Below are 71,660 nucleotides of genomic sequence, written 5' to 3'. Positions count from 1 at the left end.
GATGGTCCTTAACTAGCCCCATAAGGATATTGAATGTCAAACCAAATTGACCATGGGCATTATCATGGGGTCATGTGCAGCTGCACACTTAATTGATGATTACTTGGGTGCTGCCAGCTGTGGGCATGTGGGCAGGATTTAAATAAACCCAACCCAAGGAAAACTGTTACGGTACCCTTCATTACGTGACATACCATTTTTTTCCTATCATCCCGCAAATCTCAGTTTTGTACGAGACTGACTTTATTACCAAAATTATTCTATTTACACTTTGTAGTTAATTTTGACACTATAACAAATGTTTCTGTCTCATATCGATGCAACATGCAGGCTGTTTTCAAAACAAGAAGTTGCTTTTTAGGGGCAGTCGCTCTTTAATCTAAATCTTAATCGAGAAACATTACTGGCCCATAATGATTACTAATAGTTTTACTGCAAACTAGTCATGGAGGTCTTAAAATGTCCATCTCATGATCATGATTATGATAATCGTCATCATGGTAACAGTGATTGGGTGAATAATGGCGCCGGAGAGGATGGCTGCCGTTTTAAAGCCCTATAACAATTGTACTATTATGTGTGTTTTTTCGCGTTATTTGTAAGTTATTCTGTACATAATGTTTCTGCCATCGTCTCTTATAACCAAAAAGAGCTTCTGGATATCAGGACAGCGATTACTCACCTCGTATTGGACAAAGATTTTTTCTTCAACGAGTCGGACGCGAAGGATATCCTACAGACACCCGACAAGGCCCAAATCCCCGTCATTCGCAGGAGAAAGAGACAGAGATATCGTGGACGTAGGTCGGGGTGCCTTGTAAGGATCCGACGGCGAGCGAGTAAACTGCCTCTTCCATCAATCCTATTAGCCAATGTTCAATCATTTGAAAATAAATTAGATGACCTAAGATTACAGTTATCCTACCAACGGGACATTAAAAACTGTAATATCTTATGTTTCACCGAGTCGTGGCTGTACGATGACATGGACAACATACAGCTGACGGGATATACAGTGGGGAGAACAAGTATTTGATACACTGCCGATTTTGCAGGTTCTCCTACTTACAAAGCATGTAGAGGTCTGTAATTTTTATCATAGGTACACTTCAACTGTCAGAGAGAGAATCTAAAACAAAAATCCAGAAAATCACATTGTATGATTTTTAAGTAATTAATTTGCATTTTATTGCATGACATAAGTATTTGATACATCAGAAAAGCAGAACTTAATATTTGGTACAGAAACCTTTGTTTGCAATTACAGAGATCATACGTTTCCTGTAGGTCTTGACCAGGTTTGCACACACTGCAGCAGGGATTTTGGCCCACTCCTCCATACAGACCTTCTCCAGATCCTTCAGGTTTCGGGGCTGTCGCTGGACAATACGGACTTTCAGCTCCCTCCAAAGATTGTCTATTGGGTTCAGGTCTGGAGACTGGCTAGGCCACTCCAGGACCTTGAGATGCTTCTTACGGAGCCACTCCTTAGTTGCCCTGGCTGTGTGTTTCGGGTCGTTGTCATGCTGGAAGACCCAGCCACGACCCATCTTCAATGCTCTTACAGAGGGAAGGAGGTTGTTGGCCAAGATCTTGCGATACATGGCCCCATCCATCCTCCCCTCAATACGGTGCAGTCGTCCTGTCCCCTTTGCAGAAAAGCATCCCCAAAGAATGATGTTTCCACCTCCATGCTTCATGGTTGGGATGGTGTTCTTGGGGTTGTACTCATCCTTCTTCTTCCTCCAAACACGGCGAGTGGTTTAGACCAAAAAGCTCTATTTTTGTCTCATCAGACCACATGACCTTCTCCCATTCCTCCTCTGGATCATCCAGATGGTCATTGGCAAACTTCAGATGGGCCTGGACATGCGCTGGCTTGAGCAGGGGGACCTTGCGTGCGCTGCAGGATTTTAATCCATGACGGCGTAGTGTGTTACTAATGGTTTTCTTTGAGACTGTGGTCCCAGCTCTCTTCAGGTCATTGCCCAGGTCCTGCCGTGTAGTTCTGGGCTGATCCCTCACCTTCCTCATGATCATTGATGCCCCACGAGGTGAGATCTTGCATGGAGCCCCAGACCGAGGGTGATTGACCGTCATCTTGAACTTCTTCCATTTTCTAATAATTGTGCCAACAGTTGTTGCCTTCTCACCAAGCTGCTTGCCTATTGTCCTGTAGCCCATCCCAGCCTTGTGCAGGTCTACAATTTTATCCCTGATGTCCTTACACAGCTCTCTGGTCTTGGCCATTGTGGAGAGGTTGGAGTCTGTTTGATTGAGTGTGTGGACAGGTGTCTTTTATACAGGTAACGAGTTCAAACAGGTGCAGTTAATACAGGTAATGAGTGGAGAGCAGGGGGGCTTCTTAAAGAAAAACTAACAGGTCTGTGAGAGCCGGAAATCTTACTGGTTGGTAGGTGATCAAATACTTATGTCATGCAATAAAATGGAAATTAATTACTTAAAAATCATACAATGTGATTTTCTGGATTTTTGTTTTAGATTCTCTCACAGTTGAAGTGTACCTATGATAAAAATTACAGACCTCTACATGCTTTGTAAGTAGGAAAACCTGCAAAATCGGCAGTGTATCAAATACTTGTTCTCCCCACTGTATGCTACATCGGCAGGATAGAACGGCTGACTCCGGTAAGACAAGGGGTGGCGGTCTGTGTATATTTGTAAACAACAGCTGGTACACAAAATCAAATACTAAGGAAGTCTTGAGGTTTTGCTCGCCTGAGGTAGAGTATCTTATGATAAGCTGTTGACCACACTATTTACCAAGAGAGTTTTCATCTTTATTTTTCATAGCGGTCTATTTACCACCACAAACCAAGGCTGGCATTAAGATTGCACTCAATGAGCTGTATAAGGCCATAAGTAAACAGGAAAACGCTCATCCAGAGGCAGCGCACCTAGTGGCCGGGGACGTTAATGCAGGGAAACATAAATCCGTTCTACCTAATTTCTACCAGCATGTTAAATGTGCAACCTGAGGGAAAAAAAACTCTAGACCACCTTTACTCCACACACAGAGACGCATACAAAGCTCTCCCTCGCCCTCCATTTGGCAAATCTGACCAAAACTCTATCCTCCTGATTCATGCTTATAAGCAAAAACTAAAGCAGGAAGCACCAGTGACTCGGTTAATAAAAAAGTGGTCAGATGACGCAGATGCTAAGCTACAGGACTGTTTTGCTAGCACAGACTGGAACATGTTCCGGGTTTCTTCAGATAGCATTGAGGAGTACACCACATCAGTCACTGGCTTCATCAATAAGTGCATCGATGACGTCGTCCCCACAGTGACCGTACGTACATACCCCAACCAGAAGCCATGGATTACAGGCAACATCCGCACTGAGCTAAAGGGTAGAGCTGCCGCTTTCAAGGAGCGGGACTCTAACCCGGACGCTTATAAGAAATCCCGCTATGCCCTCTGACGAACCATCAAACAGGCAAAGAGTCAATACAGGACTAAGATTGAATCGTACTACACCGGCTCTGACGCTTGACGGATGTGGCGGGGCTTGAAAACTATTACAGACTACAAAGGGAGCTGCCCAGTGACACAAGCCTACCAGACGAGCTAAACCACTTCTATGCTCGCTTCGAGGCAAGCAACACTGAAGCAAGCAAGAGAGCACCAGCTGTTCCGGATGACTATGTGATCACGCTCTCCGTAGCTGATGTGAGAATACTTTTAAGCAGGTCAACATTCAAAAGGCCGCAGGGCCAGACGGATTACCAGGACGTGTACTCTGAGCATGTGCTGACCTACTGGCAAGCGTCTTCACTGACATTTTCAACATGTCCCTGACTGAGTCTGTAATACCAACATGTTTCAAGCAGACCACCACTAAGATAACCTGCCTAAATGACTACCGACCCATAGCACTGACGTCTGTAGCCATGAAGTGCTTTGAAAGGCTGGTCATGGCTCACATCAACACCATTATCCCAGAAACCCTAGACCCACTCCAATTTGCATACCGCCCCAACAGATCCGCAGATGATGCAATCTCTATTGCACTCCACACTGCCCTTTCCCACCTGGACAAGAGGAACACCTACGTGAAAATGCTATTCATCGACTACAGCTCAGCGTTCAACACCATAGTGCCCTCAAAGCTCATCACTAAGCTAAGGACCCTGGGACTAAACACCTCCCTCTGCAACTGGATCCTGGACTTCCTGACGGGCCGCCCCCAGGTGGTAAGGGTAGGTAACAACACATCTGCCACGCTGATCCTCAACACGGGGGCCCCTCAGGGGTGTGTGCTCAGTCCCCTCCTGTACTCCCTGTTCACCCATGACTGCATGGCCAGGCACGACTCCAACACCATCATTAAGTTTGCCGACGACACAACAGTGGTAGGCCTGATCACCGACAATGATGAGACAGCCTATAGGGAGGAGGTCAGAGGTCTGGCCGTGTGGTGCCAGGATAACAACCTCTCCCTCAACGTGACCAAGACAAAGGAGATAATTGTGGACTACAGGAATAAAAAGAGGACTGAGCACGCCCCCATTCTCATCGACGGGGCTGTAGTGGAACAGGTTGAGAGCCTCAAGTTCCTTGGTGTCCACATCACCAACGAACTATCATGGTCCAAACACACCAAGACAGTCGTGAAGAGGGCACGACAAAGCCTACAGTGAGGGAAAAAAGTATTTGATCCCCTGCTGATTTTGTACGTTTGCCCACTGACAAAGAAATGATCAGTCTATAATTTTAATGGTAGGTTTATTTGAACAGTGAGAGACAGAATAACAACAACAAAATCCAGAAAAACGCATGTCAAAAATGTTATAAATTGATTTGCATTTCAATGAGGGAAATAAGTATTTGACCCCTCTGCAAAACATGACTTAGTACTTGGTGGCAAAACCCTTGTTGGCAATCACAGAGGTCAGACGTTTCTTGTAGTTGGCCACCAGGTTTGCACACATCTCAGGAGGGATTTTGTCCCACACCTCTTTGTAGATCTTCTCCAAGTCATTAAGGTTTCGAGGCTGACGTTTGGCAACTCGAACCTTCAGCTCCCTCCACAGATTTGGTATGTGATTAAGGTCTGGAGACTGGCTAGGCCACTCCAGGACCTTAATGTGCTTCTTCTTGAGCCACTCCTTTGTTGCCTTGGCCATGTGTTTTGGGTCATTAACATGCTGGAATACCCATCCACAACCCATTTTCAATGCCCTGGCTGAGGGAAGGAGGTTCTCACCCAAAATTTGACGGTTCATGGCCCCGTCCATCGTCCCTTTGAGGCGGTGAAGTTGTCCTGTCCCCTCAGCAGAAAAACACCCCCAAAGCATAATGTTTCCACCTCCATGTTTGACGGTGGGGATGGTGTTCTTGGGGTCATAGACAGCATTCCTCCTCCTCCAAACACGGCGAGTTGAGTTGATGCCAAAGAGCTCCATTTTGGTCTCATCTGACCACAACACTTTCACCCAGTTCTCCTCTGAATCATTCAGATGTTCATTGGCAAACTTCAGACGGTCATGTATATGTGCTTTCTTGAGCAGGGGGACCTTGCAGGCGCTGCAGGATTTCAGTCCTTCACGGCGTAGTGTGTTACCAATTGTTTTCTTGGTGACTATGGTCCCAGCTGCCTTGAGATCATTGACAAGATCCTCCCGTGTAGTTCTGGGCTGATTCCTCACCGTTCTCATGATCATTGCAACTCCACGAGGTGAGATCTTGCATGGAGCCCCAGGCCGAGGGAGATTGACAGTTCTTTTGTGTTTCTTCCATTTGCGAATAATCGCACCAACTGTTGTCACCTTCTCACCAAGCTGCTTGGCGATGGTCTTGTAGCCCATTGTTTTATGTTACTTTTTTAAATAAAAAAATAAATGCATTGTTGGTTAAGGGCTGTAAGTAAGCATTTCACGGTAATGTCTAAACCTGTTGTATTCGGCGCATGTGGCAAATACAATTTGATTTGATTTGATTTAAGTAGTGACAATGTCAGACAGTCTGACCTCAGTGTAGAGGTTCTTCTGGAACTCCAGCTCTTCTTTTACTGTCTGGATGCGGTTCTCTCCATCCACTCTCCTCAGCATCTCATCCTGGAGCTGCTTCTTAGCATCGCTCAGACTGGTCTCCAGCTGATCGAGTCAGAAAGAGAAATAAGATGTTAGGCTATGGCATTCACACACGTAGGCAAGCACACACAAGTGTGCACACAACGAGAAGAGATGGTTTATAACAGTGTCAACTAGATGGAGAGTTTAAATCAGAATGAACTGGAATGACAAAAGTCAGTGACTCACAAAACCAATAGTGGGACAATAGTGTTGGACAATAGCTGTGTGAATGGCATTGATAGTGTCTTGGAAAACCAGACAAATTGGGATTGAGTTCACCTTGGCTAGCTGGGCCTTTAGGTTCCTGACCTCTGCCTCCAGGTTGCGTTTCTCTCCCAGGGCAGTGGTCAGAGATGCATCCTTAGAGTTCAACAAAGCCTCCAGGTCCTTCAGCCGGAGTAGCGCCCCCGCCAGGTCGGACTCCTTCTTTGTGTTCCTGAGGAGACATGCATTCACTGGAATCACTGGTTTGTATGAACATAATTATGATGAGCATTGCTGCAGTCTCTTGGAGTGTTGAGTAGATTTTTATATAAATATAATTGTATTAAATATAATTTTATCCGTACACTAACCTCGTCCCCAATCTCAATTGCTACAGAAAGAGAGACGGTCGGTGAACAAGAGTATACCTACACTGAATTGATTACCTACACTGATTATCCCTTCAACAAATAAATCAAGGAGACATGCATTCCAACAGTTCCCTTTTTTCATTCATACAGATGTATCCATGGGCTATTTTAGGGAGATGACAGCCTGGAGGAGAAAGGGGGGAAAGCCTGGGAATGGGAGGGGGGGGGGGGGTGTTTCCAGCCCTGTGCTATGACTCATAGTTATATCTATATCCATACACTCTGACGCATCTGGTAGCCACAAGCCACAACCGTCTTTGTTTGGCTGAGAGGCTGCCATGGCAACCCGGCCTGGCTTTGCCAAACACAAGGCTGCCACCATCTCAATATTTATGGAAAAATAATGGAAGCAAGGAGTGGAACACTCCAAACTGCCACGTATTGTACATTTAGGTTGTGTCCCAAATGGCACTCTATTCCCTACACAGCGCACCACTGTTGATCAGAGCCCTATGGCCCATGGTCAACAGTTGTGTACTATGTAAGAAATAGGGTGCCATTTGGGACACAGACATAATGACAGGAAAGCACAAATGGGAAAGTGTTAGTCACTGGGCTTAGATGCTGTATAGTAGGATGGGATGGGAGCTGTTTGACTGGATGATGGTTGAAGTAAAACTGCATTGAGCAATGAGGAAAATATGTGAACGAGGGATCTGACCAGGATGCCCCTCATCATGAAAATGAAGGCATTTGCACACAAAAAACTGCATCAATCGACACATGCAGAAGGCGTAGGAAGTGGGTGTGTGTAGGCAAACTATAGTCACCGGCCAGTTTATTAGATGCACCACCCCGTTCACGAAAATGGATCGCTCCTACAGACAGTGAGTCACGTTGCCGTAGCTTGTTATATATAGCAGGCAGACAGGCATCGAGGGCATTCAGTTACTTTTCAATTGAACATTCGAATGGAAAAACTAGTGACCTAAGCGACTTTGAGTGTGGTACAATCATCGGTGCCAGGCACGCTGGATCCAGTATCTCAGAAATGGTTGACATTCTGTCTCTAGTCATGGTTTTAAAAGTTTAGAAATCTCACAGTATCAACTTTGCTGTACCTTTCTTTTACGCCTGCTACATTACTTCAGACACGATAATCTGAGTCATCTGGTAGGCCTATCGTGCACTTGATTTGCTCCCCCCGGGCCTGTTCTGGAAGCAAAGGGGGCTCCAACCCGGTACTAGGGAAGGTAGTTTGTATCTTCAGACATATGAAATGGTTAAAAATGGGAACACGTCGCCTACCCGGCATGCAGGGAAGCTGAATCGGGTGCACCTACCACCAACAGCGTGAGACGAATCAACGTTTTTGGGGATCGCAAGGCTTATCGTTGGGTTTTTTACAGAAATGTTTGGTGATTGACTAGGAATGCCGGTTGGTGACCACTGCAATAGAGCATCTTTGGTATGAGATGGAACGGGCTGTTCGCAGCATAATGTACCGCCGTCCAATCTGAAGCAACTGCGTGATGCCATCGCGTCAGCGTGGACCAACATCCCTGTTTCCGACACCGTGTTGAATGCCCTGAAGAATTCAGGCTGTTCTGGAGGCAAAGGGGGCTCCGACCCGGTACTAGACGTACCTAATAAACTGTCCGGTGAGTGTATATGTTATTGCCAAGCACAGAAAGAGCATAATTTTTCATTTCAAATCCTTTCATGCATGATAAGTGATACATTTTCAGGCTAATCCAAATGACCTTAGGGCCTGATGAAATTGTATTTGAGGTCAAAGACAAACAAGCTTTCAATCAGAATCAGAACAACGTCTTCAAAAGGCATCCGAGTGTACCAGTGCCCACAAGAATGGGGATGCAATACAAAACATCTGGATCTGTTCAGATCTTAGGAAACTGTATATTTGCATACAGTTTTAATCAGAGAGACAACATTTCCGTCAACATCAGACATAGTCGTTCACGTGTTCAATGCATGCCCTTGAGTTGGTTCCCCAGTGGGCAAAGGGTTGTTATATAACCACTGGAGACATGGTGGCAGTTGAACTTTTACATCTTAAACCTATTTGGGTGAGTCAGAGAACCCAAACTACTTCAGAATGGAAACAGTAGGCATGGAAAGTCTGAATCCAACGCTCAACCATCACACAATGCTCAACCACCACACACACTTTCATAGGTTCAACTGACACTGTAAACCTGTGCAAAATGTGCCTAGCTTTTCTGGCTGTCACAGAATGGTGTAATCAAATCAAACATTCTTACTCTAATTAATATTAATAGTCTAATAATACTAAACTCAGTTCAACTGAATGGCACGTCAATGCGCCACCACTCTCCGTGCACTCTAATCACACACACACACACACACACACACACACACACACACACACACACACACACACACACACACACACACACACACACACACACACACACACACACACACACACACACACACACACACACACACACACACAACAGTATGAATGTGTTGTGGTCTTTACAGGGAAGTGCGCATTAGCTACATGGCAGACGATCTATCTTAATTGAGGGCTTTATCAATTGCATGGTGGGGCTTATACGATAAAAACATGGTTTTTATATTGGAATATACGCCAATGCTGTAGGTACCTGGCCTTGAGCTCCTTGTAGTCCTCCCGCACCTTGCCTAGTTCCAGCTGCAGGCGGGCACGCTCTTTGGCTACCGAGTCCAGAGTCTGCCTGGCGTCAGCAAGCTCGGCCTCATAAGCAGCCTTCATGCCCGTCATCTCCCGGCTGATCTCGGTCTCCGATTCAGTAATGCGCAGCCGCAGCCCCGCATTCTCAGATTCCAGCGAGCGCACCTTGTCGATGTAGACGGCCAGGCGGTCATTGAGGTTGCACAGGTCATCCTTCTCCTGCAGCCGCGTGATGCGGTTGGGGGAGAGCGGCATGCTCACGCCGCGGGGGGTTCGATTCTGGTTAGGTGTCGTCATGGCAGGTGAAGGTAGCCTAGTCTGTACAGGGACATAAAGAAGATATTTCTGTCAGAATTTCAGAACAAGGCCTAGGCCTATATCAAAGTCAAATAACTTGGAATATGCACATGAATACCACAAACACTCAAATAATCATAAACTGTAAACTGTCATAAATCTCAGCACTGTTGCCATAGGCCTTTCTAGCCAGTAGATTCCGACCCTATCTTTACACTGAGCTACGGTAGTGGCTACTGCTAGCTAGTGTGAGTTGAGTCATTCAAAACTTTGGTCACAGAAAGGCTAATCATAATTGAATTTGTTACGTTTTAATTTTTTTTTATCTGTAAGATAATCTCTGATATGAAATTAGATAATCAACTCAACCAAAAACAAAAGTTGTGTATCTATTTCATAGGACCATTTTCCATGAGACTTACCTTGAAAGGTGTTGTAGGAGGGGGAAAATGTAAATCAGCGTTTGTCCGATGGTCAACTTGTCTTGTCTTTCTGACTGTGAAAATAGCTCCAGTTCAGTGTATGTTCTGTGAATTACCAGCCTAGGAACACCGTCTGAGAATCAGTCTGTCAGTGCCCATATATTTGACCACAGAGAGAGCGAGAGAGAGAGAGAGAGGTTTCCTCTATGCTCCGCCTATCTTCCCCTCCCTTCATTCACTGGGAGTGTGTGACCTTTGAGGATGAATGTTGAATTGCCCAAGTAAAGTCATTATGCTACATTTAAATTTCAAAACAATTGCTCAACACTTAAAGTGCTAATGTAAACATGGTTTGTCAGCATTACATTCCATTCTTCTTTTATTTCCTTTGTGTACAGCTTTTGCCTCTGCATGAGTATATCAACTACGAGGTTATAGAAAACATTTCATATGCAGTCAGAAGTCATCCCTATGCGTGGCAGCTGAACACTTCAATATAAACCCAAACAACCAAAACTATGCTCCCTCACCAACAATGTGATTAAAAATACAAATGGGTAGTTACATTGATGATTATTTCAAGACAATATTTAGGTCCAGGAAAGCCATAATAACTAGGCAATGGAATTCTGGAGACTGTGGTGGAGAGGAACTGTAGCTATGACTCATAGACAAGAGGAAAGAAGTAGCCTAGTCCTCCCTAGTGCTACAAGCAAACAAAGCAAAGCAATCACTTGGAAACCAATAAAGACGTGTTTTAATAAGCTAGTGTATGTAATCAAATTCTGAGAAAGATTGCACACTGAATGTTTCAGAATTCTAGGCCTATATTGTAGACTAATTTGTGTTCTTATAAATGGAGGAGGTAGGCTTGGTGTACTATGATCTTACAGAATCATAGACCTACACTGAGTGTACAAAACATTAGGAACACCTTTCCTAATATTGAGTTGCACCCCCGTTTGCCCTCAGAACAGCCTCAATTCGTCTGGGCAAGGCGTCGAAAGCATTCCACAGGGATGCTGGCCCATGTTGACTCCAATACTTCCCATAGTTGTGTGAAGTTGGCTGGTAGTGGATCTCTACTTCGAATAGCTCGTTCCATCTCATACCACAGATGCTCAATTGGATTGAGATCTGGTGACTGTGCAGGATACTAGGGATTAACATGGATAACTAGGATCCTGGGACTGTCCCGGGAAAACGTCACATTTTCCCCAAAAAAACTAATGACAAGAACCAGGAAATAACAAAAATGTCCCTAATGTCGCACTAATGTAATTCCACAAAATACACATGCGCAGCAGCAGATAAGGAAAAAATTTAATAGCACATTATCCAAACAGGTTGTTGCAAGGAAGCTTTTAGCCTAGCGTATTTACCTCACACATTCGCCATAAATTCAAAGCACGCGCATAATTGATACTGATGGACTGCACATGCGACCTGAATGCAGTTAATAAACCCTAAAGGAAACCCCTACAGTATAGTATATAAAATAACCTGTGCCTCTTTGAGCTGTCATTGTGACTCTTTAGACAGTCACAAATTTGATGGGCCAATGCACAATTCACTACATAGGCATCTCTGTCACAGACATGAAGTCTGTTAACAATTCAGAGAGGCAGGGAAAATTATATCTTATCTTGTCCTAGAGCCTAGGCAATTTTCCTATCCAGTCCCAATCCCACTGAAACCCATCCTGAAAAAAAAAATGCCTGCACTACAGATAGCTATATCGGTCCGCTAATACAGGACTAGTAACGGTCTAGTGTACTACATTTGTGGAAGAAAAAATGATTCAACAACAACAAAAAATACATTTAAATCTTGATTTTTCAGTGGGTGGCTATGTTTTTATGTCACAAACGGGATGGTGTTCTCCTTTTGGCTCTACAACCTCCACAAGTGTCACAGGAGTCATCCAAAGGTAACAGGCACCAGTAAAAAAAATGGAAGTATGGAGGTAGTTTTGTACCAACAAAAAAAGGGGTTCAATAGATAAAATGCAATTGTGTTCATTGTCCGTAGCTTATGCCTGCCCATACCATAACCCCACCGGGGGGCACTTTGTTCACAACATTGACATCAGCAAACCACTCGCCCACACAACGCCATACTGCCATCTGCCCAGTACAGTTGAAACTGGGATTCATCCGTGAACAGCACACTTCTCCAGCGGCCATCGAAGGTGAGCATTTTCCCACTGAAGTCGGTTACAACACCGAACTGCAGTCAGGTCAAGACCCTGGTGAGGACGATGAGCACGCAGATGAGCTTCCCTGAGACGGTTTCTGACAGTTTGTGCAGAAATTCTTCAGTTGTGCAAACCCAGTTTCATCAGCTGTCCGGGTGGCTGGTCTCAGACGATCCCGCAGGTAAAGAAGCCGGATGTGGAGGTCCTGGGCTGGTGTGGTTACATGTGGTCTGCGGTTGTGAGGCCAGTTGGACGTATTGCCAAAAACGACGTTGGAGGCGGTTTATGGTAGAGAAATTAACATTAAATTATCTGGCAACAGCTCTGGTGGACATATAATTCAAGTGTAATTTTGGAATCAATCTCATTGTAATCAAGATTGTGAAATTGTATTCATTTATTGATGTATTTCTCTTCAAACTATTGCACACACAAACCTATTGTGCTATAATCTAGAATAAAAAGCATGAAGCCCAAAATGGTTTCATTCAGTGAAGGAAATGTGAGCTGAGACAAAGACAACAGTTTTAAGTTTAAACAACATCTTTAATCATATGGTTCAATTGCAACAGCCATTGTTTACATTGTGTGATTTCAAAACTAAATATACAATGCTGGTTCTAACTTCTTATGACTACTGAAAAGTCCAGCCTCAATCCCTCCTTATAAAATACAAAATAAAAAAAAATTATGAAATATTAAAAGCACTAAATTATCACCACAGTAATAACGTTGGTAAATGGCTAGAATAACACATTCATAGTGAAATATAAAATCTAGAGGTATAAATACATTGGTCCTTTTGATAGTGGTCAATTATTATTATAATAATAAAACATCATATTATATAATTCCACCTTCCCAAATGATCATTCTACGAATTCTACGTTATTCTACATATAACACCAGAATGTCACGTACGTTAAGGAACGGGACGGACCAAGGTGCAGCGTGAAAGGCGTACATGTTTATTAAAGAATAAACACACGACACAGTAACCAAAATAACAAAACTTAACCGTGACGGTCCAAAGGCTAACACACAAGCCTAAAACAGGAACACAACAAAAACCCACAACACAGGCAGGAAAACTGGCTGCCTAAGTATGATCCAATCAGAGACAACGAGCGACCGCTGCCTCTGATTGGGAACCACACCCGGCCAAACATAGAAATACAAACCTAGAAATTCACACCCTGACCAAACTAGCTAGAGTTCTATAGGTCAGGGCGTGACACAGAATTTACATCCACAAGAGAAACAATAAAGAGTAGACATTAGATAGACTGACTGAATATGCAAAGGATATTTTTCAGTGGCCAATTGTCATAACTGAATAAAAGTAAAGATACCTTAACAGAAAATGACTCAAGTAAAAGTGAAAGTCACCCATAAAAATACTACTTGAGTAAAAGTCTAAAAGTATTTGGTTTGAAATATACTTAAGTATCGAAAGTAAATGTAATCACTAAAATATACTTAAGCATCAAAAGCAAAAGTATAAATAATTTCAAATTCCTTTATATTAAGCAAACCAGACGGTGTCATGTAAAAATCTTCCCAGTTTGATTGTGTTGTGATTGTGACGTCATGTTGTAAACATTTTTACAGCGTGAAAATGTTCCCAGTCAATAATTGCACTATTTGTGTGCATGGCTGAGCTCGTGCAAATGTCTCACACACACCTCGCTATTGATTTAGCTAGCTATCATAATTAGCTGTTAGTTGGTTGAGATGGCTTGTTCTCAGAGGTGTACAGTTTTAGCTTGTTTTAAAGTATTCAGACCCCTTGACTTTTTCCACATTTTGTTATGTTACAGCCTTATTCTAAAATGGATTTGTAAAATAAAAAAATCCTCAGCAATCTACACACAATACCCCATAATGACAAAGCGAAAACAGGTTTTTAATGTTTTTGGCACATGTATTAAAAATAGAAAACAGAAATACCTTATTTACAGAAGTATTCAGACCCTTTGCTATGAGACACGAAAATTGAGGTCAGGTGCATCCTGTTTCCATTGATCATCCTTGAGATGTTTCTACAACTTCATTGGAGTCCACCTGTGGTAAATTAAATTGATTGAACATGATTTGGAAAGGCACACACCCGTCTATATAAGGTCCCAGAGTTGACAATGCATGTCAGAGCAAAAACCAAGCCATGAGGTCGAAGGAATTGTCCGTTGAGCTCCGAGACAGGATTGTGTCGAGGCACAGATCTGGGGAAGAGTACCAAAACATTTCTGCAGCATTGAAGGTCCCCAAGAACACAGTGACCTCCATCATTCTTAAATGGAAGAAGTTTGGAACCACCAAGACTCTTCCTAGAGCTGGCTGCCCGGCCAAACTGAGCGGGAGAAGGGCCTTGGTCAGGGAGGTGACCAATAACCCGATGGTCACTCTGACAGAGCTCTAGAGTTCCTCTGTGGAGATGGGAGAACCTTCCAGAAAGACAAACATCTCTGCAGCACTCCACCAATCAGGCCTTTATGGTAGAGTGGCCAGGCGGAAGCCACTCCTCAGTAAAAGGCACATGACAGCCTGCTTGGAGTTTGCCAAAAGGCACCTAAAGACTCTCAGACCATGAGAAACGAGATTATCTGGTCTGATGAAACTAAGATTGAACTCTTTGGCCTGAATGCCAAGCGTCACGTCTGGAGGAAACCTGGCACCATCCCTACGGTGAAGCATGGTGGTGGCGGCAGCATCATGCGGTGGGGATGTTTTTCAGCGGCAGGGACTGGGGGACTAGTCAGGATCGAGGCAAAGATGAACGGACTTGAACCCGATCGAACATCTCTGGAGAGACCTGAAAATAGATGTGCAGCAATGCTCCCCATCCAGCCTGACAGAACTTGAGAGGATCTGCAGAGAAGAATGGGAGAAACTCCCCAAATACAGGTGTGCCAAGCGTGTAGCGTCATACCCAAGAAGACTCAAGGCTGTAATTGCTGCCAAAGGTGCTTCAACAAAGTACTGAGTAAAGGGTCTGAATACTTACAGTACCAGTCAAAAGTTTGGACACACCTACTCATTCAAGGGTTTCTTTATTTGTACTATTTTCTACATTGTAAAATAATAGTGAAGACATCAAAACTATGAAATAACACATATGGAATCATGTAGTAACCAAAAAAGTGTTAAACAAATCACAATATGTTTTATATTTCAGATTCTTCAAATAGCCACCGTTTGCCTTGATGACAGCTTTGCACACTCTTGGCATTCTCTCAACCAGCTTCACCTGGAATGCTTTTCCAACAGTCTTGAAGGAGTTCCCACATATGCTGAGCACTTGTTGGTTGCTTTTCCTTCACTCTGCCGTCCGACTCATCCCAAAACATCTCAATTGGGTTGAGGTCAGGGGATTGTGGAGGCCAGGTCATCTGATGCAACACTCCATCACTCTCCTTCTTGGTAAAATAGCACTTACACAGCCTGAAAGTGTGTTGGGTCATTGTCCTGTTGAAAAACAAATGATAGACCCCCAAACCAGATGGGATGGCGTATCGCTGCAGAATGCTGTTGTACATGCTGGTTAAGTGTGCCTTGAATTCTAAATAAATCACAGACAGTGTCACCAGCAAAGCACCCCCACACCATAACACCTCCTCCTCCATGCTTTACGGTGGGAACTACACATGCAGAGAATCTAAAATATAATTTGCCTTGAAAATGAACTTAATCCCCAAAAAACATTTCCACTGCATTTCAACCCTGCCACAAAAGGACCAGCTGCCATCATGTCAGTGATTCTCTCATTAACACGGGTGAGAGTGTTGATGAGGACAAGGCTGGAGATCACTCTGTCATGCTGATTGAGTTAGAATAACAGACAGGAAGCTTTAAAAGGAGGGTGTTGCTTGAAATCATTGTTCTTCCTCTGTTAACCATGGTTACCTGCAAGGAAACGTGCCGTCATTATTGCTTTGCACAAAAAGGGCTTCACAGGCAAAGATATTGCTGCTAGTAAGATTGTACCTAAATCAACCATTTATCGGATCATCAAGAACTTCAAGGAGAGAGGTTCAATTGTTGTGAAGAAGGCGTCAGGGCGCCCAAGAAAGTCCAGCAAGCGCCAGGACCATCTCGTATAGTTGATTCAGCTGCGGGATCGGGGCACCACCAGTGCAGAGCTTGCTCAGGAATGGCAGCAGGCAGGTGTGAGTGCATCTGCACGCACAGTGAGGCAAATACTTTTGGAGGATGGCCTGGTGTCAAGAAGGGCAGCAAAGAAGCCACTTCTCTCCAGGAAAAACATTAGGGACAGACTGAAATTCTGCAAAAGGTACAGGGATTGGACTGCTGAGGACTGGGGAAAAGTCATTTTCTCTGATGAATCCCCTTTCCGATTGTTTGGGGCATCCGGAAAACACCTTGTCCGGAGAAGACAAGGTGAGCGCTACCATCAGTCCTGTGTCATGCCAACAGTAAAGCATCCTGAGACCATTCATGTGTGGGGTTGCTTCTCAGCCAAGGGAGTGGGCTCACTCACAATTTTGCCTAAGAACACAGCCATGAATAAAGAATGGTATCAACACATCCTCCGAGAGCAACTTCTCCCAACCATCCAAGAACAGCTTGGTGACGACCAATGCCTTTTCCAGCATGATGGAGCACCTTGCCATAAGGCAAAAGTGATAAATAAGTGCCTCTGGGAACAAAACATCGAAATTTTGGGTCCATGGCCAGGAAACTCCCCAGACCTTAATCCCATTGAGAACTTGTGGTCGATCCTCAAGAGGCGGGTGGACAAACAAAAACCCACAAATTCTGACAAACTCCAAGTATTGATTATGCAAGAATGGGCTGCCATCAATCAGGATGTGGCCCAGAAGTTAATTGACAGCATGCCAGGGCAGATTGCAGAGGTCTTGAAAAAGAAGGGGCAACACTGCAAATATTGACTCTTTGCTTAAACTTAATGTAATTGTCAATAAAAGCCTTTGACACTTATGGAATGCTTGTAATTATACTTCAGTATACCATAGTAACATCTGACAAAAATATCTCATAACACTGAAGCAGCGAAATTTGTGAAGACCAATACTTGTGTCATTCAAAACTTCAAACTTCAAACTTTTGACCACGACTGTACTTCCAACTATTTAGGGTAATAGAATTAACCAAGGTTCAGCACTATGGCTGTTTTTACACAGGCAGCCCAATTCTGATTTACTGGCATATACAATAATTGGGTAAAAGACCAATTAGTAGGAAAATAATCAGAATTGGCCTGCCTGTGTAAAAGCAGCCTATGTGGCTTCCTCATCCCTCCCCAAAGAAGGTGCTTAAATGTAGGTTCTTTCCATTAAATCTGGGGTGTCAAACTCATTCCATGGAGGGCCTAGTGCACGTGGCAAACTCATTCCACGGAGGGCCGAGTGTCTGCGGGCTTTCGCTCCTCCCATGCACTTGATTGATGAATTAAGGTCACTAATTAGTAAAGAACTCCCCTCACCTGGTTGTCTAATTGAAAGAAAAAAGAAAAACCCGCAGACAGGGGTTAGGCTGAAAACACGCCGACACTCAGCCCTCCGTGGAATTAGTTTGTTACATGTGCATTAAATGATTAGAGTATACAGTGCGTGTCTGACTTTATTATTATATACGTTTAAAAAGCCCTAGGCTACTTTGAGCTAAGAATAAGTGCTAACAAAGTAACAAGAAGCAGACCCCTAAACATTAATAGGACAATAAGAAATATAGGATATATTTTAAGAAAACAAAAATGGCATAAAATAGGCCTACCTGATTACTTCTTATCAGTGCTTGACTTGGACTGAAATAGGTTCCGGTACTCATTTTGGGTGCTGGTACTGTTTATATTTAGGTGCAGGAGCTCCACAATACTTTTGAGCTAATATTCTATAAGAGGATCAGGAGCTCAAGCAGTAGAACATTTGAGGTGCCGGTACTCTGCACTGGTGAGCTCCTGCCCAAGTCAAGCACTGCTTCTTATCCCTTGCGCAAATAGCCTACAGTTGTGTCTGACCCGAGGGCCCATAATATTTTATGCAATGTTGCAAGCTTGCTAGAGCAAGCTTCAGGCCGGACCCAAGTTAATAGCTGATACAATGTTTCAAATTCGTTGCAGACAGGCCATGTGTAGCCAATGTGATTTATAAGATATTTATTTTCTTCAGGATATTTTCTACCTGCAGGCTGCAATGTTTTTATTTGTTTGCTTTATGTAGGCTATTTTTACATAGTTGGCAATACTTTTTAGGTTTGTATCATTTACATTTACATTTGGCTAGAATTTTGATTAACCACATGGCAATGATTTTGAGATATGAAGACGTTATTATAAATTAAATGTAACTGTTCCACGGAAATGTACATATGAAAACCATAACTGCCACGCAGATTGGTAGAAATTGTAAGATAAATTGGTGTTCCACATGAAAAAGGTTGCCAACTCCTCGTGTAGCCTATTACTGGCAATTTCAGGAGAGTAATGGCAGAATCTGAGAAAGCCAGCATGAGTGGGAGGAGAATAGTTGGGTCAGATTAAGTTTTTTTTCTTCTGGTTATCTAGATCTCTGGCACCCTCTTGAGGCATTTGTCTTATTTCATCAAACCGTAAGCTTTAAGCATCAGATAAGGTCAATGCATATACACATGTAGAAAATAGTAAAAAGAAAGAAAAACCCATCAATGAGTAGGTGTTCTAAAACTTTTGACCGGTAGTGTGATTGATTTTATTAAACACATTGGGTGTGGCTATACAGTGGGGGAAAAAAGTATTTAGTCAGCCACCAATTGTGCAAGTTCTCCCACTTAAAAAGATGAGAGAGACCTGTAATTTTCATCATAGGTACACGTCAACTATGACAGACAAAATTAGAAAAAAAATCCAGAAAATCACATTGTAGGATTTTTTATGAATTTATTTGCAAATGAAAAATAAGTATTTGGTCAATAACAAAAGTTTCTGAATACTTTGTTATATACCCTTTGTTGGCAATGACACAGGTCAAACGTTTTCTGTAAGTCTTCACAAGGTTTTCACACACTGTTGCTGGTATTTTGGCCCATTCCTCCATGCAGATCTCCTCTAGAGCAGTGATGTTTTGGGGCTGTCGCTGGGCAACACGGACTTTCAACTCCCTCCAAAGATTTTCTATGGGGTTGAGATCTGGAGACTGGCTAGGCCACTCCAGGACCTTGAAATGCTTCTTACGAAGCCACTCCTTCGTTGCCCGGGCGGTGTGTTTGGGATCATTGTCATGCTGAAAGACCCAGCCACGTTTCATCTTCAATGCCCTTGCTGATGGAAGGAGGTTTTCACTCAAAATCACACGATACATGGCCCCATTCATTCTTTCCTTTACACGGATCAGTCGTCCTGGTCCCTTTGCAGAAAAACAGCCCCAAAGCATGATGTTTCCACCCCCATGCTTCACAGTAGGTATGGTGTTCTTTGGATGCAACTCAGCATTCTTTGTCCTCCAAACACAACGAGTTGAGTTTTTAACAAAAAGTTATATTTTGGTTTCATCTGACCATATGACATTCTCCCAATCCTCTTCTGGATCATCCAAATGCACTCTAGCAAACTTCAGACGGGCCTGGACATGTACTGGCTTAAGCAGGGGGACACATCTGGCACTGCAGGATTTGAGTCCCTGGCGGCGTAGTGTGTTACTGATGGTAGGCTTTGTTACTTTGGTCCCAGCTCTCTGCAGGTCATTCACTAGGTCCCCCCGTGTGGTTCTGGGATTTTTGCTCACCGTTCTTGTGATCATTTTGACCCCACGGGGTGAGATCTTGCGTGGAGCCTTTGACAGCTCTTTGGTCTTGGCCATAGTGGAGTTTGGAGTGTGACTGTTTGAGGTTGTGGACAGGTGTATTTTATACTGATAACAAGTTCAAACAGGTGCCATTAATACAGGTAACGAGTGGAGGACAGAGGAGCCTCTTAAAGAAGAAGTTACAGGTCTGTGAGAGCCAGAAATCTTGCTTGTTTGTAGGTGACCAAATACTTATTTTCCACCATCATTTGCAAATAAATTCATTAAAAATCCTACAATGTGATTTTCTGGATTTCTTTTTCTCAATTTGTCTGTCATAGTTGACGTGTACCTATGATGAAAATTACAGGCCTCTCTCATCTTTTTAAGTGGGAGAACTTGCACAATTGGTGGCTGACTAAATACTTTTCCCCCCCACTGTATATGGAAAAGGGCATGTTAAAAAAACATGAACAGATGACTTTCGGTCGACCAAGATTTTTTTTAGTTGGGGACAGCCCTAGTAAACAACAACAGTAATTGTGCGATGGCGAGGAAAAACAACTACTTGTTTGCTCGAGTTCCTCAACGACACAGCTAGGAGAGCTCAATAAAGCACCTTATAGTTGAAGACTCTTCTTTGAGTCATAAAAGTGCATTGAAATTACTTAGGAACTGTGCACACTTTGTAGAGGTGTGGCCACTTGGAGACACCAGTTAATCCTCTCACTCAAACAAACTCTTGTATTTTTTTTGTATTATGTTGCACCTATCCCATCTTTTCCAGGAATATTCTTATCACGTTGCTGATTATATTCAGAGTGTTTTCAGATTTTGTTAATATTTCTGCTCCTTCTATTGTTGTGTCCTCACCTTTGGTCTAATAATTTTCCCATAATCTCCAAACTGTTCCCTTTCAATTGCTACCATGTTTATGCATATGCTTTTCGTATTTCTTCTGTAAGAAACATTTCAATTTAGCCCTATCCATATAGGCCAATTCCCACGAGTGTAAAGGGTTAATATACCACAACCACAATTTCCCATGTGTTTAGGAATTGACATATGGAGAGGGTTGAGGTACCTCAGCAAGTCCAGACCCTCTGACCCGATGCCCAGGCGGGAGCCCTTTGAGTCATACACTCTGATCTGCTTGGACGCACCATCGAAGACATGTTGAATATATTAAATACATGTGCATCTCATAAGACCTCATGCGCCAGCCATTTTGAATGACATGGAAATTAGTCTTAGGCCTTCAAAGTGTTGCATATATCATTAAGTGGACACGCACCCAAAGGATGGTCCCCTTTCTCAGGATCAGCTCCCAAACACTGAGGAAGAAGGACCATGCTGTTTCTCTGAACATCCTGTTTGGGTTTAGAGTTTATAAGGATTTAAATACCTTCGCAAATAAATGACTAAATATGAGCCAGGAGATGGCAGTCATTTCAAAAGGTGGTGAAGTAATTCAGTCAATCTGCATTTCATAGAACTTGTTCTCAACTGGCTTACCTGGTTAAATTAAGGTGAAATAAATAAAAAATAAAAAATAAAATACCTTCAGGTAACAAGACCGGACACGTTCATGGATATGTCTGCTGTTAGTCCAACTGAGCAACCAGGATATGAATGCACGCACGGGAAGTGTTTTCACCTATTGAGAGAAATGTACACTGTTAATACATGGTGTACGAGGGGAGATGTTTGCGTTAGACATTACATTAATTACTACACTTCTCATACATTTGTATAATCACATCCTTGGTCTCCATTTCTGCTACTATCTCCGTTTCTGCTTCTAGACGGGCAAACCTTGTGTCCATTATACGAAGGTAAAACAAATGGAAATGCAGTTTCCTGTCATTTCAGCTGCTTGATGTGATTGTGTTACGCTGTAACATTGAATTCCTGCGATACGGATTGAATTGGCTAGCTAGCAAAGGATAAATAACATTAGCTTGTGATTACTTTTGACTGAGAAAGATAGAAAGTTAGCACTCAGTGGTGGAAAAAGTACCCAATTGTCATACTTGAGTAAAAATAAAGATACCTTAATAGAAAATGACTCAAGTAAAAGTGAAAGTCATCCAGTAAAATACTACTTGAGTAAAAGTCTAAAAGTATTTGGTTTTAAATATACTTAAGTATAAAAAGTAAATGTAATTGCTAAAATATACTTAAGTATCAAAAGCAAAAGTATAAATCATTTCAAATTCCTTATTATTATATACATTTTTAAATGTACAGATAGCCAGGGGCACACTCCAACACTCAGACATAATTTACAAACGAAGCATGTGTTTAGTGAGTCTGCCAGATCAGAAGCAGTTGGGATGACCAGGTGTGTTCTCTTGATAAGTGTGTGAATTAGACACTTATATTTATGGAACGCTGTTTGGGCCTTTGGGTGTCAAAAAAGATACATGTAAAATAACACTATTTGAAGCGTCAAATAAGCTTTTAATTTGATATGTCAAATAACTCAATTCTATTATAGAATGTTGTGTGTGCTGAATGTGCACGTGCAAGCCATGCGCCACCACTACGATCAGTAGTACTGTCAAAGCTCTACAAAAATAAAATCCGCAAACAAGCACACACACCGCCACGATGTGTTTACAATACCGCGTTGGTAATAAGGCATTATTTGTTCGACCGAATGGGAAAACGTCTGTGTGAGCATTTTAAGTAAGAGCAGGATCAAAAATGTTTGCAAATATATTTCATACAGATGTTATTAAAAACTTCTGGGGTAACTAGCTAGCTTTAGCGTGGTACCCACCAATGCAAGCAGCCTGAAAACAATGACCAGTATAAACTGCAGTCATTTTAAATATTCTTAGCAATGATTTAGGAATCCATGTACTAGCTAGGTAGCCACTTGTTGTTCTCCTATGGAAATCGAACTTCAGTTCATGAAAATACCTAGCCAGCCAGCTACTTAACCCTGTTGCTCAAAGGTAACGTTATAAGCAGCCAGCTAGCTTCAGCGATGCTTGACCGGACCGGGTTATCTGCTGTGAAGGTAGCCACAATAAGGATTAGCCACAATAGTGGAATTTGCGGTTAGCCTTCAAAATAAAAGTCCCTCTTTGAAAGTGAAGCAAACGCTTACTATTGGTGGAATCATTCCATATTTAGACTAGATAATGTTAAACAAGGTTGGAGTGTTGGAATGTGGAGCCATGAAATGGGGTATCAGTCTACTCAGTGACACCCACAGAACACAACTGTGAAGAGTTTACGCAAATATTAGCATCGTAGCTCTTATTGCTTATTGTGGGAAATCACCTCCCCAGTCAGCCTATTGTGCGTATTGACATTCATATTGCACTGTATAGCCTTATCTAAGGATTTGGGATCAATTAAATGGGGTATCAGTCTACTCAGTATCCAAGTGCTTTTTCCCAAAGTCCTCCTCAGAGTGATCAGACTCCAAAACATCCACGTTGTATTGTTTTTCCTCTGGAATAGTGTTAAATACACATAGTAGGTTGACTGGTACAATATATGTGGCTCATTTCACAGTGGTTTCAGAGTCACGCAATAAGAGCTACGACGCTAATGTTCTGTGGGTGTCACTGAGTATACTGTTACCCTATGTCATTGATCCACAATCAATAGGTAAGGCTTTACAGTGAAATAAGTATGCCCCCAATGCAATTCTAAAGTCTAATACATCCACAGTGTGATTTAAACAGATTTTTGTCAAATTAACAAATGATTGTCTTTTGTTGAATTTATATAACAACATTCCAACCTCGTTTAGCATGATCTGTTCCATTATGGCACTATTTGTATTCATTTGGATCACTTTCAATTTATTTTGAAGGCGAACCGCAAATTCCACTATTGTGGCTAATCCATATTGTGTCTAGCTTCACATAGGTGGTCTGACCATCATTAATCAAATAAGAACTGTCTTATAAATTATGGGTATATTAGATTATGACACCTAGCTAGATAGTTAGCTTGCTAATGTTAAATTGCGTCAATTCAAATCTGGTATTGGAACAAAAAGAGGTCAATACACGTCTTCTAAAATAGACTAGTATTTTAATTAATGCAAAACACTTCAATGGTAAATATGATGTTCGTATATACGGGTCCACTGAAATACCACGTAGGGCAGACAGAGAACTGGTCCATTGTTATATGTTATTCTTTAAATACTCTGACAGAGATAGTTCCCGCTCCCTGCTGGCCTATCAGAGTAGAGACTGAGCGTGGTTTAGACTTACTCAGCCTATCGTTGGCGCACAGGCTGGTCCCAGTCCCTTGGCGCTTCACTGTTGCCAGGTGTCAGTTGTTTTCTCCACAACTTGTCTCGAGTCAGCAACCCCAGACACAGTTTGTAGCAGAACACATGTCCTTGAGCGGTCTAACAAAGAGGCAGTGTGTGTGTATGTGAGACACAAGCCTTATCTCAGCCTACGCCCTAATAGTTCTCCACATTAATCACAGCTTGTTATGTTAAACAGTCTATATCAGTACAGCACAAACCTATTATGTTTAATCATTAATGCTTTCTTATTAAGCTAACAGCACATCTAAAATATAAGAGAATAATTTCCCACACTAACTATAGCTACTGAAACAGATTATGTCGTTTTGCTATGTTTTTGGGGAAGAACATTGTTTGCATCCATCAGCTAGCTAGCTTTTTAATGACCAGCACTGTCCCAGAGCTTTGGGAAGTGTGTCTGTGCTCAAGTGCGGCAGAGGCAGGTGCGCAAGACAAAACTTTACCAGCATCATAGCATACGTATCTGTGAATCGCTGTGACATATTAAATACAAGTGATAGTGTAATCTATGTTTAATAACTACTTTAAAAATGCATGAACGTGTTACATTTTTATGTGACATGCAGTCACATTCAGGTGCTGATTGGTCAAAAAGCTTATTTGACGTGTGTCTTTTTTGACACGCAAAGACCCAAAGACACGCTGTGAGAAATTTTACAACATGACGTCACAATCACAACACAATCAGAACAATTACGAACTATTTCACGCTGGGAAGATTTTTACATGACAGAAGGCACCATTTCTTGTTTTTAAATTTACGGATAGCCAGGGGCACACTCCAACACTCAGACATCATTTACAAATGAAGCATGTGTGTTTGTGAGTCTGCCAGATCAGAGACAGTAGGGATGAACAGGGATGTTCTCTTGATAAGTGCATGAATTGGACCATTTTTCTGTGCTTCTCAGCATTCAAAATGTAAGTACTTTTGGGTGTCAGGAGAAATGTATTGGGTAAAAAGTACAATATTTTCTTTAGGAATGTAGTGAAGTAAAAGTTGTCCAGAAATATAAATAGTAAAGTACAGATACCCCCAAAAACTACTTAATTAGTACTTTAAAGTATTTTTTATTTAAGTACTTTACACCACTGATATTTTTACCTTTTAAGTAGGGTGAGTATTGGCAAAGTGGGACACTTTCTGAAAATTGACTTTCCGGAACACCTTACAGAATCATCCCATTGTCTTAACCCCCAACATGATAATATTCTAGATAGCTTAAGAACTCTACTACACTATAAAAAAATTAATAAAAAATAAACTAACGTGTGTGTGTCCTCAGATAAGGAGTGCAGGGGATTCGTTCCGGTGCGTGTCTTCAGCCTCTGGGCAACACCTCTTCTCTGTTTGTCCTCCCCTCCATCCCCTCCCTCTCTTTTCTCCTGTCATCTGCCTGATGTCTCTATTGTGTCTGTGCCTCATAGTTCCCCCAGGAAACCTGTAAGGGAGAGGGAAATAGAGAGACAGGAGAGGTTAATCTTAGGGACAGTTCCAAGCCCAGTGCAACCACAGTTTCTTGTTTTTTTGCTTAAAGAATTGGAACTCTATAAGGTCGTCGCCTGCCATACCTCTTTCGTGTCAAGGTACGAGTTGTGCATTCTTTTATGGGTTTTTGGGCAACAATGTTGGTACTGGACTGTCAAATAAAATAAAATAAAATTGTATTTGTCACATGCGCCGAATACAACAGGTGTAGACCTTACAGTGAAATGCTTACTTACAATCCCTTAACCAACAATGCAGTTTTAAGAAAGAATACTAAAACAAATCACAAAAAAATACAATATAAAATAATACGAAATAAAATAAACAAATAATTAAAGAGCAGCAGTAAAAATAACAATAGCGAGGCTAAATACAGAGGGTACCGGTACCGAGTCAATGTGCGGGGGCACCAGTTAGTCGAGGTAATTGAGGTAATATGTACATGTAGGTAGAGTTATTAAAGTGTGGTGGGGGGGGGGGGGGGAATGCAAATAGTCTGGGTAGCCATTTGATTAGATCTTCAGGAGTCTTATGGCTTGGGGGTAGAAGCTGTTAAGAAGCCTTTTGGACCTAGACATGGCGCTCCGGTACCGCTTGCCGTGTGGTAGCAGATAGAACATTCTATGAATAGGGTGGCTGGAGTCTTTGACAATTTTTAGGGCCTTCCTCTGACACCGCCTGGTATAGAGGTCCTGGATGGCAGGAAGCTTGGCCCCAGTGATGTACTGGGCCGTACGCACTACCCTCTGTAGTGCCTTGCGGTCGGAGGCCGAGCAGTTGCCATACCAGGCAGTAATGCAACCAGTCAGGATGCTCTCGATGGTGCAGCTGTAAAACCTTTTGAGGATCTGAGGACCCATGCCAAATCTTTTCAGTCTCCTTAGGGGGAATAGGTTTTGTCGTGCCCTCTTCACGACTGTCTTGGTGTGCTTGGACCATGTTAGTTTGTTGGTGATGTGGACACCAAGGAACTTGAAGCTCTCAACCTGCAGTTGACTGTGGTATTTTGGGTGCAGTAATTGCAGAATAACTGCAGTCTACTGCAGTTGAATTGCAGTTATACTGCACTCTAACTGCAGTTAAACTGCAAAATTACTGCAGTAAAAAAAAAACGGTGTTATTTTGGACACAGTATTTGCCGCATACTGCAGTTATACTGCACTCTGACTGCAATCCTTTTTTTGTAAGGCCTGGTCAGTCTATGTCATTGAAAGAGCAGACGTTCCTAATGTTTTGTACACTCAGTGTAAATACACTGATATTTTATTGCCATCTTGTGGTAGCCTTGTACTCTACCTCTGCCTCAGCTGAATACAACTCAGAACACAAGTATTACCATTATTGTCCAGGGGGTGGTAGCAGAAATCCAGAAGCATGGCCAATTCTGATATGGGCAAAATCCTAAACATTATGTGCAACAGTGGAATCTGCTGAGGGGAGGACGGTTCATAATAATGTCTGGAACGGAGCTAATGGAATGGCATCAAACCATGTTTTTGATGTATTTGATACCATTCCACCTCTTACGCTCCAGCCATTAACATGAGCCCGTCCTCCCCAATTAAGGTGCCACCAATCTCCTGTTATCTTTTCAACGGCCGTTGTACTGCTTTAAATAAACTTTATCGCTTTAGGACTCTATTCAATCCGCATCGCTGAAGTTCAGCTTTACAGCGTGATTTAAATTTAAAGGCAATGTTCTCGCTTTAACGGAAACTGCTTCAGCTTTACAGATTGAATAGAGCCCTTAAAGAGACGTTTACCTTTCTCTCACCAAGGTATCTCTCAGTAGAGAAGAGCGGACTAAAACAACAATCATATTTTTCCATTTAGTAGCCTAGTTTATCATTTGCAACAATGTTCAATGTAGCTATCATGCAAACAGTGGTGATACATTGACAAAAAAATAACACATGGGGTAGGCTAATGTTGCTATAGGCAATTGCCTATTGGTTGTGTTTCATTTGTTGAGGTGTTGGATAAGTTTATAATTTAATCTAACAAATGTTGAGTTTTAGCATTGGTTAGTTAGTTAAATAAATGGCTACATTGGTTGGTTTTGCATGGCCCGGTGCCCCGGGGGCGCGGACCATTCCATTGGCCCTTGAGTAAAATCTCCACCCACCTGGTGCACCGGACCATGCGAAACGAACGCATCCATTGTAGGGCTGTCCTTGATTTTAAAATATCTTGGTCGACCGAGAGTCGTCTGTTCTTTCGAACAATCGATTGGTCAAAATGTTGAAACGTGTATTTTTCCATATATAGAATAAATATGTTTGAATAAAATCAACTATATGTGGGCTACTGAGCTTGTCTGATGCTTTAAGCACTGCAATTAAAAATGAAGACACACAAATTACTAAAGAGGGAGCCAGAGATCAATATAGCCTAACAGATCAATATAGCCTAACCAGAAGAAGAAAAAAAACTGTTCTCTACCCTCCTCCTCCCACTGCTGCTGGCCTTTCCAGCCTTTATGCTCCTGAAGTTGCTGGTAATAGGTTACACCAGCGGTGGGCAACCTTTTCCATTTGGAGTGCCAAGTTATCGTACCATTTCTACTGATCTGCGTGCCAGTTATGATTTTTTAATATGGAACAGTTTAATTTAATTTATAATAAAGTCTTCATATCTCAAAGTCAATGTCTGTCACGGTTTCGGCCGAGGCTGCTCCTTCTCCTTGTTCGGGCAGGCTTCGGCGGTCGTCGTCTCCGGAGTACTAGCTGCCACCGTTCGTTGTTTCTGTGTTTGTTTGGTTTGGTCTGTTTTGGTACACCTGTTTCTCATTTTGTCTTAATTATGTGTCCTTTAAGTTCTCGTTGTTTCTGTCTTGTGGTTGTGTGTAGTTGTTCCTTGTCAGCAGGTGCTTCCAGTCAGTTAGTGCTCTATTTTGTATTGGATAGAGAGTCCGCACTTGTTGTGCGTGTTTGCTGTGTTTAGCATTTATACGCTGTGTGCGTTATTTTTCTCGTGCCTCCGGCTTTGTTTGTAGCCGTTCGTTTGTGAACTTTACTAAAGTATTTTTGGACTAGCATCTGTGTCCTGCATCTGATTCCTACACCACACCTACGCCCGCTCTGACAGAACTACACACCACCCATGGAATCAGCAGGAGCAGCAGCAGCGACCGAGTCTTGGGAGGAGCGCGTCCACGGACACCAACGCTCTGCAGGGAGTAATGAATACCCTGCATCGCCTGGAGACCAGTTGGGCACCCACGCCTCCTACCACATTACCACCAGCACCGGTCAGTCCCTTTGTCCACGCTCCAGAACCCAGTGGGATTCGGCTCTCGCTCCCGAGGGCGTATGATGGTACCGCTGCCGGGTGTCAAGGTTTCCTCCTACAAGTTGAACTCTACCTCGCCACCGTACACCCGGTGCCCTCGGGACACGAGAGCGTTTCCGCCCTCATCTCCTGTCTCACCGGCAAGGCGTTGGAGTGGGCCAACGCCGAATGGAGGAGAAGAGACCCCGCGACAATCACCTATGCGGAGTTCTCCCGTCGCTTCAGGGCTGTATTCGACCATCCACCTGAGGGGAAGGCGGCGGGAGAACGTCTATTCTACCTCCGACAGGGGAGGAGGAGCGCCCAGGAGTTTGTACTGGAGTTCCGGACTCTAGCGGCAGACGCAGGGTGGAATGAGCGGGCCCTCATAGACTACTTCCGCTGCAGCCTACGGGAGGACGTCCGTCGTGAGTTGGCCTGCAGGGACACCACCCTTACGTTTGACCAGTTGGTGGACATGGCCATTCGCCTAGACACCCTGCTGGCTACCCGCGGACGTCCTGAGTGGGGGTCGTCCATTCCACCCTCCAGCACCTCCGAGCCTAGTCCTATGGAGCTCGGGGGTGCTGGCGCTAGAGAGGAGAGGAGAAGGTGCCCGAAAGGGACCAACCCCTGTACCAACTGTGGCCGTGGAGGACACGCTGCGGCTAGGTGCTGGGGGGGGTCTCCTAGGGGACGAGACGGCAGGCCCCGCACTGGGGAGTCCTTCCAGGTGAGTAGGCGCCCCACTTACCCAGAGCTCTCTGTTGTGCACCTAACCATACCTGTTTGTTTCCCACAGGTTGCACCTCGTTCCCAATATAAGGCGCTAGTAGATTCAGGCGCAGCCGGGAATTTTATAGATCAGAGATTTTGTGTAGAGTTAGGGATTCCCCTCCTTCCTGTCAACAATCATTTTCCTGTACATGCTCTAGATAGCCGTCCATTGGGATCGGGGTTGATTAGGGAGGTCACAGCTCCACTTAGGATAGGGACGCAGGAGGGTCATGAGGAGACTATTCAGCTATATCTTATTGACTCTCCTGCGTATCCGGTGGTGCTGGGGCTTCCCTGGTTGATTACCCATAATCCCTCTATTTCGTGGCAACAGAGGTTCTTCACAAAATTGGACCTCAGGAGCGCATACAACTTGGTGCGTATTAGGGATGGAGACGAATGGAAGACAGCATTTAGTACCACCTCGGGTCATTACGAGTATCTCGTCATGCCATACGGGTTAATGAATGCTCCTTCAGTCTTCCAATCCTTCGTAGATGAGATCTTCCGGGATATGCAGGGGCAAGGAGTGGTCGTGTACATTGACGACATTCTGGTGTACTCTTCTACCCGAGCCGAGCATGTAGCCCTGGTGCGTCGAGTGTTGAGGAGATTGTTGGAGCATGACCTATATGTCAAGGCAGAGAAATGTCTGTTTTTCCAGGAGCCAGTCTCCTTTTTGGGTTATCAGTTGTCTGCGTCAGGGGTGAAGATGGAGGTTGACCGTGTGTCGGCCGTGCGTAATTGGCAAACTCCAACCACTGTTAAAGAGGTGCAGCGGTTCTTGGGCTTTGCGAATTACTACAGGAGGTTTATCCGGGGTTTTGGACAGGTGGCAGCTCCCATAACGTCCCTTCTAAAGGGAGGTCCGGTGCGCTTGCAGTGGTCTGCTGAGGCTGATAGGGCTTTTGGGAGACTGAAGGACCTGTTTGCCTCGGCGCCGGTGCTGGCGCATCCGGATCCCGCGCTACCATTCCAGGTCGAGGTAGACGCGTCTGAAGCCGGTATAGGGGCCGTGCTCTCGCAACGGTCTGGCACGCCACCGAAACTCCGTCCCTGTGCTTTTTATTCTAAAAAGCTCAGTCCGGCGGAGCGAAATTATGACGTGGGGGACAGGGAGCTGCTAGCCGTGGTACAGGCCCTAAAGGTGTGGAGGCATTGGCTTGAGGGGGCTCAACACCCTTTCCTCATTTTGACTGACCACCAAAACCTGGAGTACATCCGGGCAGCTAGGAGACTGAACCCTCGCCAGGCTAGGTGGAACATGTTTCTGGCCCGGTTCGTTTTTAAGATCACGTACATCCCTGGGTCCCAGAACGGTAAGGCAGATGCCCTGTCCCGGCGGTATGACACGGAGGAGAGGTCCGTTGAGCCCACGCCCATACTACCGCCGTCTTGCCTGGTGGCACCGGTGGTGTGGGAGGTCGATTCCGAAATCGAGCGGGCGTTGCGTACCGATCCTAGCCCTCCACAGTGTCCTGTGGGTCGGACGTACGTTCCACTCGAGGTTCGGGATCGACTTATATATTGGGCTCACACGTCACCCTCCTCTGGACATCCAGGTATTGGCCGGACAGTGCACTGCCTTAGCACTAAATACTGGTGGCCAACGTTAGCCAGGGATGTGAGGGTTTATGTTTCCTCCTGCTCGGTGTGTGCCCAGTGTAAGGCACCCAGACACCTGCCCCGGGGTAAGCTACAACCCCTGCCCGTTCCACAACGACCCTGGTCTCACCTCTCGGTGGATTTTGTTACTGACCTTCCCCCCTCCCAGGGGAATACCACCATCCTGGTCGTTGTGGATCGGTTCTCGAAGGCCTGTCGTCTCCTTCCCATGCCGGGTCTCCCTACTGCCCTACAGACCGCTGAGGCACTATTCACTCACGTCTTCCGGCATTACGGGGTACCCGAGGATATAGTGTCTGATCGAGGCCCCCAGTTTACCTCTCGAGTCTGGAGAGCGTTCATGGAGCGCTTGGGGGTCTCGGTGAGCCTTACCTCGGGGTACCACCTGGAGAGCAATGGGCAGGTTGAACGGGTAAACCAGGATGTGGGTAGGTTTCTGAGGTCGTATTGCCAGGGCCGGCCGGAGGAGTGGGCGAGGTATGTTCCCTGGGCAGAGATGGCCCAGAACTCCCTTCGCCACTCCTCCACCAGACTAACTCCCTTCCAATGTGTATTAGGGTACCAACCGGCTCTGGCACCTTGGCATCAGAGCCAGATCGAGGCCCCTGCGGTGGATGAGTGGGTGCGGCGCTCGGAGGAGACGTGGAACGCTGCTCACATACATCTGCAGCGGGCCATCCGTCGACACAAGGCGAGCACCGATCTCCACCGCAGTGAGGGACCGGTGTACGCACCGGGAGATCGAGTCTGGCTCTCGACCAGAAACCTGCCCCTCCGCCTGCCCTGCCGGAAGCTGGGTCGGCGGTTTGTGGGGCCTTTTAAAGTCCTGAGGAGGTTGAACGAGGTGTGTTACAGATTACAACTACCTATTGATTATAAGAATATTAACCCCTCGTTCCATGTGTCTCTCCTCAGGCCGGTGGTAGCTGGTCCACTCCAGGACTGTGAGATAGCAGAGACTCCTCCGCCCCCGCTGGACATCGAGGGGGCTCCGGCGTACACAGTTCGGTCCATCCTGGATTCGAGACGTCGGATGGGGGGTCTCCAATATCTCGTGGAGTGGGAGGGGTACGGTCCGGAGGAGCGGTGCTGGGTGCCGAGGAGAGATATCTTAGACCCGTCCCTGCTGACTGAGTTCCATCGTGGTCATCCCACGCGCCCTGCTCCGCGTCCTCCTGGTCGTCCCCGAGGCCGGGGTCGGTGCACGGCTGGTAGCGCGTCAAGGGGGGGGTACTGTTTCGGCCGAGGCTGCTCCTTCTCCTTGTTCGGGCAGGCTTCGGCGGTCGTCGTCTCCGGAGTACTAGCTGCCACCGTTCGTTGTTTCTGTGTTTGTTTGGTCTGTTTTGGTACACCTGTTTCTCATTTTGTCTTGAATATGTGTCCTTTAAGTTCTCGTTGTTTCTGTCTTGTGGTTGTGTGTAGTTGTTCCTTGTCAGCAGGTGCTTCTAGTCAGTTAGTGCTCTATTTTGTATTGGATAGAGAGTCCGCACTTGTTGTGCGTGTTTGCTGTGTTTTGCATTTATACGCTGTGTGCGTTATTTTTCTCGTGCCTCCGGCTTTGTTTGTAGCCGTTCGTTTGTGAACTTTACTAAAGTATTTTTGGACTAGCATCTGTGTCCTGCATCTGATTCCTACACCACACCTACGCCCGCTCTGACAATGTCATGTGGTTAATCATAAATTCTATCTAAATGAAAATGATACAAATCTAAAAGTAACTTCTATTGCCATTATGTAAAAATAGCTTACATAAAGCCAACAAATAAAAACATTGCAGCCTGCAGGTAGAAAATATCCTGATAAAAATAAATATCCTATAAATCACATTGGCTATGCAAGGCCTGTCTGCAAGGAACTTGAAACATTATATCAAGTATTAACATGGTCTGGCCCAAAGCAGCTGGTGCTAGCAAACTTGCAACATTGTATAAAATATTATGGGCCCTCAGAGTTTCCTGTGTCAGTGAGCTCCGGACAGACGGACACAGCTGTAGGCTATTTGCGCAAGGGATAAGAAGTAATCAGGTAGGCCTATTTTATGACGTTTCCACCGGATCAGAGCATGATTTTTATTCCCCTTTCATTCCAAATGGTTATCGAAAGGGAGAGAGCTGGAAAGATTTTTCAAATAGGCTACGTTGAGGAACTATTGTCATTCTCAATGGATGTAAAAACAGACTTTGTTTACTTGTTGTTTGAGAAGCTCCACAGTGATTGTGAGTTAGGACAATCAGAAATAGTATCAGATCCTCAAATGGTTTTGCACGCAGGCCAGGTAGCCTAGGCCTACTTCTATGCGTAATCAGGTGCGTGTCCTTACTCAAGATTGACAGGAGCGCTCCAAACACTCGTAAATTGAATTAAATAAAGCAAAACCTTTTTCTCACAAGTGTAGCCTAGGTGGTGCGCTCTGCAAACGGCGTGTCCACTCCTACAATGATAACGGTAAGACTGTAATAATAATAATATATTGAATGCATTAACAGAAATTGTAATGAGAAATCATGGGAATTATCGTTAAATGTACTACTGGTAATACGAGTGTGCCATTCCCACGGTCTCCGCAATGGATTAGTCCCCTCAGACAGGCATGAATCAGAAAGGTGTCCCGTGTGCCATAATATTTACAAATATAGACAGTACCAGTCAAAAGTTTGGACACACCTATTCATTCAAGGGTTTTTCTTAATTATTACTATTTTCTTAATGCATTTCAGCCAATAAGTTGTGTTGTGACAAGGTAGGGGTGGTATACAGAAGATAGCCCTATTTGGTAAAAGACCATGTCCATATAATGGCAAGAATAGCTCAAATAATAATTACTTTAGACATGAAGGTCAGTCAATATGGAACATTTCAAGAACTTTGAACGTTTCTTCAAGTGCAGTCGCAAAAACCATCAAGCGCTATGATGAAACTGGCTCTCATGAGGACCGCCACAGGAAAGGAGGACCCAGAGTTACCTCTGCTGCAGAGGATGAGTTCATTAAAGTTACCAGCCTCAAAAATTGCAGCACAAATAAATGCTTCACAGAGTTCAAGTAACAGACACATCTCAACATCAAATGTTCAGAGGAGACTGCATGAATCAGGCCTTCATGGTCGATTGCTGCAAAGAAACCACTACTAAAGGAGACCAATAATAAGAAGAGACTTGCTTGGGCAAAAAAACACGAGCAATGGACATCAGACCGGTGGAAATGTGTCCTTTGGTTCGGAGTCCAAATGGAAGATTTTTGGTTCCAACCGCCGTGTCTTTGTGAGACGCAGTGTAGGTGAACGGATGATCTCTGCATGTGTAGTTCCCACTGTGAAACATGGAGGAGCAGGTGTGATGGTGTGGGGGTGCTTTGCTGGTGACACTGTCTGTGATTTATTTAGATTTCAAGGCACACTTAACCAGCATGGCTACCACAGCATTCTGCAGCAATACGCCATCCCATCTGGTTTGGGCTTAGCGGGACTATCATTTGTTTTTCAACAGGACAATGACCCAACACACCTACAGGCTGTGTAAGGGCTATTTTACCAAGAAGGAGAGTGATGGAGTGTTGCATCAGATTACCTGGCCTCCACAATCACCCGACCTCTAACCAATTGATATGGTTTGGGATGAGTTGGACCGCAGAGTGAAGGAAAATCAGCCAACAAGTGCTCAGCATATGTGAGAACTCCTTCAAGACTGTTGGAAAAGCATTCCAGGTGAAACTGGTTGAGAGAATGCCAAGAGTGTGCAAAGCTGTCATCAAGGCAAAGGGTGGCTACTTTGAAGAATCTAAAATAAAATAAAATATATATAGTAACTTTTTTGGTTACTACATGATTCCATATGTGTTATTTCATAGTTTTGATGTCTTCACTATTATTCTACAAGGTAGAAAATAGTAAAAAATAAAGAAAAACCCTTGAATGAATAGGTGTGTCCAAACTTTTGACTGGTACTGTATTTGCCACTGCTTGACAAAAAAATCTTGGTCGACCAACAGCCTATCACAAAACAATCAACCAGTTGACCAAAGGGGTCAGCCCTAATCCATTGTTACATTCAGATAATTTGAGGTCCATCTCTGTGCATATGGCAGATTGTCATTTGGATTGAAGGAAAACCCCAAAATGCACCAAAAGAGCAAATCTTAACAAAATGAGGCCCGGTGTTAAAACGCCCCTATTGAAAAGCAAATCATTCTAGTCGCTCAGTGAGCCTAGAAGACTAAAGTGACATGGTCCTACATTTACACAATTTGTGTAACATAAGACCAGGGCCGGACTACCTCATTTGGGGCCCTGGGAAAACAGCTAACTTCCTGCATTTCAACACATTTTATGTTGAACAAATTTGCAGTTTTATAATGCTATTGTACACACTTTGTCATGACGAAAATGTATTAGTTTTAAAGCTAATTTCATGCAATTCTACACTTATTGCCATGGGCCAGAGAGAAAAATTGGCTGTTTTATAGCTCATCTCATGCTATTGTTCACATTCTGCTATCATATGCTATCTGGGGGGGCTGTCATGCCCAAATAGTGTCCCCCTGCCAAAAAGTGTCCCCCCCACAATGGTATTCGATGAGTTCTAGCTTCAGGCTTACGTAATGAACCAAAGCATCCATTGCTATGCTGGTTGCTTGGCTCTGTTTTACCTCGTAGCAGTCGTGAAGGACGGAGGACGCGGGCAGTTCTAGTTCTATTTCACCTCATAAGCGCTCGCTCAGTCTGCGCAAAATGATTACCTCAGAATTGCTCTCCAAGGACGGTGTTTTTGAACCTGCTGACTACCTGCTGACTACCATATAGTTGTCTTTATATAAGAAAATATTGTTAAATTGGAATCAATAATTTAATCTGTTTTTAGATTGATGTTGCTAGCTACTGTACTTACTCAGCCTGCCTAGTCAGCTAGCCAGCTAGCTAGCCAGACAGTTTTATTTAGCTAACGTTAGCTAGCTAGCTACTGTAACTGTCATTGTAGCTTTCTGTTTGTATGTAGCTTGAACTTCAATGGCATCCCTCGAGGAGATTTTAGTTTATCTTTCCAACCAGGCGAAGTACTATGAAGGCACCACTGATCTCGACAAGAGGCGCAGCATTCAGAGAAATTCACAATTCAGGGTAACGTTGAGCAGTAAACTTCTATTACATAACTGGGTGGATTTAGCTATGCAAGTGCCTTGCAAAAGTATTCATCCCCCTTGGCGTTTTTCCTATTTTGCTGCATTACAACCTGTAATTTAAATCGATTTTTATTTGGATTTCATGTAATGGACATACACAAAATAGTTCAAATTGGTGAAGTGAAATGAAAAAAATTACTTGTTTCAAAAAATTCTAAAAAATAAATAATGGAAAAGTGGTGCGTGCATATGTAATCACCCCCTTTGCTATGAAGCCCCTAAATAAGATCTGGTGCAACCAATTACCTTCAGAAGTCACATAATTAGTTAAATAAAGTCCACCTGTGTGCAATCTAAGTGTCACATGATCTGTCACATGATCTCAGTATATATACACCTGTTCTGAAAGACCCCAGAGTCTGCAACACCACTAAGCAAGGGGCACCACCAAGCAAGTGGCACCATGAAGACTAAGGAGCTCTCAAAACAGGTCAGGGACAAAGTTGTGGAGAAGTACAGATCAGGGTTGGGTTATAAAAAGATATCAGAAACTTTGAACATCCCACGGAGCACCATTAAATCCATTATTAAAAAATGGAAAGAATATGGCACCACAACAAACCTGCCAAGAGAGGGCCACCCACCAAAACTCACGGACCAGGCAAGCAGGGCATTAATCAGAGAGGCAACAAAGAGACCAAAGATAACCCTGAAGGAAATGCAAAGCTCCACAGCGGCGATTGGAGTATCTGTCCATAGGACCACTTTAAACCGTACACTCCACAGAGCTGAGCTTTACAGAAGAGTGGCCAGAAAAAAGCCATTACTTAAAAAAAGAAATAAGCAAACACATTTGGTGTTTGCCAAAAGCCATGTGGGAGACTCCCCAAACATATGGAAGAAGGTACTCTGGTCAGATGAGACTAAAATTGAGCTTTTTGGCAATCAAAGAAAACGTTATGTCTGGCGCAAACCTAACACCTCTCATCACCCCGAGAACAGCATAGTGGTGGCAGCAGAATTGAAGGAATGATGGATGGCGCTAAATACAGGAAAATTATTGAGGGAAACCTGTTTCAGTCTTCCAGAGATTTGAGACTTGGACAGAGGTTCACCTTCCAGCAGGACAATGACCCTAAGCATACTGCTAAAGCAACACTTGAGTGGTTTAAGGGGAAAACATTTAAATGTCTTGGAATGGCCTAGTCAAAGCCCAGACCTCAATCCAATTGAGAATCTGTGGTATGACTTAAAGATTGCTGTACACCAGTGGAACCCATCCAACTTGAAGGAGCTAGAGCAGTTTTGCCTTGAAGAATCGGCAAAAATCCCAGTGGCTAGATGTGCCAAGCTTATAGAGACATACCCCCAAGAGACTTGCAGCTGTAATTGCTGCAAAAAGTAGCTCTACAAAGTATTGACTTCGGGGGGGGGGGGGGGGGGGGGGGGGGGGTGAATAGTTATGCACGCTCAAGTTTTCTGTTTTGGTCATCTACAGTGCATTTGGAAAGTATTCAGACCCCTTGACTATTTCCAAATTTTGTTACATTACAGCCTTATTCTAAAATGGATTAAATTAGTTTTATCCTCATCAATCTACACATAACTCTTTGGCCTGAATGCCAAGCGTCACGTCTGGAGGAAACCTGGCTCCATCCCTACAGTGAAGCATGGTGGTGGCAGCATCATGCTGTGGGGATGTTTTTCAGCTGCAGGGACTGGGAGACTAGTCAGGATCGAGGGAAAGATGAACGGAGCAAAGTACAGCGAGATCCGTGATGAAAACCTGCTCCAGAGCACTCAGGACCTCAGACGAAGGTTCACCTTCCAACAGGACAACGACCCTAAGCACACAGCCAATACAATGCAGGAGTGATTTCGGAACAAGTCTCTGAATGTCCTTGAGTGGCCCAGCCAGAGCCCGGACTTGAACCTAATTGAACATCTCTGGAGAGACCTGAAAATAGCTGTGCAGTGATGCTCCCCATCCAACCTGACAGAGCTTGAGAGCATCTGCAGAGAAGAATGATTGAAACTCCCCAAATACAGGTGTGCCAAGCTTGTAGCGTCATACCCAAGAAGACTCGAGGCTGTAATCGCTACCAAAGGTGCTTCAACAAAGTACTGAGTAAAGGGTCTGAATACTTATGTAAATGTGATATTTCCGGGGGGGGTTTTATATACATTTGCTAAAAATCTAAAACCCTGTTTTTGCTTTTTCATTATAGGGTATTGTGTGTAGATTGATGAGGGGAAAAAACACAATTTAATCAATTTTAGAATAAGGCTGTAATGTAACAAAATGTGGAAAAAGTAAAGGTGTCTGAATACTTTCTGAATGCACTGTACATGTTGCTAGCTATACATATAGTTATATGGCTGTCATTTTGAGGTATCTAGCAATAAGTTAAACCAGATCAATCAAATGGATAGGTGTAAGCACTTATGGTAATTCCAAATGCCCTTAACTAGGTGTCTTCACTAGACAGACACAGACAGAGAGAGGGGGGGGGGAGAGAGGAAGAAAGTGAGAAAGGATGAAAGTGGGAGAGAGAGAGGTGGGAAGAGAATGGAAAATTGAGAAAGAGAAACAGAGAGAGAAAGACAGCAGTGCAAATTGACTTAGACTTTAGTATTTCAACAACTCATCTCTTCCAACCTGTTAGGCAATCACATGTACCTACAGGGGAAGGATGGCCAGCCACACAGGAGGGTGATTTTTACTAAGGAGGAGAAGGAGGCCGTGCTGACCAAGATAGAGGCATGCTGGCCATTTCGGAGTGAAGGGCAAGATTGCCAAAATCAACCTAACCTTCTTCTGACGTGGAATTGTCAAGGAGGTGGACAGCTGGGCAAGTGAAATAACCTTTTGTTTATCAATCACATTCTATTGTATCTGAAATTATTATGATTTCAATGAATGTCATATCAGAGAGCACACAATGTTTCAATTGGTCACTTTGTGCTTAAAGGTAGTACCCTGTCTCGCCTGCCAGAAATTTGAGAAGGTGAAGACTGTGGCGCCGGAGTTGAAGCCCATCAAAGTTGTTTCACCATGACACATGATCGGTAAGTGTCCCAATTCAAATTTTGCCCTGATAAGTTGTTTTGTAATGGTTGCTTTATTTGACCACAGCAGAGTTCAATATTATAGAGTGTGTGTGTGTGTGTCGCAGTATCCTTATAAATATGAAAATCTGCATACTGTATGACACAGATATGGGTAAAAATATAGTAATCTTCTCTCTAACACTTTAAATGTTAGGGGTGGACCTCATCGGACCCTTCACGAAATCCAGGAATGGCAACAGCTGGTGTCTGATGGCGACCGATCACTTTACCAAGTGGGGGTAGGCAACACCCATTTAAGGTCAGTAAAGGAAGAGAACGTGCTTAACTCTAAATTCCCTTCTGTAACCCATTAAAAGGGTTGCTTGGAACCAAAAATGTATTTTCATTTTGTATGATACCCATCAAGTACGAGACTGGTGAGGCCACCTCCAAGGCGATGATGGACCCACGGTTCTCCTGAGGTCATCTTGAGTAACCGAGGTCATGAATGCTGGAACAAGTTATGGATGTTATAGGTTATATTCTGTCACCAATGGTTTTATTTATTTTTTACAATTTGTTTTTCCATGGTACATAATCAGACATATTTCAATATCTTACATTGTCAATAGATATCGCTTTCCTACCCCGTCCTCCAAGTTTGGATGAATGGACCAACCAGACCCTCAAGACTGCCATGGGCAAGTCCCTTGACGGGTACCAGGAACGGTGGGAGAACATCCTGAAGGTAATTATCTTTGAACACAACAACAGCGTCCAGGCCTCCACCGAGTATGGACGGGAGCCGCAGCTGTTGACTGAGGTAAACAATGCAATTGTATATACAATTATTCCATATACTGTCGTCTTTCAAATTTGTGATTGACTTAGTGTTGTTGTTTGTCTATTGCTATTTTTGTATAACATACTTTCAGATCACTGAAACCCCACCTGCCTACTCCTCTCTACACTTGTGGCAGTTGTCGAACCAGATCAGAACGCCTTCAAGGACCATATTCAGGCACAGACTGAGAAGGATGTGGAGGTTTTTGACCAGGTAAAAATGATTGTCCACTGTTAATTTATATTCTGGCCCTCCAAGAGATATGTAAGAAATGTATTTGTAATATGAAATATAATTGCATATATTCCTGTTATCAATCAAGGTGAGACTGAACATCGACAAGGCGCAGGAGAAACAGAAGGAGAGCTACCGGAGGAGAATCAATAAGGGGACCAAGTGCTTCGACATCCGGGCAAATTACTTGGTTTGGAAGAAGGACGAAAGGAAGGCGAGACCTGGGGACCAGCTTGAGGTAGGCTATACCTTCCAAAACTGTTGAAAAGTACATAGCTCCCATTTATAACACTGCACTAATCCATCAGATTTTCTCAAAGTAAAATGTAACCTGTGTGTTTGCTTGTTTATGTCTGCCTCCTACCCTGTTCCCTTTAACTCTGCGCCTGTTCTCCAGGACCTAGGGGTTCTGCCCAACACCCAGACGTGGATCCACCTGATGTCCTCCATTACCAACCACCCTCCAACTTTTCATTACATCATCTACAGCTACTGTTATTGTCATGTTATTATCTGCACTTTTTGGCTGTGGCCATTAGTTGGCATGACAGGCCCACAACCTCCCAAAACAATGTCTGTTGGTCCTTACAAAAAAAGATAGCAGTTTTGAAACTAAAATGAAAGTGCAGTAAATGCAGTCGACTGTAATATTTTGGACGCAGTAAATTGCAGAATAACTGCAGTGTACTGCACTCTAACTGCAGTTACACTGCAAATTTATTGCAGTAAAGAAAACATATTTTGGATGCAGTATTTGCAGCATACTGCACTCTACTGCAGTGTTATACTGCACTCTGACTGCAATCTTTTTTTCATAAGGGGGGGGGGGGCCTTGGAGCTCAGGGGCCCCAGGGCATGTGCCCTGCATGCTCATTAGATAATCAAGTAAGGCTGCTGATTTCAATTGCACTACACACAGTGCTTGACTTGGGCAGGCGCTCACCAGAGCTGAGTACCAGCACCTCAAATGTTCTACTCCTTGAGCTCCTGTTCCTCTTATAGAATATTAGCTCAAAGGTATTGTGGAGCTCCTGCACCTAAATACAAACAATACCTACACCCAACATGAGTACCAGCACCTATTTCAGTCAAAGTCAAGCACTGACTACTCAAGACTTAGCAAGAATGATTCGCATACAATATTTTAATTTCACAAGTTCTGCGGAATCAGGAATCATCCCATGTTTAGAATAGACTCCACTCCATAATTTATTATCCACAACGACAAGGCAACTTTAGACGCAACGCAGCCTTGCGGATGGATACATTTAACACCACTTCGAGTGCAAATAGCCCAACCAGGGAACAATAAATAAAAAATGTCTAAAAGGCACAAAATAAAACAGTTAATCACGGAAATATCTGCCCAATTCCCATCTATAAATCCGACGGTACAGTTGCCAATTCTGAAACCCGAATCTCGCATTTTCGAAGATGAGGGGAACGTGAGAGAGTCAAAAGAGCACACAGAACGAAAACACCTCCCAGCTCTGCAGCGGTCTCCATTTTAGCTCCTTGCCCGGTCGGTACCTCACGTGTTCTGGACTGTCTTTCTCACATGACCCTTGTTTGTCCCCGTGATCAGTACTTCCAACTCCGTATTTCAGTGTCGCTGAATATCACATTTTAAACTGTAACCTTCATGGATATGCTTGAACAGAGTTTGGACAGCTCTACAGGGTAAGAAAACGCATCCTATGCTCACCGCTCGCAATAGCTTCACAGGCCTAGGCACCATCTTCCTTTGCAACACATTAGCGCTAGCAATATGAACAAATGTTTTATTTTCTGTAATATATTTTGTTTTGTAAATCCAATGTATAAGACCAATATATTTTCAAGTGTTTGTCTAATATGTCGTGCTTTGCATCCAGTTATTATTGCTATTGTTTATTAACTCGACTCAGTCAAGCGAGACCAGCGACAGACAGTCTTGTAGGTCAACTATGTAGCTGTAACTGTCAAATTATTACAACCGTTTTAATGTCAGTGATGTGATTAGAAAGTGTATGATGTCGCTTTTTTGTTGTTGAGAAATGCATCAAAATAAGATTCATAATAATGCACGACTTATATACACAACTTCTATACTTCTCAGTGTTACGTTAGTAAAACATTGTACACAATAAATTACACTCCTGTGATTTGTTTGTTTGCAACCCATAATGATGAGCAGCAATGATAATATAATTGGTTAACGTGACATGAAACTGGCTACATTTTGCGCGCGCTTGAATAATGCATTTGGTTCAATGATACCATTATATAGTTTTGCAGTATCCCACTATGGGTTTAATAATAATAATTTACATAATTTGTAAAGCGCTTTTTCTCACACCCAAGGCGCATAATAATAAAAATAATAAAAACAATCCTTGAAGGCTTTAATGAACATCACGGTATTGAGTTGTGCCTTAGACAGAGATCGCAGCCATAATAATGTTTTAGCCTCTGTTAGGATTAAGGGGGCGTTACCAATTTGTCAACGTTTTCGAAGTGGAGGGAAAGTTGAAAGTATAGTGTTGACCTGCTGATGCATGCAAGTTGTATTCTGATTACAAAAAAAACAACGTATTTTCGTTTTGATGGCTAACATCAGCCAATATGCATCAATTTGACTAATTCAGCTTTAGCAGTCTAGTATGGTGACTAGTCCACTTTTCGAATGTCACATTTTCTTCCGCTAACACAACGACAGGGGGCACTCTTGCTACTGATATCAGTGTACAGTAAGAAGTACACAGTAGTGATGCGCGGGTTGACTCCTAACCTGCAGTCCCGTGTTTATATCCGCGGGGCAGGCGGTTTTAGGGTCATTAGGCTAAATAATGTGTGGATGAAGGGCAGGCGGGTTGAATAAAGAGAAAACAATACATACAAAAAATCCATAAACGTATAATTATTATGCAATTTATATCTATATCATTGAGGTTTTTCTTTAATTATGTAAGGCTATCTGGCATTGGTGCGTAAGCCTAAACTTTAGGGCCTAACTGTACGCACGCCAATTGGGAACGGGCAGAAAAAGTGAATGCTGATTTTATGGAGGCAAAAAGCACAATGTCGGAGTTGAATTAAATATTAGAAAAGCTGCGAAATGGAGAGTTGAAAATAAAGAGAAGGGAGGGCCAGAAAAGTAATGTTTGTGAAATATTTTGTGAAGTGGTAAAAGAGGATGATAGCATTGCTGGCAATGTTATGTGTGATGATTGTGAGGTGCTATACAAATTCGACAGTCACAAGACGGGATTTCAAACAGGCCTATGGCACGTCAAGGGAACTGTAGCCTTCTGTTCAGATGGGTTAAATGGAAACTGAAATCTGGACACTGACTGTAGGTCTATAACCTCTCACATAGCCATACTATTAACTCCTGCAGAATTAAGCATTTCTTGCAGTAAAATTATACACAAAATGTAGGCTACATTTTGACTCTGGAACAGGAGTGGACAAAACATTTTCACAGAAAATCTTTCCCGTTTTTTTTTTTTTGGGGGGGGGGGGGGAGTTATTGCATTTTCATTAGGGCTGTGGCGGTAATTGAATAACCGTGTAACTGACGGTTATGGATGAAGACCGTCATGAAAATAAAATAACCATAAAAACAGTTTAAATAGGCCTACATGCATTTGAGGATTTTTTAAATTAACTTTATTTTCATGTAGATAAACATGACCTAATAGCGGGAGTGTTTACTAATGACTATAAGCAATTGTTTTGCTAACTTAGTCTGTCTATTAAACGTTCTACGTCTCCTCTTTCCAACTTTCCTTTGATGCTTGAGCAGCTCATCCCTAGATGCGCAGGGTGTAGAGCACTATAGGCTAAAAATAATTAACGTGTGGACTTTATTTTATTCAATGCACGTTTTCATTGCTTGCTAGTAAATAAATCTGCCTTAAAAAAAAATGTTGAATGTGTCTGACTATTTATTAATTATTACAACAAGGTTGTTCTGGCTCAGAGGCCTATAATGCACTAATGTGTCAAATGCGCCAATCTTCTCCAACCTGGCATGGTATGATTTGATACGGAATATTTTCTTAATTGATAGACTGGCCGATATACCACCCTAGGTGAGACAAAAAAAATAGTAGCCTAGGCTATAAAGTGTCGCACTTTTATGAATGCCCATGTGGTAGCCTACCGTTTGTAAAACAGGCAATTTACCGTTAATCCCTGTCATTTGGTTACATACATTTCTGTTAATGCATGTATTTATTACAGTAATTACAAGAGTTCACAACCTGCTACTCTTGTGAGAAACAAGTTTTGGTTTATTTCATACCATCATTTACACGCTCCATGTGAGCAATGAGCATGTGTTTGGTTTCTCTATCCTGTTGGTGTTGACGGCGCACAAGCGCCTGAGCACGTATATAAGTATCTGGCCTGCTTCTCGTAAATGTAAAATGTAGGAAAGTGCCCAGTTGGGATTCTCAGTCATTTTTTATTTTTTTTACCTCACACAGTAAGTCAACGAAGTCCGTAGAATATATATATATATATATATATATTATATATATATATATATATATATATATATATATATATATATCTATATATATATATATCCATTCAAATTAGAATAGTTCCTTGCAGTATTTCAAAATGATTTCCAACACTCTCCCCCTTGATAAATAGGCTGTTGCGTGTATTTGTTTATTTTAATGATTGTCAATTTCATCTTCATACTATAGCATAGCTGTCCCCTTCATACTTTCCTTTTCAATTCATTCTCTTCTGGCCTACTTTTGGAAAGCCTAAGGAATGCCTAGGTTTTTTAAAAGTTTTAAGGAAAGGACAAATATTTGCTCTTGTGTCTGACATACGCTGGTGTCTTTGATTGACGGGTGCTTTTACTGGGGTGTGTGAGTTTGCTGATTCTCTATAGGCCTATATGTCCATTCAGAAAGTTTCCTAAAGTATCCTGTCTGGACACCATCTCTTTAATAAAAATCTAACGCTCCTGTTTTCAGTAGCTTAGGCTACATTATTTCTCTCATTACGGCTTCACTGAGTTCAAGTCACAGACACATCTCAACATCAACTGTTCAGAGGGGACAGGGTGAATCAGGCCTTCATGGTCAAATTGCTGCAAATTGTCCAAATTGGAGATTTATGGTTCAAACCGCCGTGTCTTTGTGAGACGCGGTGTGGGTGAACAGATGATCTCTGCATGTGTAGTTCCCACCGTAAAGCATGGAGGAGGAGGTGTTATGGTGCGGGGGTGCTTTAGGGGTGCCTTAGTGGTGACACTGTCTGTGATTTATTTAGAATTCAAGGCACACTTAACCAGCATGGCTACCACAGCATTCTGCAGCGATACAGGACAATGACCCAACACACCTCCAGGCTGTGTAAGGGCTATTTTACCAAGAAGGAGAGTGATGAAGTGTTGCATCAGATGACCTGGCCTCCACAATCCCCCGACCTCTACCCAATTGAGATGATTTGGGATGAGTCGGACGGCAGAGTGAAGGAAAAGCAGCCAACAAGTGCTCAGCATATGTGGGAACTCCTTCAAGACTGTTGGAAAGCATTCCAGGTGAAGCTGGTTGAGAGAATGCCAAGAGTGTGCAATGCTGTCATCAAGGCAAAGGGTGGCTGTTTGAAGAATCTGAAATATAAAATCTATTTTGATTTGTTTAACACTTTTTTGGTTATTACATGATCGAATATGTGTTATTTCATAGTTTTGATGTCTTCACTATTATTCTACAATGTAAAAAATAGTAACCAAAATGAAAAACCATTGAATGAGTAGGTGTGTCCAAACTTTTGACTGGTACTGTATAATGACAGAAGAGAAGCTGTATGTATCTAATTATAGACAAGTTGACTAAACAAATAGCCTAATAAAATGGTTGAAATTATATTTAGGAACATATCTAAATCAGTCAAAACAAAATCATGCACCCCCTGTCAAAAAATCGTTCTGCCGTCTCTGACTGTAGCCTACAGCGTTTATCTATATTAACGGGTTAGGGTCGGGCGCGGGCCTCAAATTTTCACTTTTTCACATATAGTCTGGTGGTTGCGGATGGGTTATTAGCAATTGCGGGTGGGTGAACAAATGACTGACCCGTGCACCACTAGTACACAGTCACTTATAGTCCAGCGGATAGGTGAAATAATTGTTCCATTTTATGATAAAAGTATCAGACTTGATACACTAATACTAGATACATTAAGGAACATTTTAAAGATTGGAAGCGGTATGGGAAGCCTGTCAGTCAATCCAGATGTCCTGTTAGAAGAAAAATAGGGTAAAGTAATTCCAAACAATATAAAAATGTATTTGTAATGTTATCTACCCACTAAATAAACCCCACAGATAATATAGACAATATTTCTCATCATAAAGTACTCTTAAGACCTTCATGGGGGTCACATCAAGGTCATTTTGACCATAGTCCAGCAGCTATAGGAAAACATTTTGGACTTTGATAGAGCCACCAAATTTCACACACAGCTAGGGCATGTCTAAATAAGTATTTTGGGCTATAGTGCCATCACAGATTTTGTTCATTACCCCCCCCCTGGTGGTCATTTCCAATATGGCCGCGGAAAAGTAGGCTAAGAAACCCAAGATAGGTAACTGGTTGGATAGATTTCACCAGGAATACTCTGCTCCGGTCAGAGAGCAAGCAGATGGCAGAGACAGTGCCAAGGTTCACATATGAATTAAGGACTTGTGGTTGGACATGGTAAAGTTGGATTTGTATGTTGTTCTACAACAAAGGAGAGACATGATAAGCAGGTTGCATAACATAAGGTAAAGGTGATAAGGATGAATCTATTAAACCAAGGGCAACATGCCTTGACTTTTTCCACATTCTGTTACGTTACAGCCTTATACTAAAGTTTATGAAATTGTTTTTTCCCCTCATCAATTTACACACAAGACCCCATAATGACAAAGAGAAAACAGGTTTTTAGAAATGTTTGCAAATTTATTAAAAATAAAAAACTGAAATACCTTATTTACATAAGTATTCAGACCCTTTGCTATGATAATCGAAATTGAGCTCGGGTGCATCCTGTTTCCATTGATCATCCTTGAGATGTTTCTACAACTTGATTGGAGACCACCTGTGGTAAATTAAATTGATTGGACATGATTTGGAAAGGCACACAGAGAGATCCTTGATGAAAACCTGCTCCAGAATGCTCAGGACCTCAGACTGGGGCGAAGGTTCACCTTCCAACAGGACAACGACCCTAAGCACACAGCCAAGACAACGTAGGAGTGGCTTCAGGACAAGTCTCTGAATGTCCTTGAGTGGCCCAGCCAGAGCCCAGACTTCAACCCGATCAAACATCTCTCGAGAGACCTGAAAATAGCTGTGCAGCGACGCTCCCCATCCAACCTGACAAAGTCAAGGGGTCTGAATACTTTCCAAATGCACTGTATCTCAAATAAGAAAATTAAGGAAATTACATGACATCTTAATGTTTTTTGTGGGGGTTATCAGGGCAGTCCTTATAATGATGACAAGTGTGTGGCATTGAGAGAGAGTCAACAGGTGAAATCAACTTGGTTGATCAAGTTCATCTCAGTAGTATGCTGCTCCACTCTGAGGGCTTTTGTACAGGCGCCAACCAGCTGTGTGGGGCCGTATTGGACACGATTCACATGGCCATATCTCTATAAATAATTGGTACATACAGCCCAATGATGGCTTAATATGTTTGAGGAGGGTCTGAAAACACAATAAAATAGCCCAAAGATGCCATATATGTATCCTTAAATGTTTTTGTAGAAAAGTGGTGAAAATGTATGCCAACTTAGTTTTTTGTCAGTGTTTTCATGGCTAGTTCCAATAGTTTACATGTAAACACTTTAAAAGTCATATGGGTGTTCGTTGAAGTCTATTGATCGCAATGATATATATATATACAGTGAGGGGAAAAAAGTATTTGATCCCCTGCTGATTTTGTACGTTTGCCCACTGACAAAGACATGATCAGTCTATCATTTTAATGGTAGGTTTATTTGAACAGTGAGAGACAGAATAACAACAAAAAAATTCAGAAAAACGCATGTCAAAGATGTTATGAATTGATTGCATTTTAATGAGGGAAATAAGTATTTGACCCCTCTGCAAAACATGACTGTCACGATCGTCAGGGTAAGGAGTAGACCAAGGCGCAGCGTGATGAACAAACATGACTTTAATTAGTTAAAGCACGAAACAAAACAAGAAACGACTCGTGACGTCCACGGTATCAATGACCGAACACGGAACAAAAACCCACAACCACAAAGGGAAAACATACAGTTTAAATATGGCTCCCAATCAGAGACAACCAGCCAACAGCTGACACTCGTTGCCTCTGATTGGGAGTCACTCAGGCAAACATAGAATACAACAAACTAGAATGAACACCAACATAGAAATACACACATAGAAATGAACACACCCTGGCTCAACATAATGAGTCCCAGAGCCAGGGTGTGACAATGACTTAGTACTTGGTGGCAAAACCCTTGTTGGCAATCACAGAGGTCAGACGTTTCTTGTAGTTGGCTACCTCATCGCTGTACCCCACACATACAATTATCTGTAAGGTCCCTCAGTCAAGCAGTGAATTTCAAACACAGATTCAACCACAAAGACCAGGGAGGTTTCCAATGTCTCGCAAAGAAGGTCACCTATTAAGCAGATATTGAATATACCTTTTGTGCATGGTGAAGTTATTAATTAAACTTTGGATGGTGTATCAATACACCCAGTCACAACAAAGATACAGGAGTCCTTCCTAACTCAGTTGCTGGAGAGGAAGGAAATCACTCAGGGATTTCACCATGAGGCCAATGGCGACTTTAAAACAGTTACAAAGTTGAATGGTTGTGATAGGAGAAAACTGAGGATGGATCAGTAACATTGTAGTTACTCCACAATACTAACCTAATTGACAGTGAAAATAAGGAAGCCTGTACAGAATAAAATAAATATTCCAAAACATGCATCATGTTTGCAACAAGGCACTAAAGTAATACTGCAAAAACTGTGGCAAAGCAATTCACATTCTGTCCTGTTATGTTTGTGTCAAATCCAATCCAACACATTACTGAGTACCACTCAATACTTTCAAGCATAATGGTGGCGGCATCATGTTGTGGGTATGCTTGGAATCGTTAAGGACTGGGGAGTTTTTCAGGATAAAAAAAGAAACAGAATGGAGCTAAGCACAGGCAAAATCCTAGAGGAAAACCTGGGTGTCTGCTTTCCACCAGACACTGGGAAATTAATTCATCTTTCAGCAGGACAATAACCTAAAACACAAGACCATATTTACACTGGAGTTGCTTACCAAGGAGACAGTGAATGTTCCTGAGTGGCCGAGTTACAGTTTTGACTTAAATATACTTGAAAATCTATGGCAAGACCTGAAAATGGTTGTCTAGCAATGATAAATAACCAATTTGACACATCTTAAAGAATTTTGAAAAGAATAATGGGCGAATGTTGCACAATCCAGGTACGGAAAGCTCTTAGAGACTCACCCAGAAAGACTCCCAGCTCCCAAAGGAGCTTTTATAAAGTATTGACTCAGGGGTGTGAATAATTATGTAAATGAGATATTGCTGTATTTCATTATTAATACATTTGCAAACATTTCTCATTATGAGGTATTGTGCGTAGATGGGTGAGAGAAAAAAATTATATTTAATCCATTTTGAATTCAGGCTGTAACACAACAAAATGTGTAATAAGTCAAGGGGTATGAATACTTTCTGAAGGCACTGTAATATGATATTCTGTTTTGTGTAAATGTTAAGAAAAATGACAGCAAACCTGCCCTGTACACGTCACTTTTTATGTAAAATCCCATAGGAATGTATTATGTCCAGGTGGTTGGTGGCCATCGCCCGCCAGGGGGGTAATGGACAAAATCTGTGATGCTCTAGCCAAAAATACTTCTTTAGACATGCCCTAGCTGTGTGTGAAATTTGGTGGCTGGATCACAAAGTCCACAATGTTTTCCCATAGCCACTGGACTATGGTCAAAATGACCTCAATATGACCCCCATGAAGGTCTTACAATTATTTTATGATCAGAATTGTTGTCTATATTATCTGTTGGGTCGATTTAGTGGGGGTCATATTGACAACATTGTTTGGAATGATTTTACCCTATTTTCTTTTAACAGGAAATCCGATTGGCAGCCATTTTATTAAAATGGCCGCCTTGGTTGACTGACATGCTTCCCAGACTGCCTCCAATCTTTAAAATGTTCCTTAAGGTATTTAGTATTAGTGTACCAAGTTTGATACTTGTGTCATAAAGTGGAACGATCTTGGTATATTTGGTTCTTATTGCTGGACTATTATTATTAATTAGCCTATAGCACATAGCTGTTCAATTGAATATGAGTGTTATAACAGAAAACTCCCTTCTCTCTCCATCAGTCACGAGAAACAGGAAACAGAGGAGGTTCTCCAACTGGAAGGTAGGTATCGGGGTGTGTTAAATTTCCTCTGTTCAAACAGGTAATTATGGAATTTACAAGTGTGTGTGTATGAGAGAGAGCGTAAGTGTGGGTTCTAACATGCTGGTGTGTTTTTCTCAGAGGGTGTGGGGACGGAGGAGCAGACTGCAGTTACCATAGAGAGTGTACAGCAGGCCGCAGCTTTTGCGGATCATAATGTTCAATACCAGTTCCGCACAGAGAACAGTGGAGGACAGGTGAGCTCAATCAATGACCCAGGCAATTTTGAACACACACAGTTCTTACTACCACAGTACCACAAAATCCCCCTTGTCTGGATGAACAAAATAACAAGAAGAATCTGTAGATTATGTGTAAATTATTTTGTCTATAATATGTATACTGTATATTCTGTTTTATTGTTGTCAACACCATTTCTCCAGGTCAAATTCCTGGTAAATGTACTTGGCGAATAAAGGTCATTCTGATTCTATCTGAAATGTTTGGCATACTCCTGTCCTGACCTCTCCCCTTGACGTTCTTCACTCCAGGTGACCTATCGTGTGGTCCAAGTGACAGATGACCAGCTAGAGGCAGCAGGCGACGGGACTGGGGCAGTCAGTGTGGTCTCCACTGCTGCATTTACTGGAGCACAGCAAGCAGTGGCACAGGTGTGTGTATGTATGAGTTTGTTTGTGTGTGCATTAGTGGGCATGCTATTACACATGGCATACCCTATCATCTTAGGGAAGTATTGCTGTCTAATTTGCCTCTCACTCTCTCGGCTGTCATTCAGAACCCCTTCAGTAATGGGGGTAGTCCAGCGGGGGAGACGGTGGGAGGGGAGACGCGTTTTGCCTATTTCCCTGCTGCCACAGTCAGTGATGGGGCATCCACAGCAGTGTCGGTGCAGGCTGACCCAACACTCACACAGGCCGGAGGTGAGTAGCCACCAATCCTAGTATGAAACCCACATATAGTGTAACCATTCACTAGTGCAGCTCATACATAGCATTATGTTATGGTATTGAACAAAGATATACTGTATATATATATTTATTTTTACAAATTAATTTGTAACCCTCTCTTCTGAGTTCCAATCAGTTTTAACCTAGTATCTAGGTGTTGCAGTATGTGGTCTGTAAGTAGTCAGCATGTGAAGGTTATTGTGTGTAAACATGTATGGGCATAACCATAAATAAGGTAGTGCAGTGCCTCCACCTAATAAGTAATGTACCCCTAAAGATATGTATTTGCAGTGAACATAGGCACAAATAGATATCCCCTTGAACTATGATAAAGAATGATCACAACAAACAAGATGTTCATTATTATTAAAGTCAAGACGTATCAATTCCGTTTCAATCCAAAACTCAAGCTTGAATCAGATTATAAACCAACAATTATCAACATAATTTCAATCACATCTATGTACACTTAATTAGTAAGGACCTGGTACTCACAACCCTAAATCCAGATCGCGACTGATGAGAAGCATGCGAGTGCAACAACAGTCTGTCCCATTCAAACACGGTAGATAAAGTCCCTCATCTGAAACGGATAAAAACACAGTCCTCCTCAATTAATCGGGACTGGTCCCAATGTAGTTAATTATATAGCTATAGTTCATCTCTTGTTTTACCACAACCAGTGGCTAATGTTACTCATATCACCCAGAGCTCAGTCTCTCACAGCATCTGTCGGTCGAGCCTCCGAGCGGAGAGAAAAAGCAGAGATCATCCAATGACAGTTGAACCAAAAACAAATCCAACGCTGTCCTCCCTGTGGTCTGGGATGCGGGACTAGCTAACAGTTAATCACTTTGGTTTACTCAGATCGCGTTACAACAACTTTTTAAAACAATAGCTAAAACAATGAAATAGCCGTCTTGCTAGCTCACAGAGTTTGCAGGGTTGTCCTCCCTTCACTCTCTCGCATGTCTAACTGTTGCCTTGCAATGGTCCATCTCCAAAATATGTCCCACATGCAACAGAGTAATAATATAATAATAATATGCCATTTAGCAGACGCTTTTATCCAAAGCGACTTACAGTCATGCGTGCATACATTTTTGTGCATGGGTGGTCCCGGGGATCGAACCCACTACCTTGGCGTTACAAGCGCCGTGCTCTACCAGCTGAGCTACAGAGGACCGTGTGGTCCAAGTGACAGATGACCAGTCCATAAAAAAAAAAGAAACTAAAAGTAACCAGGGGGTTACATATATTTGACTGAATTGAATTTTGACTATTGCCTTTATCTCAATAGGGCAAGAGACGTTAAGTCACAATAGTCTTTCTTGGGAATCCTATAAATCCCTGATTTGTACCACCTCTCTCTGACACCAGGTCAGTTCTATGTGATGATGAGCCCACCTGATGTGTTGCAAGCTGGCACGCCACGGACCATTGCCCCTCGCGCACACACCTACACCACGTGAGTACGGCTTCACCTGCCACACAGTTTAGTGTTCCATACACATTCATCACACCACAATGCTCCCCCATCTATGTAGTTTGTCTCACTTCTCCCAACTCCACATTGGCATAGACTTTCCCTAGCTAAACCTTCAGGAAATTATCACCTCTTAGTATTTACCTGCCTATTTTGGCATGATTGGTTTGTGATTCAAAATAAATCAAAACGTGCAAAAACAAAAACTGTCCCACTTACCTGCCATCCCCAGAGACCTCGGTGAAAACGAGATACTACAGCATGGCAGTTCAAACTGGTGAGGACTACTTTCGTTCGCATCCTCTAAAACTGACCCCCTCTCCTCCCATCCTTGACAGATGTGTGGTGAATCCACTAGTCGTGATGAATCATATGTCTTAGTGTACCTTTCAGGTGAACTTGATGTATAGTGTGTGTATATATAGCTTTGGGTTATAGGTTGACCGAAGGAGTCCTCTTCAATGGGGCGAGGAAACGTCTCGGTAATACTTTATTTGGATAGTCCATCTGTAGATACTCTACAGACTATCAGTAACATTTCAGCTAACAAATCTACTAACCCTAGCCCTAACCCTTATCCTAACCCTAAACTTAAGCCTTACTTTAACCCTAGCAAGCAGTTGCTTATCAATAGATAGTTTGTTGATAGAATGATGGATTCATGCAGGTCCCATGTGGCTCAGTTGCTAGAGCATGGCGCTTGCAACACCAGAGTTGTGGGTTCGATTCCCACGGGGGCCAGTTCAAAAAAGTACGAAAATATATACTACTGCAAGTCGCTCTGGATAAGAGCGTCTGCTAAAATATTACATTTGAACAATGTATTTGAATACACTGTCAATTTGTTTGTTTTTATGAGTGTGGGTTTTACAGTGGGTAACGGTGACATAAAATGGAATCATTTATTTGTCTTTGTCTCTCTTCACAGGAAGATGGATGGTCCACGGGCACCTCGGGATGAGAGAAGGAAAGCACAACACAATGAAGGTAAACTGATTAAAGAAAGTATTTATCTGGCAAATGGAAACTTGAAAGTAAAAGTTCAGACTTACCATGGGCATAGAGAGAAAAAGGAGGAGCCTTACTAAATGTTTTTCGTGTAATCTTTTTTTTTACACTGAACAAAAATATAAACGCAAAATGTAAAGTGCTGGTCCCATGTTTCATGAGCTGAAATAAAAGGTCCTAGAAATTTTCCATACGCACAAAAAGCCGATTTCTCGAAAATGTTGTGCACAAATGTGTTTACATCCCTGTGTGGCTAATCAAGAAGCTGATTAAACAGCATGATCATTACACAGGTGCACCTTGTGCTGGGGACAATAAAATGCCACTCTAAAATGTGCAGCTTTGTCACAACACAATGCCACAGATGTCTCAAGATTTGAGGGAGCGTGCAATTGGCATGCTGACTGCAGGAATGTCCACCAGAGCTGTTGCCAGAGAATTGAGTGTTAATTTCTCTACCATAAGCCGCCTCCAACGTCGTTTTAGAGACAGTACATCCAAACGGCCTCACAACAGCAGACCATGTGTAACCACGCCAGCCCAGGACCTCCACATCCGGCTTCTTCACCTGCAGGATTGTCTGAGACCAGCCACCCGGACAGCTGATGAAACTGTGGGTTTGCACAATTGAAGAATTTCTGCACAAACCATCAGAAACCGTCTCAGGGAAGTTTATCTGTGTGCTCGTCATCCTCACCAGGGTCTTGACCTGACTGCAGTTTGGCGTCGTAACAGACTTCATTGGGCAAATGCTCACCTTCGATGGCCACTGGCAAGCTAGAGAAGTGTGCTCTTCACGGATGAATCCCTGTTTCAATTGTACTGGGCAGATGGCAGACCCTGTGTATGGCATTGTGTGTATACGCGGTTTACTGATGTCAACGTTGTGAACAGAGTGCCCCATGGTGGCGGTGCGGTTATGTTATGGGCAGGCATAAGCTACGGACAACAAACACAATTGCATTTTATCGATTGCAATTTTAATGCACAGAGATAACTTGACAAGATCCTGAGGACAATTGTTGTGCCATTCATCTGCCGCCATCACCTCATGATTCAGCATTATAATGCACAGCCCCATGTCACAAGGATCTGTACACAATTCCTGGAAGCTGAAAATGCCCCAATTCTTCCATGGCCTGCATACTCACCAGACATGTCACCCATTGAGCATATTTGGCATGCTCTGGATTGACGTGTACAACGGCGTGTTCCAGTTCTGGCCAATATCCAGCAACTTTGCACAGCCATTGAAGAGGAGTGGGACAACATTTTACAGGCCACAATCAACAGCCTGATCAACTCTATGCGAAGGAGATGTGCACGATGCATGAGGGAAATGGTGGTCACACCAGATACTGACTGGTTTTCTGATCCATGCCCCTCCTTTTTTTAAAGGTATGTGTGAACAAAATATGCATATCTGTGTTCCCAGTCATGTGAAATCCATAGATTAGGGCCTAATGAATTTATTTCAATTGACTGATTTCCTTATGTGAACTGTAACTCAGCTAAATCTTTCAAAATTGTTGCATGTTGCTGAGTATCTTGTGTAAATGGTGTTGACCCGAGGCTCAATCCCTATGTTTGTCATGTGAGCTTGTATTGAAACCTTAGCTCCTTCAAATTATTAAGATATGGCATTATTAGAGTGCAAATAACTAATAACATATCATGCACATACTGTCAACACTCATTAAATTGGACATCAAGTTTAAACCATGAGACCATGAATCTTTCAATTTGACTCTCTTTATCACTGTCTTTGTTAGTTTCACTAGTCTCCATATCTGTTTCCTTCAACTAGGACCCTTCTACTCTTCCCAATAGGAAAACCCTCTCAATCACTACTGCTAATACACACGGATCACTCTCAAACAATGTTCTGCTTTTACCCCTATTGTAAGGTTTAATAACAAACAAAACAAACATGATAACTTCTGTTCACCGGGATGCCATTGTCCCCTTTTACTTTCTCTTTATTGGAAGGCATTGTTTGCATTTTAGTCTACCCTAACAATGTTACTCTATATATTTATTACCAATTTCCTTTGGATATTCACTTTCTGCTTCACACTCATTAAATGTCTATTATTTTGAGATTAATATATAATGCGCCGAAATTATAAAATACATCGGCCAATTCAGAACGGGAGAGAAACCTTTTATGGTAGCTCTCGACTAGTGTTTCTTTCTGGGATCAACATTTATTATAATTGGGCTAGCATTGCCTAACAGTCCACTGCCAATGGACTGCTCTGTCCATAAGGTTTCTGGCACCTGAGACAGAATAGACAGAGACAGTTTTCCACTTCGTCTCGGGAGTGGTTCACGAATTGGTTTAGACTTCATTGTTGGGGATATCAACGGAAACTCCATCAGGAGTACAATAGATTGTAGCCTTTAGTTTAGTTAAGAAGTCTACCTAGAAAGTTAAACACTTGAGTGGGTGAATAAATAAAATCATGTTCAACATTCATTGGTCCTATTGAACAGGGCATGGGTTTTGTTTCTAAATGTATTACCGGGGTGGTATTCCTTTTAATTCTTGACGAAGGCTCTGATTAACGTGGCAATTCTATTTTTCATTGGAAGCTGTTATAACCTCCCGAGTGGCGCAGTGGTCTAAGGTACTGCATTGCAGTGCTAGCTGTGCCACTAGAGATCCTGGTTCAAATCCAGGCTCTGTCGTAGCCGGCCGCGACCGGGAGACCCATGGGGCGGCGCACAATTGGCCCAGCGTCGTCCAGGGTAGGGGAGGGAATGGCCGGCAGGGATGTAGCTCAGTTGATAGAGCATGGCGTTTGAGATGAAATAAATAAAAGCTGAAATAAATCCATGACATAATAAATAAAATAAATAAAGCCATGACATCATTTTCTGGATTTTCCAAGCTGTTTAAAGGCACAGTCAATTTAGTGTATGTAATCTTCTGACCCACTGGAATTGTGATACAGTGAATTATAAGTGAAATTATCTGTCTGTAAACAATTGTTGGAAAAATTACTTGTTATACACAAAGTAGATGTCCTAACCATTATCATGTGGATCCAAGATGGCGTAGCAGTGCGGTCGTGTACTCTGTTGTGTGTCTGTGTAAATAGCCAGTTTTTTCTTTTTTTTGTCTTTTGTTGTATATAATCCCCTATCACACTTTTCATCCTTCTCACTCAATGTGGAACGGATTCTATTATTTACTTACCTATTATCTAGAATCTCCAGTTGAAACTAGCTAGCCAGCTAACTAGCTACTTGCTATTAGCCACCGTTAGCGGTTTTCACCCAGAACATCTGATTTTCTTCCGGAATAACTGAATCACTGGACCTTAACACCGGATCGCAACCAGCTAGCCACAACCGAATGGATGTTGCTGTTGGCTAATCACCACTGCCCCCAAAGCAAGCACCAGTTAGCCTTGAGCTAGCCTCGAGCCAGGCCCATATCCCGGCTATCTACCTCTCTGTCTACCGGACGGGAGTAGCCAGCTAACTAGCTACTTGTTATTAGCCACCGTTAGCAGGTTTTTTTCACCATTGTCCGTAGCCTGCACTACCTACCAGCCAGCTCTAGCCTGGACTATTATCGACCAGCCTGCCCAGCGCGTTATCAACCCAGAACATATAGGATTTTCTGCTGGAATCACTGAATCACTGGACCTTTAACACCGGATCATCGCAACTAGCTAGCTGCAACCGAATGGATGTTGTGGTTGGCTAATCAGCCTTGAGCTAGCATCGAGTCAGGACCATCTCCCGGCTATCTACCTCTCTGTCAACCGGACGGGACCTCCTAGTGACGACACGGAGCCCCGCCGATCCATCACGACTGGTCTGCCGGCGTAATCGTCTGTGGTTTCAACAGGCTTCCCGTTGCGACGACCACGAAGATCCATCTGCTAGCCCCAGCCCGCTAGCACACGCAATTCAACAGCCGTACTTCCTGATCGCCTGTGCTGTAGCACCAATTCGAACTGCTCTGACTCACATTGCTGTTCACTGGACCTTATGATCACTCAGCTGCACAGCTGTTACCTGCTGGACTGTTCCTTTACACGGTACCCTGCCTCAGCCCAAACTTTCATCGCCATTACCAGTTGTTGTCTTAGCTCTCTCGAATAACACCTGTGATTGCTTTATGCCTCTCTCCCATGTCAATATGCCTTGCCTATTGCTGTTCTAGTTACAGTGGGGAAAAAAAGTATTTAGTCAGCCACCAATTGTGCAAGTTCTCCCACTTAAAAAGATGAGAGAGGCCTGTAATTTTCACCATAGGTACACGTCAACTATGACAGACAAAATGAGAAAAAACTATCCAGAAAATCACATTGTAGGATTTTTAATGAATTTATTTGCAAATTATGGTGGAAAATAAGTATTTGTTCAATAACAAAAGTTTCTCAATACTTTGTTATATACCCTTTGTTGGCAATGACACAGGTCAAACGTTTTCTGTAAGTCTTCACAAGGTTTTCACACACTGTTGCTGGTATTTTGGCCCATTCCTCCATGCAGATCTCCTCTAGAGCAGTGATGTTTTGGGGCTGTCGCTGGGCAACACGGACTTTCAACTCCCTCCAAAGATTTTCAATGGGGTTGAGATCTGGAGACTGGCTAGGCCACTCCAGGACCTTGAAATGCTTCTTACGAAGCCACTCCTTCGTTGCCCGGTCGGTGTGTTTGGGATCATTGTCATGCTGAAAGACCCAGCCACGTTTCATCTTCAATGCCCTTGCTGATGGAAGGAGGTTTTCACTCAAAATCTCACTATACATGGCCCCATTCATTCTTTCCTTTACACGGATCAGTCGTCCTGGTCCCTTTGCAGAAAAACAGCCCCAAAGCATGATGTTTCCACCCCCATGCTTCACAGTAGGTATGGTGTTCTTTGGATGCAACTCAGCATTCTTTGTCCTCCAAACACGACGAGTTGAGTTTTGACCAAAAAGTTCTATTTTGGTTTCATCTGACCATATGACATTCTCCCAATCCTCTTCTGGATCATCCAAATGCACTCCAGCAAACTTCAGACGGGCCTGGACATGTACTGGCTTAAGCAGGGGGACACGTCTGTCACTGCAGGATTTGAGTCCCTGGCGGCGTAGTGTGTTACTGATGGTAGGCTTTGTTACTTTGGTCCCAGCTCTCTGCAGGTCATTCACTAGGTCCCCCCGTGTGGTTCTGGGATTTTTGCTCACTATTCTTGTGATCATTTTGACCCCACGGGGTGAGATCTTGCGTGGAGCCCCAGATCGAGGGAGATTATCAGTGGTCTTGTATGTCTTCCATTTCCTAATAATTGCTCCCACAGTTGATTTCTTCAAACCAAGCTGCTTACCTATTGCAGATTCAGTCTTCCCAGCCTGGTGCAGGTCTACAATTTTGTTTCTGGTGTCCTTTGACAGCTCTTTGGTCTTGGCCATAGTGGAGTTTGGAGTGTGACTGTTTGAAGTTGTGGACAGGTGTCTTTTATACTGATAACAAGTTCAAACAGGTGCCAATAATACAGGTAACGAGTGGAGGACAGAGGAGCCTCTTAAAGAAGAAGTTACAGGTCTGTGAGAGCCAGAAATCTTGCTTGTTTGTAGGTGACCAAATACTTATTTTCCACCATAATTTGCAAATAAATTCATTAAAAATCCTACAATGTGATTTTCTGGAAAAAAATATTCTCAATTTGTCTGTCATAGTTGACGTGTACCTATGATGAAAATTACAGGCCTCTCTCATCTTTTTAAGTGGGAGAACTTGCACAATTGGTGGCTGACTAAATACTTTTTTTCCCCACTGTAGTTATTATTATACAATTTCACTGTAGAGCCCAAAGTCCCTCTCAAACTGCCTCAAATAGCTCCTTTGTTCCATCCCCCATACACACGGAGACCGGCTCAATCGGTGCCTCCAGTGATGCTATCTCTTTCATTGTTACCCAACGCTTAGGTTTACCTCCACTGTACTCATACAGTGGGGAAAAAAGTATTTAGTCAGCCACCAATTGTGCAAGTTCTCCCACTTAAAAAGATGAGAGAGGCCTGTAATTTTCATCATAGGTACACGTCAACTATGACAGACAAAATGAGGAAAAAAAATCCAGAAAATCACATTGTAGGATTTTTAATGAATTTATTTGCAAATTATATGGTGGAAAATAAGTATTTGGTCAATAACAAAAGTTTCTCAATACTTTGTTATATACCCTTTGTTGGCAATGACACAGGTCAAATGTTTTCTGTAAGTCTTCACAAGGTTTTCACACACTGTTGCTGGTATTTTGGCCCATTCCTCCATGCAGATCTCCTCTAGAGTAGTGATGTTTTGGGGCTGTCGCTGGGCAACACGGACTTTCAACTCCCTCCAAAGATTTTCTATGGGATTGAGATCTGGAGACTGGCTAGGCCACTCCAGGACCTTGAAATGCTTCTTACGAAGCCAATCCTTCGTTGCCCGGGCGGTGTGTTTGGGATCATTGTCATGCTGAAAGACCCAGCCACGTTTCATCTTCAATGCCCTTGCTGATGGAAGGAGGTTTTCACTCAATATCTCACGATACATGGCCCCATTAATTCTTTCCTTTACACGGATCAGTCGTCCTGGTCCCTTTGCAGAAAAACAGCCCCAAAGCATGATGTTTCCACCCCCATGCTTCACAGTAGGTATGGTGTTCTTTGGATGCAACTCAGCATTCTTTGTCCTCCAAACATGACGAGTTGAGTTTTTACCAAAAAGTTCTATTTTGGTTTCATCTGACATTCTCCCAATCCTCTTCTGGATCATCCAAATGCACTCTAGCAAACTTCAGACGGGCCTGGACATGTACTGGCTGAAGCAGGGGGACACGTCTTGCACTGCAGGATTTGAGTCCCTGGCGGCGTAGTGTGTTACTGATGGTAGGCTTTGTTACTTTGGTCCCAGCTCTCTGCAGGTCATTCACTAGGTCCCCCCATGTGGTTCTGGGATTTTTGCTCACCGTTCTTGTGATCATTTTGACCCCACGGGGTGAGATCTTGCATGGAGCCCCAGATCGAGGGAGATTATCAGTGGTCTTGTATGTCTTCCATTTCCTAATAATTGCTCCCACAGTTGATTTTTTCAAACCAAGCTGCTTACCTATTACAGATTCAGTCTTCCCAGCCTGGTGCAGGTCTACAATTTTGTTTCTGGTGTCCTTTGACAGCTCTTTGGTCTTGGCCATAGTGGAGTTTGGAGTGTGACTGTTTGAGGTTGTGGACAGGTGTCTTTTATACTGATAACAAGTTCAAACAGGTGCCATTAATACAGGTAACGAGTGGAGGACAGAGGAGCCTCTTAAAGAAGAAGTTACAGGTCTGTGAGAGCCAGAAATCTTGCTTGTTTGTAGGTGACCAAATACTTATTTTCCACCATAATTTGCAAATAAATTCATAAAAAATCCTACAATGTGATTTTCTGGATTTTTTTTCCTCAATTTGTCTGTCATAGTTGACGTGTACCTATGATGAAAATTACAGGCCTCTCTCATCTTTTTAAGTGGGAGAACTTGCACAATTGGTGGCTGACTAAATACTTTTTCCCCCCACTGTATCCTTCCATATCCTTGTCTGTACATAATGCCCTGAATCTATTCTACAACGCCCGGAAATCTGCCCCCTTTATTCTCTGTTAGCCGTATCCTTATTCTAGTCCTCCTCTGTTCCTCTGGTGATGTAGAGGTTAACCCAGGCCCTGCAGCCCCCAGTATCACTCCTACTCCCCAGGTGCTATCATTTGTTGACTTCTGTAACCGTAAAAGCCTTGGCCTTTTGCATGTTAACATCAGAAGCCTCCTTCCTAAGTTTGAGTAATTCACTGCATTAGTACACTCCGCCAACCCTGATGTTCTAGCAGTGTCTGAATCCTGGCTTAGGAAGGCCACCAAAAATTCAGAAATTTCCATCCCCAACTACAACATTTTCCGTCTAGATAGAACTGCCAAAGGAGGTGGAGTTGCAATCTACTGTAGAGATAGCCTGCAGAGCTCTATCATACTATCCAGGTCTGTGCCCAAACAGTTTGAGCTCCTACTTCTAAAAATCCACCTTTCCAGAAATAAGTCTCTGTCACGGATTCTGCCGAGGCTGCCCCTCCTCCTTGCTCGCTGCCCCTCCTCCTTGCTCGGGCAGGCTTCGGCGTTTGTCGTCACCGGAATACTAGCTGCTGCCGATCTATGTTCTATGTTTCTATGTTGCACCTGTTGTCTATTGTTACACACCTGTTGCCCATTATGTGATAACTCCTTCCTTATTTAACCCAGTGGCTCCCAATGTGTTTTGTGCGTGTTTGTTTTTCGTTTCGTGTGTCGTTGGTGAGCGGGTTAGTTCCTCCCTGTGTGGAGGTGTTCTGTATTGTTGTTTTTACTTATTTTCGGTAAAGTATGTTTCTTAGAGTTCTGTGTCCTGCGCCTGACTTCGATCCACCGCATTACACTGACACTCGTGACAGTCTCTCACTGTTGCCGCTTGCTACAGACCCCCCTCAGCCCCCAGCTGTGCCCTGGACACCATATGTGAATTGCTTGCCCCCTATCTATCCTCAGAGTTCATACTGCTTGGTGACCTAAACTGGGATATGCTTAACACCCCAGCCATCCTACAATCCAAATTAGATGCCCTCAATCTCACACAAATTATCAAGGAACCTACCAGGTACAACCCTAAATCCGTAAACATGGGCACCCTCATAGATATCATCCTGACAAACTTACCCTCTAAATACACCTCCGCTGTCTTCAACCAGGATCTCAGCGATCACTGCCTTATTGCCTGCGTCCGTAACGGGTCCGCGGTCAAACGACCACCCCTCATCACTGTCAAACGCTCCCTAAAACACTTTATTTTATACTGATCCAACAGTATTTTCATGTGATTGTAGGAAATCCAATTCCTACTATTAGAGACACCCCTGTGCTTCCATTGATCAATGTTAACCGGACAGATTCATTATTATAGAGTACAAGAGATCTTTCACCATTAAGGCTTGGCTGGAAAACAGACAGTCCCTCACAGATTTTTAAGTAAGGTCTCTTACCTTTTTAAGTTGTGGCCAGAGGGATGTCTGAGGCCAAGCTGAGCGAAACGGATCAAAAAAGTCAGGTTGCTCTCATCCGGGTCATGGCACCAAATGTTGTGGAAAATTCGATGCAAAGATTATATTTCATGATATAATAGAAAGATCTTTAATACAAGCAGCTGCAGGGGAGATTTACTTCTGATTTCACAGGGAAGAACTCAAGGAAGAAATGGTTACATGTCCCTTATATAGTGGGAGGTGATAATACAATCATATTGTTTACACAACAGTTATTTTAAAACAATCAACAGTTCCGGAACACAATGGCATTGTGTTAGGGTGCAGACATACCAGGAGTCTATGAAAGGCATAACGTCACAGTCCAACACAGAACATACCCCTTGAGAAGTTACAACAGCTCACCCCAAATTCTGCCACCACAGGAGTATGGCTCATGCTGTAGCTTTGACAACTAAGCTATGGGATTATTGTATTTGCAGTGGAAAGGCGGAGAAGAGACAAGATCAACAACTGGATCGTCACTCTCTCAAAGATCATCCCAGACTGCAACATAGACAGTACTAAGACTGGAGCAGTGAGTGTGGTCAATTTGTCTATAGAGATTAAGTCCCATTTGAATCCACTTTATAATTTAAGACACTTACAGATGGTATTGGCCGGTTTCCTGGACACAGATTAAGCCTAGTCCTGAACTAGAAAGCATGCTCAATGGAAACTCTCCACTGAAATAGGTTTTTAGTCCAGAACTAGGCTTAATCTATGTCCGAGAAACTGACCCGCAATTGCAAATTGTTCGAAATCACGATTTCTTATAATATAATTAATGTGCAACCTCTTCTCTCCAGAGTAAAGGAGGGATCCTGTCGAAAGCGTGTGACTACATCCGGGAGCTGAGACAGAATAACCAACGATTGCAGGACAGCTTCAAAGAGGTGTTGAGAGTTCAGGCGGACAACGAGCTACTCAAACAACAGGTACACAATTATATGTGTAACTCGCACCTTCCACTCTGCTGTCTGTGTCAACAACACGCCAGGGGTGTATTCAATGGTGCACACCGTAGCAAAACATTTTACAACGTAAAACATTTTGCAACGAATAAGATAATTGCTTATTGGACAAGTTTATTTTAGTCCCTCCCTGTTTCAGCCTGTTTGCATTTGTTTTGTAATTATTTTATGCCTACAGTGGCTTGCGAAAGTATTCACTCCCCTTGGCATTTTTCCTATTTTGTTGCCTTACAACCTGGAATTAAAATTGATTTTTTGGGGGTTTTGTGTCATTTGATTTACACAACATGCCTACCACTTTGAAGATGCAAAATATTTTTTATTGTGAAACAAACAAGAAATAAGACAAAAAAACAGAACTTGAGCGTGCATAACAGTTCATCCCCCCAAAGTCAATACTTTGTAGAGCCACCTTTTGCAGCAATTACAGCTGCAAGTCTCTTGGGGTATGTCTCTATATGCTTGGCACATCTAGCCACTGGGATTTTTGCCCATTCTTCAAGGCAAAACTGCTCCAGCTCCTTCAAGTTGGATGGGTTCCACTGGTGTACAGCAATCTTTAGGTCATACCACAGATTCTCAGTTGGATTGAGGTCTGGGCTTTGACTAGGCCATTCCAAGACATTTAAATGTTTCCCCTTAAACCACTCGAGTGTTGCTTTAGCAGTATGCTTAGGGTCATTGTCCTGCTGGAAGGTGAACCTCCGTACCAGTCTCAAATCTCTGGAAGACTGAAACAGATTTCCCTCAATAATTCCCCTGTATTTAGCGCCATCCATCATTCCTTCAATTCTGACCAGTTTCCCAGTCCCTGCCGATGGAAAAACATCCCCACAGCATGATGCTGCCACCACCATGCTTCACTGTGGGGATGGTGTTCTCGGGGTGATGAGAGGTGTTGGGTTTGTGCCAGACATAGCGTTTTCCTTGATGGCCAAAAAGCTCAATTTTAGTCTCATCTGACCAGAGTACCGTCTTCCATATGTTTGGGGAGTCTCCCACATGGCTTTTGGCGAACACCAAATGAGTTTGCTTATTTTTTTCTTTAAGCAATGGCTTTTTTCTGGCCACTCTTCCGTAAAGCTCAGCTCTGTGGAGTGTACGGTTTAAAGTGGTCCTATGGACAGATACTCCAATCTCCGCTGTGAGATGCCGTGAGTTTTGGTGGGTGGCCCTCTCTTGGCAGGTTTGTTGTGGTGCCATATTCTTTCAATTTTTTAATAATGGATTGAATGGTGCTCCGTGGGATGTTCAAAGTTTCTGATATTTGTTTTATAACCCAACCCTGATCTGTACTTCTCCACAACTTTGTCCCTGACCTGTTTTGAGAGCTCCTTAGTCTTCATGGTGCCACTTGCTTGGTGGTGCCCCTTGCTTAGTGGTGTTGCAGACTCTGGGGCCTTTCAGAACAGATGTGTATATATACTGAGATCATGTGACAGATCATATGACACTTAGATTGCACACAGGTGGACTTTATTTAACTAATTATGTGACTTCTGAAGGTAATTGGTTGCACCAGATCTTATTTAGGGGCTTCATAGCAAAGGGGGTGAATACATATGCACGCACCACTTTTCCGTTATTTATTTTTTATAATTTTTTGAAACAAGTAATTTTTTTCATTTCACTTCACCAATTTGAACTATTTTGTGTATGTCCATTACATGAAGTCCAAATAAAAATCAATTTAAATTACAGGTTGTAATGCAGCAAAATAGGAAAAACGACAAGGGGGATGAATACTTTTACAAGGCACTGTATGTATGAAGGTCTTATAAAAGGCCTACATTGAAAGTATTTTCTCACATTTGGTAGTCTTGGCATTTGGTTGTTAACATTGTTTAATTGTGACGTTCGGTCATGTTATAGATTGAGGAGCTGAAGAATGACAATGCACTGCTTCGAGCTCAGCTACAACAGCACGGCATAGAGATCAATGGAGATACAACACCACAGTGATGGACTGGACACACACTCTCTTACTCACTGGAACACTGGTAAAATACAAATACTTATAGAAAACATGAAAGTACACATGCTAACGCGCATGCATCATCAGAAATTGAACAGAGGGCTTGAGAGGAAGAAGTGATGGACTGCTGACTGATCAAGCCCCCTCCAACCCCCACACACACTCTTCCAAGGCTGAAAGCTGAAATTCATGACTCTGTAGCTAAATGAGTTCCCCACCTCTGCTCAAAGAATAACCAACTCTTTAAATGTCGTGCTTTCACCTGACTCTGTTTTAGCTATGGACAATGACAATTCACATTTATTCTGTTTTAACCTACTGCAGTTTTCCTTTGCTTTTTTACTGGCATTTGTTGTGAGTTATACTACCGTGTCTGACATAAATGAATCCTTTTGTTTGTCATTTAATTTATTAGTTAACAATGAATGTGTATACAGAATGAAAATACAATTGCAGTAGGGATCATAGTGCAAATATATGGCTGAACTTTGCTGTTCCATTTTCCCAATGTAGACAAATCCGGTACCTTCATGCTTTGATGCACACCATTTCAAAGGGTTGTTTCATTGTTAAGTGGAGGTAGATAAGAGAATACTGATTAAGGTGTTTTAAAGGCATGCAAAGTAAAGGTATGGTTGTTGTATGGACACTAGGCCTGAGATTGCAGAATGTCAGGGCAGTAGGTGATAGCATAGCTCAGGTCATTAGGACGATATATAGCATTGGTTCCCAAATTCATTTCAGTCCCCTCTTCCTTGCTTAATTTCTCTATCTCTTTTGTTGTCCCATCTGGTGCACAGTAAATCATTTAACCTGAATATCAGTTTTACTATATGGTAATGACACATATTGGGCATTAAATCATGGTATGTATCTGTTTGTGATAGGTCACTTACTGGTATTCAATACATTAATTGGAGCATGTGTCAGTGTTGCCATGTATAAGATGATAAATGTCCCTGTGAAGGGAGCCTGAGTCTCTATTACAGGGGAGGCTCATTTACAGACATTCAACTCAAATATGGGACACTGGGTAACTCAACTCAATTCATGTTATTGAGGATCTGAGGGAGAGTTGTAGATGATGATTTTCACCATGTCCTCCAGTCATTTAAAAGTTTGGGAACCAGTGCTATGAAGGATAATTATAGCACATCCCAGGTCAGCAGTGCTTTAAGGAATTGTTTGTGAGTGAAGGTTGTCAGCATCCTTGTTTTATCTCCACTGAAAGCATTCACAGCATGACATTCTAACCACTGGCAAGATTTATTCCAATTGTACTATAACATTTCAATGTTTATACCATAGCATTGATACGATCATTGGATTGGTTCTGTAGTAAGGTGGAGGGGCATTTTCAAGAGCTATATGCCCAATTCCAAATCGATCCCTAGGCCCTACACTTGGATTGGATAGGTAAGCAATATGGTGTTTGTTCCAACTATCATTCTGATTGGCTAGGTGACTTTTGCCATATTGCTTACATCATATCATTTTAGGTCTACACTAGTGCCTTGGGGATAGTGGCAAGAGGTGGGTTTGGAATTGAGCTGCAGTCTTAAAGGATTGGTTCAGAATTTGTACCAAATCTGTTTTTGATGTAAAGGGCATGTTGTAGAAGGGTCCAGACACACTAGCGATTTCACTTGGTTTTGAGAAACTTGGCCACTCGCAATAGACTTCCTCATTGCTAGTTCTGCAGTATGCTGCTTCTCTGTGTAGCCTGCTCAGCACAGCTGGTAGGGGAAATGGCTTGAGTCGAATAATAAAATGGAATATAATGTTGTGAATAAAGTTCGGAATAACACAATTTCATGTGTACAACATCTAAAGACCTGCATCACTATACTGAGAGCATTGCCGTTTCTAAAGGATGTATTTGGGTGTTTTTGGAGCCTTTTTTCCCATAGCTCCTATACTGCAGAACGAGCAATGAGGAAGTCTATTGCGGGTGGTCTTAAGTTTCTCAAAACCAAGTGAAATCGCTAAAAAAATGGACACTTCTATAACATACCATTTACATTTCAAAAATGATTTGGTTTAGAAATTCTTGGTTCTTTCGACCAATCGATTGGTCAACATTTTTAAATGTGTATTTTTCCATATATAGACACACCCTATGTGTTTTAATAAAATTAACTATATGCACTGAGCTTTTCTGATGCTTTAAGACACAAATGACTCAAGAGGAAGCCAGAGAGAAAGATAACCAGAAGGAAAGAAACTGTTCTGACCCTCCTCCTCCCGCTGCTGCTGACCTTCGCATATTCTGCCTTTATGCTCCTGATGTTGCCGGTAATAGACTACACAATAGGCCTTGTTGTAACTATATTTGAGAAGGCCAAGTGAAACGCGGGAGAAAGCGCTCACTGAAGATTCAGTTCAGCACCTTGGGGAGCGCCACTGCAGCGATCACTGTCAAGCATATAAAACCTGTCAATGTTTTAGCATGCAACTACAGAGTAGGCTAACTTACTGTTTTCAAGTGGTATGTCATATTCGTTGTTGAACTATGAGCAAACCGCTGTTTGCACAGTTTGCATTCCACTTTTTGCTTGTCTTAAGTATGCCTAATAAGAGTATCAAGTAGCCACTGTATGTACCGGTAGGTAAGTCTTAGGCTATGATTAGGCTCATTTGTGTGTGCCGTCTGGAAAGAATCTGGCGGATACACAGTTAAATGAAAGGGGATGTTTGGCATATATGTTAAAAGTAATACACCATACAATTCAGGAAAACACATTTGTTATAAAATAATATTTACACTATTGTTCTTACATAATTTAACCATCTACAATTTCAGTAGCACATACAGTGCCTTCAGAAAGTATTTATAACCCTTGACTTATTACACATTTACAGCCAGAATTCAAAATGTATTAAATAAATAAAAATCACCAATCTACACACAATACCGCATAATTAAAAAGTGAAAACATGATTTTAGAAATGTTTGCAAATGTATTGAAAATGAAATACAGAAAATCGAATTTACATAAGTATTCACACACCTGAGTCAATACTTTGTAGAAGCACCTATGGCAGCGATTACAGCTGTGAGTCTTTCTGGGTAAGTCTCTAAGCCCTTTCCACACCTGGATTGTGCAACATTTGCCCATATATTATTTTCAAATGTCTTCGAACTTTGTCAAATTGGTTCTTGATCATTGCCATTTTCAGGTTTTGCCATAGATTTTCAAGTAGATTTAAGTCAAAACTGTAATTCGTCCACTCAGGAACATTCACTGTCTTCTTGGTAAGCAACTCCAGTGTAGATCTGGCCTTGTGTTTTAGGTTATTGTCCTGCTGAAATATGAATTAATCTACCAGTGTCTGGTGGAAAGCAGACTGAACCAGGTTTTCCTCTAGGATTTTGCCTGTGCTTAGCTCCATCCCGTTTCTTTTTTATCCTGAAAAACTCACCAGTCCTTAATGATTACAAGCATTTACATTTACGTCATTTAGCAGACGCTCTTATCCAGAGCGACTTACAGTTAGTGCATACATTTTTTTTTTTTTTATACTGGCCCCCCGTGGGAATCGAACCCACAACCCTGGTGTTGCAAACACCATGCTCTATCAACTGAGCTACCTCCCTGCCGGCCATTCCCTCCCCTACCCTGGACGACGCTGGGCCAATTGTGCGCCGCCCCATTGGTCTCCCGGTTGCGGCCGGCTACGACAGAGCCTGGATTCGAACCAGGATCTCTAGTGGCACAGCTATGCAGTGCCTTAGACCACTGCGCCACTCGAGAGATACAAGCATACCCATAACATGATGCCGCCACCACTATATTTGAAAATATGGAGAGTGTTGTATTGGATTTGCCCCAAACATAACGCTTTGTATTCTGGACAAAAAGTGAATTGCTTTGCCACATTTTTTTGCAGTATTACTTTAGTGCCTTGTTGCAAACAGGATTCATGTTTTGGAATATGTGTATTCTGTACAGGCTTCCTTCTTTTCACTCTGTCAATTAGGTTAGTATTGTGGAGTTACTACAATGTTGTTGATCCATCCTCAGTTTTCTCCTATCACAGCCATTAAACTCTGTAACTGTTTTAAAGTCACCATTGGCCTCATGGTGAAATCCCTGAGTGGTTTCCTTCCTCTCCAGCAACTGAATTAGGAAGGACGCCTGTATCTTTGTAGTGACAGGATGTATTGATACACCATCCAAAGTGCAATTAATAACTTCACCATGCTCAAAGGTATATTCAATGTCTGCTTTTATTATTTTTACCTATCTACCAATAGGTGTCCTTCTTTGCGAGGCATTGGAAAACCTCCCTTTGGTTGAATCTGTGTTTTAAATTCACTGCTCGACTGAGGGACCTTACAGATAATTGTATGTGTGGGGTACAGAGATGAGGTAGTCATTCAAAAATAATGTTAAACACTATTGCACGAAGAGTCAATCTGTGCAAGTTATTATGTGACTTCGGACCCTTTTTTTCAATTTTCGCCTAAAATGACATACCCAAATCTAACTGCCTGTAGCTCAGGACCTGAAGCAAGGGTATGCATATTCTTGATACCATTTGAAAGGAAACTTTTTGAAGTTTGTGGAAATGTCAAATGAATGTAGGAGAATATAACACATTCTTTGAAATGCAAGAGAAAGGCCACAATATAATATTGCAGTTTAGGCGCAATTTAGATTTTGGCAAGCAGTGTGTGTACAAAGTTTCAGATTGATCCAGTGAAGCATTGCAATACTGAACTATTTTGTATCAAGTCTGCCCAAATGTGCCGAATTGGTCAATGTGCCGCCCCCAGGTGGTGAAGGTAGGAAACAACATCTCCACTTCGCTGATCCTCAACACTGGGGCCCCACAAGGGTGCGTGCTTAGCCCCCTCCTGTACTCCATGTTCACCCATGACTGCATGGCCAGGCACGCCTCCAACTCAATCATCAAGTTTGCAGACGACACAACAGTAGTAGGCTTGATTACCAACAATGACGAGACAGCCTACAGGGAGG

The 71,660-nt window shown here is 42.8% G+C and overlaps 1 protein-coding gene and 1 pseudogene across 2 annotated transcripts in view; one reads left to right on the top strand and one right to left on the bottom strand.

The window, feature by feature from the left end:
• The window catches only part of LOC311131667 (lamin-A-like), a gene marked incomplete at its 5' end in the record, with an annotated part of 29,817 nt that extends 20,144 nt beyond the window's left edge, over nucleotides 1-9,673 (bottom strand). The window contains 3 exons of the mRNA XM_084164780.1: nucleotides 5,996-6,121; nucleotides 6,380-6,536; nucleotides 9,330-9,673. Of these exons, the coding sequence (XP_084020906.1) occupies nucleotides 5,996-6,121; nucleotides 6,380-6,536; nucleotides 9,330-9,673 (627 nt within the window). The remainder of the gene's footprint in view (nucleotides 1-5,995; nucleotides 6,122-6,379; nucleotides 6,537-9,329) is intronic.
• Nucleotides 9,674-42,308: 32,635 nt separating this feature from the next.
• On the top strand, nucleotides 42,309-67,540 carry LOC311132973 (upstream stimulatory factor 2-like; annotated as a pseudogene). Its single transcript, XR_014615361.1, has 10 exons — nucleotides 42,309-42,425; nucleotides 51,167-51,207; nucleotides 51,328-51,443; nucleotides 51,738-52,127; nucleotides 53,535-53,622; nucleotides 53,873-53,917; nucleotides 54,569-54,627; nucleotides 64,170-64,264; nucleotides 64,536-64,664; nucleotides 66,573-67,540. The product of XR_014615361.1 is annotated as an upstream stimulatory factor 2-like (transcript).
• The last annotated feature ends 4,120 nt before the right edge of the window (nucleotides 67,541-71,660 follow it).

This window comes from Coregonus lavaretus (genome assembly GCF_964263955.1).
Source record: "Coregonus lavaretus genome assembly, chromosome: 7".
Taxonomy (NCBI): domain Eukaryota; kingdom Metazoa; phylum Chordata; class Actinopteri; order Salmoniformes; family Salmonidae; genus Coregonus; species Coregonus lavaretus.
The sequence above is the reverse complement of the archived record's forward strand: the minus strand, read 5'-3'. Positions and strand labels throughout refer to the sequence as shown.